At 49.6% G+C, this 71,508-nt stretch overlaps 1 protein-coding gene across 1 annotated transcript; it reads right to left on the reverse strand.

Annotated features, from left to right (window-relative positions):
- Window positions 1-15,250: 15,250 nt before the first annotated feature.
- On the reverse strand, window positions 15,251-38,912 carry Serinc2 (serine incorporator 2). Its single transcript, XM_059256146.1, has 10 exons — window positions 38,802-38,912; window positions 27,172-27,333; window positions 26,331-26,521; window positions 25,669-25,748; window positions 25,136-25,273; window positions 21,660-21,829; window positions 19,929-20,019; window positions 19,492-19,627; window positions 16,967-17,173; window positions 15,251-15,789 (listed from the first exon to the last, which is right to left on the reverse strand). Exons 1-10 carry the CDS (start codon window positions 38,838-38,840, stop codon window positions 15,654-15,656), a joined length of 1,350 nt encoding a protein of 449 aa, XP_059112129.1. The 5' UTR covers window positions 38,841-38,912; the 3' UTR covers window positions 15,251-15,653.
- Between the last annotated feature and the right edge of the window lie 32,596 nt (window positions 38,913-71,508).

A 71,508-nucleotide genomic window follows, 5' to 3' on the forward strand; every position in this document is an offset into this window, starting at 1 on the left:
ATTTTAACTACCATGTGCGCCTCCACGCCCGGACACCGAGACCACAAGGCCTGGTAGGATTTCCAGTCCCGCCAGCACTGGCTCAGCTGTGGCTGGGCCATGCAGCCCTGAAATGTTGTTTCTATCTAAGTTGTCTTATTTACCAATAAAGTCTTGGGAGTCAGGTGTTGGGGTGAAAACTTACTAGATCAGAGAAGCCAAGAAGCAACCAACCGACCTTTCTTTTTGGCCAGAGACCCAACAAGAGAGGGAGCCTCTCCACACCATCCCTAAAGAGACCAAGAATCTCTAAGTCCTCCCTACTCCTTCCTATGTCTCTCTATCCATATTGGTGAGTGCTCCGTACTCTCTATGGCTAATTCTTGTCCACTAGTCACTAACTCCGCCCCATGCCCCATGCATGGTTAATTTCATTAACACAGTCTGGGAATTTCACAGTGTGATCAAATATCCCACAAGTGTGTGTACCTGCATCCCGCAATGCTGCATGTGTGTGTACCTGCATCCCGCCATGCTGTGTGTGTACCTGCATCCCACCATGCTGTGTGTGTACCTGCATCCCACCATGTTGTGTGTGTACCTGCATCCTTCCATGCTGTGTGTGTACCTGCATCCCGCCATGTTGTGTGTGTACCTGCATCCCGCAATGCTGCATTTGTGTGTACCTGCATCCCACTGTGCTGTGTGTGTACCTGCATCCCACCATGCTGTGTGTGTACCTGCATCCCACCATGCTGTGTGTGTACCTGCATCCCACCATGCTGTGTGTACCTGCATCCCACCATGCTGTGTGTGTACCTGCATCCCACCATGCTGTGTGAGTACCTGCATCCTGCAATGCTGCATTTGTGTGTACCTGCATCCTGCCATGCTGTGTGTGCCTGCATCCTGCCATGCTGTGTGTGTATCTGCATCCTTCCATGCTGTGTGTGTATCTGCACTCCACCATGCTGTGTGTGTATCTGCATCCCACCATGCTGTGTGTGTACTTGCATCCCACCATGCTGTGTGTGTACCTGCATCCCACCATGCTGTGTGTGTACCTGCATCCTTCCATGCTGTGTGTGTACCTGCATCCTGCCATGTTGTGTGTGTACCTGCATCCCACTGTGCTGTGTGTGTACCTGCATTCCACCATGCTGTGTGTGTATCTGCATCCTTCCATGCTGTGTGTGTACCTGCATCCCACCATGCTGTGTGTACCTGCATCCCACCATGCTGTGTGTGTACCTGCATCCCACCATGCTGTGTGTGCACCTGCATCCTGCAATGCTGCATTTGTGTGTACCTGCATCCCATCATGCTGTATGTGCCTGCATCCTTCCATGCTGTGTGTGTACCTGCATCCCACCATGCTGTGTGTGTACCTGCATTCCACCATGCTGTGTGTGTATCTGCATCCTTCCATGCTGTGTGTGTACCTGCATCCCACCATGCTGTGTGTACCTGCATCCCACCATGCTGTGTGTGTATCTGCATCCTTCCATGCTGTGTGTGTACCTGCATCCCACCATGCTGTGTGTACCTGCATCCCACCATGCTGTGTGTGCACCTGCATCCTGCAGTGCTGCATTTGTGTGTACCTGCATCCCATCATGCTGTATGTGCCTGCATCCTTCCATGCTGTGTGTGTACCTGCATCCCACCATGCTGTGTGTGCCTGCATCCCACCATGCTGTGTGTGTACCTGCATCCCACCATGCTGTGTGTGTACCTGCATCCCACAATGCTGCATTTGTGTGTACCTGCATCCCACCATGCTGTGTGTGTACCTGCATCCCACCATGCTGTGTGTGTACCTGCATCCCACCATGCTGTGTGTGTATCTGCATCCCACCATGCTGTGTGTGTACCTGCATCCTTCCATGCTGTGTGTGTACCTGCATCCCGCCATGTTGTGTGTGTACCTACATCCTGCCATGCTGCATTTGTGTGTACCTGCATCCCACCATGCTGTGTGTGTACCTGCATCCCACCATACTGTGTGTACCTGCATCCCATCATGCTGTGTGTGTACCTGCATCCTGCCATGCTGCATTTGTGTGTACCTGCATCCCACCATGCTGTGTGTGTACCTGCATCCCACCATACTGTGTGTACCTGCATCCTGCCATGCTGTGTGTGTACCTGCATCCCACCATGCTGTGTGTGTACCTGCATCCCACCATGCTGTGTGTGTACCTGTATCCCGCCATGCTGTGTGTACCTGCATCCTTCCATGCTGTGTGTGTACCTGCATCCCGCCATGCTGTGTGTACTGCATCCCACCATGCTGTGTGTACCTGCATCCCACCATGCTGTGTGTGTACCTGCATCCTTCCATGCTGTGTGTGTACCTGCATCCCGCCATGCTGTGTGTACCTGCATCCTTCCATGCTGTGTGTGTACCTGCATCCTGCCATACTGTGTGTACCTGCATCCCGCCATGCTGTGTGTGTACCTGCATCCCGCCATGCTGCATTTGTGTGTACCTGCATCCCACCATGTTGTGTGTACCTGCATCCTGCCATGCTGTGTATGTACCTGCATCCCGCCATACTGTGTGTACCTGCATCCCACCATGCTGTGTGTGTACCTGCATCCCACCATGCTGTGTGTGCCTGCATCCTGCCATGCTTTGTGTGCACCTGCATCTTACCATGCTGTGTGTACCTGCATTCCACCATACTGTGTGTGTACCTGCATCCCGCCATGCTGTGTGTACCTGCATCCCACCATGCTGTGTGTGTACCTGCATCCTTCCATGCTGTGTGTGTACCTGCATCCCACCATGTTGTGTGTACCTGCATCCCGCCATGCTGTGTGTGTACCTGCATCCTTCCATGCTGTGTGTGTACCTGCATCCCGCCATGCTGTGTGTGTATCTGCATCCTTCCATGCTGTGTGTGTACCTGCATCCCGCCATGTTGTGTGTACCTGCATCCTTCCATGCTGTGTGTGTACCTGCATCCCGCCATGCTGTGTGTACCTGCATCCCACCATGCTGTGTGTGTACCTGCATCCCGCCATGCTGTGTGTGTACCTGCATCCCGCAATGCTGCATTTGTGTGTACCTGCATCCCACCATGCTGTGTGTGCCTGCATCCCGCCATGCTGTGTGTGTATCTGCATCCTTCCATGCTGTGTGTGTACCTGCATCCCGCCATGCTGTGTGTACCTGCATCCTTCCATGCTGTGTGTGTACCTGCATCCCGCCATACTGTGTGTACCTGCATCCTTCCATGCTGTGTGTGTACCTGCATCCCGCCATGCTGTGTGTACTGCATCCCACCATGCTGTGTGTACCTGCATCCTGCCATGCTGTGTGTGTATCTGCATCCTTCCATGCTGTGTGTGCACCTGCATCCCACCATACTGTGTGTACCTGAATCCCACCATGCTGTATGTGTACCTGCATCCCACCATGCTGTGTGTACCTGCATCCTGCCATGCTGTGTGTACCTGCATCCTGCCATGCTGTATGTACCTGCATCTCACCATGCTTGTGTTTTGTACCTCCACCCTTCCATAGTTTTGTTTTGTTCTATTATAAATATTACAGAATTTTCTAGGAAAGCACATGGGTGGCTTTCATTTAATCAGTATTGTAAGATTGCTATGGCACTCACTATACAGTAAGTTCAAGGCCAGTCTGTGCAACTTGGGAAGATCCTCTCTCAAAATAAAAAAATAAAAGTAAAAAAGATAGCTTGGTATATATATCCCAATAGTAGAACACTTGCCCGGTCTGCCAGAAGCCCTAGGTTCATTCTCTGATACCGAAAACAAAATTGCTTGGAAAATACTGGGGGAAAAAAAATGCTTTGACAATTGTAACGACTGAGTGCCACCAGCAACGGGCATAGATCCTTCCTCTGCTCCTCATGCTGACTGTCTCAGCCTAAGGCTCTCCCTGTCAGTACTCTACTGGCAGAGGTTGCTTTTGCTCCACCTGGATAGAAATTGTGGACAGTCTATAAACGCTCCTCCCGGGCGGCTTCCCATCCCTTTGTGTTTGGGCTGCAGAGAGCCATACCAGTAGACAGGCGTATGCAGCGGTAAGGAGCGCCCTCTAGTGTTAGACTTGCTGTGCAGTCTTCGGAATCAAGCCTGGGTCTCTGTATCAGTGGGCGACCCCCATCCCCTACCAGCACAGCCAGGGCAGGTTCAGGTCTGCGGGTGCACCTAGTGGGTGGTTCTGAGTCCTCCACAGTCGCTACTTCAGCGGTCGGCTGTACCAAGTTCTCCAGCTAATGGACACTGGTGCTGAGAAGCCAAGACCTTGGGCTCAGCAACCAGATGCCAGTCCCACGCAGGGCTCTTTGGAAGCCCAACTGCAGAGATTGAAAGCTAGGTTAAGAGGTGCCAGGACAGCCGGGCGGTGGTGGCGCACGCCTTTAATCCCAGCACTCGGGAGGCAGAGCCAGGCGGATCTCTGTGAGTTCGAGGCCAGCCTGGTCTCCAAAGCGAGTTCCAGGAAAGGCGCAAAGCTACACAGAGAAACCCTGTCTCGAAAAACCAAAAAAAAAAAAAAAAAAAAAAAAAGAGGTGCCAGGACTGCTCCCAAGGCCACCGGGACCTCTATACGTGTCAAGCAGCTGCCCTCGCTCTCTTCAGACTGTCAAACAGGCAGCCGCCGCTTCAGCTACCAGGCCGCTGGTCATTGCTGCGGTTATAACGATGGCGCCAGCCGCCTCCGCTGCTGCGGCTGCCTCCCTGTTACCAGCGGGGCCGGAGGTACTGGGAGCAGGCAACTCCAGAGATGCCTCTACCGCCCCAGTGTTGCAACCTCAGGAACGCATCTCCCTGCAGATAGGTCAGCGAGCCACTCATTCTAGACCAATCACAGCACTTGTTTGGGCCAGTCACAACTTGGCCCCTGTAGCACCAATCAATCACAGGTCTTTAAAACTTGTGTTTTGGTGCAGTCATGACCTAGCCTCTTAGACAGTCCCTCCATTAGAAGTGCTCCTCCTCTGGGCCAAGTTGGAAATGGTTGCAGGGTTATCTAGAACACCACCATCACGTGGTGCTCCTCCTCCTCCGACTCCTCCCCTCACTCATCCTCATATTTAATACAGAGGCTCGTGTAGCCCAAACTTGACTCAAGCTCATTAAGTAGCTAAGGGTGACCTTGTACTTCTCATCCTCCTCTCTCTACCTGCCAAGTGCTGGGATTACAGATAGGCACCACCAATTTTATTCAGTACTAAGGATGAAACCCTGCACTCTGCCAGCTGAGCAGTCTGAAAGTGCAACTTCTTTTGTGTGTGTTTAATTTTTTTACATTTTAAATATTTTATTTATTTATTTTGAGTGTCTCATTTATTATGAGTGTTTAGTTTTCATATAAGTCTGTGCACCACGTATGAACCTGGTGCCCTTAGGAACGAGCAGAGGGCATCAGATCCCCCGAGACTGAAGTCACAGATGGTTGTGAGCTGCCATGTGGGAGCTGGGAATTGAACCTGGGTCCTCTGCAAGAACAAGTGCTCTTAATTGCTGAGCCATCTCTCCAGCGCCCAAGCAAAGCTTCTGGAACTTCATATGGACTTCATGGACTTCCATATGACTTCATAATGGAATCGCATAACTGAATAGGGAGGTCACAAAATATTTAGCAACGATAAGTTTCTGATTGGGAAACAATCAAAACTAAATTCAAAATCAAATGCATGATGAATTCGAGTTGTCTCTGGTGTAGCTCACCTGTGTTACACTGTGAGACCCTGCTGCAGCCTGCCCAAAGCACGTCATCAGGCCACACAACACCAGTGCTGCCTGAAAACCTCATCTCAGACTCGAAACTGTTATATGTTAGGAACTGCAGCTTCTTCACTGTGCACACAAAAATATCCTGCTCACTGGGAGACGGTGGTGCACACCTTTAATCCCAGCACTCAGGAGGCAGAGGCAAGAGGATCTTTATGAGTTTGAGGACAGCCAAAACTACACAGAGAAACCCTGTCTTGAAAAAACAAAAAACAAACAAACAAACAAACAAAAAAACATCCTGTTCTTAAAGAAACAGCCTTGACTATCCTTCCTATACATATACCTTCTCTTTTTTTAGATTTATTTTATTTATTATTATGTACACAAGCCAGAAAAGGGCACCAGATCTCACTACAGATGGTTGTGAGCCATCATGTGGTTGCTGGGAGGAAAAGCAGCCAGTGCTCTTAACCACTGAGCCATCTCTCCAGCCCCACATATACCTTCTTATACCATTTTATACTATGTATTTATGTGAAGCTGTGTGCTCAACATTGACAATTATAAAATCAAAATGTGAATTGACTCTGAAAAATGTTGAAAATGCTCTGTGTCCTGTAGTCTCAAAATTTAGCCAAGATTTAATTCTTTTTTTTGTTTGTTTGTTTTTTTTTTTTGTTTTTTTTTTTGTTTTTTCGAGACAGGGTTTCTCTGTGTAGCTTTGCGCCTTTCCTGGAACTCACTTGGTAGCCCAGGCTGGCCTCGAACTCACAGAGATCCGCCTGCCTCTGCCTCCCGAGTGCTGGGATTAAAGGCGTGCGCCACCACCGCCCGGCAAGATTTAATTCTTTATATAAAAATAAACACAGCTATTACATTGGTATGCAAATCTGTTTTTGTTTTAATAATTGGAAAAAGTATATATATATAAGCAAAGAATTGTTTTTAAATAATTGTTATGTAAATGTTTGATCTGTATATGTGTGTATATGTGTGTGTGTATATAGAGAGAGAGATAGATATAGATATGACAACTATATAAGTGGAGTCAAGTAAAATTTCTTGGATAAAAAGGGTGGTGAATGGAAAAACTGTAGGAAGACTTAATCTAGACTTATACTTCAAGCCTTGTTAGAGCAAATAGTCTGGTACAAATTGTTCTGAGCAGCCCTGGCTAGGACTGTGCCCTCAGGAGCCAAGGCAATCAGCTGCCGTCTTTTGTACAGTTGTTTGAGGCATCTGTGGAGAGTTCCAGAAGGGCTGGTGCTGGCACAGGGCAGTCAGGCTGGCTGTTTGCTCAAGGCAGCTGGGACAACAGGCAAGTTCAATAGCTGCTAATTAGGGAGTCGAGTTGCCCGTTCCCAGTGTCTTGGCCGATTCGGAAGGGAATGACTATCAGAAGGGGTGGTCCCAACAAAACTTGCCACTAACACTAACCATGATTTTTTAAAACTTAAAATTTTTTGTTTTAGCTGGATGTAATGGCACATACCTTTAATCCCAGCACCTGAGAGGCAGAGGCAGGAGGATCTTTGTGAGTCTGAGGCCAGTCTGATCTATATAGTGAGTTCCAGGACAGCTAAGACTAAGAGAAACTCTGTCTCAGAAAAAAAAAGTTGTTTGTTTTTGTTTGTTTTTGAGGTGGGGTTTCTCTGTGTAGCCCTGGCTGTCCTGGAACTCACTCTGTAGAACAGGCTGGCTTCGAACTCAGAGATCCACCTGCCTCTGCCTCTTGAGTGCTGGGATTAAAGGCATGGGTCACCACTGCCCAGCTTAATATTCTGTTTTTAAAGATTTATTTTTATTTTTATGTGTGCAGTTATTTTTCCTGCATATAATGGCTGTGCATCGCCTGCATGCAGTACCCAAGGAAGCCAAAAGAGGGTGTCAGATCCCCTGGGACTGGAATTACAGATCATTGTTAGCAGCTATGTGGATACTGGGAATTGAACCTGGGTCCTCTGGAAGAGCAACCAGTGCTCTTAACTGCTGGGCTGTATCTCCAGGCCCCCGTTTATTTAATTTGTGACAGAACCCCACTGTGAAGCCCTGGCTGTCCTGGAATTCACTGTGTAGACCAGGCTGGCCTGGAACTCTCAGAGATTTATCCACCTCTGTCTCCTGAGTGCCACCACACAAGGCCTTACTTTATTTATTTGTATGTGTGTGCCTGCTTATCTTTTATGTGCACCACTTACGTGCAGTACCCACAGAGGCCAGAAGAGGGCATTGTATTCCCTGGAACTAGACTTGCAGGCAGTTGTGTCGCCCATTGTGGGTGCTAGGAACCAAACTCAGGTCCTCTGCAAGAGCAGCAAGTGCTCTTAAGCCCCGGTCTACCTCATAGGCCCTTCTTTAAGATTTAAGGAACAAAACACAAAAGCAGGCTGGGGAGATAGCTCAATGGTTAAGAGCACTGCCTGCTATTCCAGAGGACCCAGGTTCAATTCCCAGCACCCACATGGTGGCTCACAGTGGTCGTAACTCCAGTTCCAGGGGATCCGACTCCTTCTTCTGGCCTCTGTGGGCACTACATGCACACAATGCACAAAGATACATGCGGACAAAACACCCAGACACATAAAATAAAAATAAAGAAATCTTTAAAAAACAAACAAACAAACAAACCACAAAAGCACTCCACAAAATCATTACACCCACCTCTGTGTCTCACATGAGACTGGAGAGCAGAAGGTATTATACGGGTCTGTGCTTCATTTGCTTTGTGGAAAATCAGGCTCCGGTGTGGGAACAGCTAGAAAGAGCCTTGAGGCTTGACTGGCCATCTGCGGCAAACATGGGCATCTTTCTGTGTGCTGCTGCCCCGTGGGGACCAGAATGCCCAGTGCCGAGGTCTGATGGAGGCTGGGCCTCCAGGAGAATATGAGGCATCAGGAATCCGTTCCTGGGACTGCAGGGTAACACCATGGGCATCAGCAACACTCTGGTTTCGCCTGTTTGTTTGCCCTTGACAACACCATCCCGGCTCTTGTGTCTAGCCATGTGATGGTTGCAAAAACTAATGGTGTTTCCTGGATGGACTCTATTCCCTCTGCACACCCTGGATCCCCTCCTGCCTGAAATTCTTCTAGTAGAGCAGAGGTGCAATTGCAGAAAGAGCAGGCATTCCAGGCTCAGGGAAGGCCAGCCTTCATCTGGGCTTGTTGGCTTTTAACTATGCTCTCTATCCTGGGTAGTTTTGTTTTGTTTTTAATTGTTTTACTTACTTATATTCTGCATGTATGCATGCTCTGCGTGCCAGAAGAGGGAATCAGATCCTTATATAGATGGTTGTGAGCCACCATGTGGTTACTGGGAATTGAACTCAGGACCTCTAGAAGAGCAGCCAGTGTTCTTAACCCCTGAGCCATCTCTCCAGCCCCTGTCCTGGGTAGTTTTTACTGTCAACTCAACACAACCAAGAGTCACCTGGAAAGAGGGGTTCTCAACTTAGGGATTGCCCAAATCAGACTAGCCTGTGGCCAAGTCTGTAGGGAGCTGTCCTGACCCATGAATGATGTGGAAGGGCCAGCCCACTGTGGGTAGTGCCACTGGGGCAGGTGGTTCTGGGTTCTGTAAGAAAGCTGGAAGAGCATGAGGCAGATGGAGTGAATTGGTAAGCAGCCTTCTCCATAGCTCCCATCTCCAGGTCCCTGCCTTGAGTTCCTGCCCTGACTTCCCTCATTGTTGAACTGTGACCTGGAAGTGTAAGCCAAATTAACCTTCCCCACACACACACCCCGTAAGCTGCTTTTGGTCCTAGAGTTTTATCACAACAACAGAAAAGCAAATTCCAACATCAGAGAGAGAGAGAGAGAGAGAGAGAGAGCAAGAGAGCTTTCTTTCTTTAGTTGCTCTTTCTCAAATGAGTTGAGGATCAAGTCTCTAACAAAAATAAATTAATAATAAATATGTTTCTAACTGTGTTAAATCCTTGTGTGGTCATGAAAATTCCTTGGTCATAGATTCTAGACAGTTAAAACAATTTTTTAATTGAGGTGAAGTTCACATAACATAAAATCAACCATTTTACTTTCATTACTTTTATTTATTTATTTGTTTGTTTGTTTGTTTGTTTATTTATTTATTTATTATTTATTTATTTTGGCGGGGACACATGTGCCTTGGCATGTTTCTGAAGGTCAAAGGACAACTACATGAACCTGACCCCCTTTCACCATGTGGGTCCCAGGGATTGAACTTATGCCTCAGGCTTAGCAGCAAGCACCTTTACTCACTGAACCATCTTGGGGCCCCAAATAAACTATTTTGAAGGGTACAGTTCCACAGTGCACATTTTGCAGTGTTATCCCATCACCACCTCATCTGACTCTGCAGAATTTCATCACCCCAAAGGGAAACCCCTGCCTGCTAAGCAGTCACCCCACACCTTCCTCCCAGGCCCTGGCAACCACTAATTAGCTTCCCTTCCCGATGGATCTATCATTCTGGGTGTCTCAGACCAAGGGAACCAGACAGCAAGAGACTATTTGTTTGTCTAGTCATCATCTGTTAAAGACTATTTGAGCTATTTCTACTTTAAAAAATATCTTTGTAAGCCGCGTGGTGGTGGCGCACGCCTTTAGTCCCAGCACTTGGGAGGCAGAGCCAGGTGGATCTCGGTGAGTTTGATGCCAGCCTGTTCTACAGAGCAAGTTCTAGGACAGCCTGGGCTAAAAAGAGAAAAAAAAAATCTTTGCGTGTACAGAGCTCCACAGAGCACACGTGGAGGTCAGAGGACACTGGCTGCCGGTCTTCACCTTCCGCCTTGTTTTAGACAGGATCTTTGTCATTCACTGATGTCTTTTCTAGGCTGCCTTCCCACAGAACTTTCAGAGATTCTCTGCCTCCACTCCCTGTCTTCCATGCTCAAAACCATGCCTTGCTCAACGTCGTTTCCTAAGGACCTGAACTCAGAACCTCACAGTTGTACATGAAACACTTTTACCCACATGTTATCCACCCACTTCTACTTATAAAAAAAAGTCATTTTTTTTTTTTTGTGTGTGTGTGTGTGCTCTCATTCGCTCATGGGTTCTGCACAGGTACATGTGGGTGCCCAAGGCCTAAAGGGAGTGTTGATCCCCTTGGAGCTGGGGTTATGGCACCCAACATGGGGTGGCAGGAATCAAATTCAAACTCTGGTCCTCTGCCAGAACAGCCCACACTTTTAACCATGGGACAATCTCCTGCCTCATTGGTAGACTTTGAGGCAGGATTTGCAGGATATTCTAAACTGGCCATTCCTCCCACCTTAGCCTCAAGTGTAAGGCTTACAGGCATGCACCACCTATGGGGCAGGCTTCCCCATGTTCATTGGTACAGTGATTTCCACATACTCTGCCAGTCTAAGCTTCAAAATCATTTCTTGGGGAAGTCCTCTGACCTTGCACCCCTCAATAGCAGAACTTGGGGTTCCTGACACAATGGAACCTTCCACTCCCACTCCTTCCACAGCTTTCCCGTGGCTGTTCCAGGATCAAACAGTGCTCATTCAACTAACCTGACTTGTTCTGGGTGCTTCTCATCATCAGGCTCTGTTCCAGGCCCCAGGAAAGCCACAACCTACTAGTGAGCATAGGTTCTCACTTCTACTGGCCTTGGGGAGAGTTGGACCACACAGTGACAGTCACACAAGTGGATCCAAGGGCCATACAAGAAATAAACAGAGCACTAGGAGAAATGTGTGCTAATTAGACTCAAGGTCAGGGTCCTTTTTGCTATTCTTCTTATCTCTAAGGTTAATGGCCAGTTAATTCTATTAGTTAATGTGGTGATTTGAATGAGAGTGGCCCTCACAGGCTCACATGCTTGAATGCTTGGTCCCCAGTTAGTGAACTGTTTGGGAAGGATTAGGAGGTGTGGCCTTGCTGGAAAAGGTGAGTCACTGGGAGTGGGCTTTGAGGCTCCAAAAGCTCATGCCAGGCCCAGTCTCTCCCTCTCTCTCCCTGACTGCTGCCTGGGGATTAGGATGTAAAGCTCTCAGCTACTGCTCCAGTGCCATGCCTGCCTTCCTGCCATGATGATCCTGAACTAACTCTCTAAACCCATAAACAACCCTCAGTTAAATGCTTTCTTCTATATGAGTTGCCTTGGTCGTGGTATCTTCTCACAGCATAGAGCAGTGATTAAGACAGTTCGCAATGCATTCAGCCACACGGAGCTTATACCTAACAGAATTAGATATACTGGGGTTGGTTTTCCTCATGTAAGTGAAGTTGGAGCCAGGCACAGCAGAGCTCCAATGGACATCAAGGATCCAAACTCTTCCTGTTCTCTTAAGGCAGATTTCCCATAGGTTTGTTGTCTCATTTTTCTAAGAAGGTAGCTACAGGCATCACTTTGAGTTAAAAGACAGACAGAGCAGTAACTTATAGGAGGAAGGCAAACATGTTCACAGCATTCCCCCTTATATCTAATTAGCTCAGAGCAGCTGCAATATGGCCAGGCAAGAAAGGGAAAGGGGGGGCTAAGGATGTCCACTGTGTACCTACCATGTGCTAGGATAGGGAGAAGGGGCTAAGGATGTCTGCTGTGTGCCTACTGTGTGCTAGGACAGGGAGAAGGGGCTGAGGATGTCCACTGTGTAACTACTGTGTGCTAGGACAGGGAGAAGGGGCTGAGGATGTCCACTGTGTAACTACTGTGTGCTAGGCAAACGCAAAAACATTTTATGGCTTACAAGACAGCTACTGTTGCCATGCCATGAAAACCGTACATAAGGCCCAGAGAGGGCAACAACTTGCTTCAGATCACACAGTGAAATACCCTGTCAGACAGAACTAGCCAAGCCCAGAGCTCTCCAAGCACTTCCTGTTTCCAACGTGACCTACCAGCTTTGCATTTACTTTGCCCACATATCACTCCACAACCAAAGTCCAAAGATGCTACAGGCAGGTGGGACTGAGGGACAGCAGCCTGGGCCTGGGGGCAGAACAGCATAGGTCCTCGGATTTAAGGACAGCTCCTTCCCAAGTCCATGTCCAGCAAGGAAGCCCAGCCTATCAGGGGCTTACAAGCAACACAGCTGGTACCCCCCAGGCCTCTCCTGCAATGGACAGAGAGGGGAAATGACGAAAAGGGAGAGCAACAGTGTGCAGGAGAGAGGGTGTGGGTGGAGGGAAGCAAGACCAGAGGAGGAATGGGCAGAGGAGGGTGGAAGCCAGATCTCTGGGCTGAGGGAGAGGAGGAGACACCTACAGACAGCTAAGCAGGCTCCCTGCTCTGGTGGGTGGGGACAATCCCACCTCCCCCAACTCAGTCACCACCAGGCTAATGAGTGTGACAGCACCTCACTTCAGGGGAGACAAAGGGAAAATCCTTCACCCACCTGGAGGGACAGGCATTTCTGTGCTCTGTGCCCCCCTGGCCCTCCGCTCTTCCTGACACACACACACACACACACACACCACCAGAATGGCCCAGCCCAGCCCAAGGCATACAACACACTAGGCGCATTGTCGACTGAATCATCTGGGTTATAACAAGCCTACAAATCAACCACTTCTGCAAATGCCAGGAACACTCTGGGAGTTTTCGATCCCACAGGAAAAACAAGAATAACAGATGTACTGCAGGATGCTCCGACCACCTCATGGAGAGGGGTCTCCAGTAGAGAGGCACAGGGACCAAACACATCCTCCAGATCCATCCCCAGTGAGAGAGCCTTCCTCAGCTTCACCCAGTCTGGCCCTCCATCTGTTCCACTTCACCCAGGAAGATCTGTCTAAAACACAGTGTGACTTAGACATCTGGGACATCCCAGCATCAGCTCACAGGCATTCTCCTGGCTCAGCACCCCGGTGGTTCCCCCCTGTCTTTAGGATAACCTAGTCTCCCCACAACCCCTGGAGGTCTGCGCCAGAACACCCATCTTCTCAATCTCTGACTCCACATGCCTTCCTGAGCCCCACATCCTTGTATACCTCCAGAAATTATTTTCTGTTCTTTGGGCTGTCGCTCCTCTTGGCCCAACACTTCTTGTTACATTTATTTCCAGGATGTCTATTTCATCCCTGCACTCCCTGAAACCCCGTGGTACCTGGGAGGTGGCTGCGTCTGTAAAGATTTATTTATTTATTTATGTATACAGGGTTCTGCCTGCACGTATGCAGATCTCATTACAGATGGGTGTGAGCTGCCATGTGGTTCCTGGGAATTGAACTCAGGACCTCTGAGCCATCTCTCCAGACCCCTCAGGTGGCAGAGACTTTAACTGGCACCCAACCAGACTATCAAAGAACTACCTACAGGCCACACCCACAAGTAGGTGGGATAAATGGCCTGCATTGGAGTAACAGGAGCCTGTCTGTGACCCTCTGTGGAGACCCACAGAAGTTTCCTAGTGAAAGCCTACTCAGGGTCCAAGAATCTGAGCTTGCTTTACCCAGCAGGGCTGCTTAAGGAGGAGATTTGACCACGGGCGTGGTTACCAGGTGTTTGGAAGCCTCTACACTTGGCTGTATGGTATGCTTTTTTTTTTTAAGATTCATTTCTTTCTTTTTTAAATTTTATTTTTTATTTTATGTGCATTGTTGTTTTGCCACGGGTGTCAGATCCCCTGGAACTGGAGTCACAAACAGCTGTGAACTGCCATGTGGGTGCTGGGAATTGAACCCAGGTCCTCTGGAAGAGCAGTCAGTGCTCTTAACCACTGAGCCATCTCTCCAGCCCGGTATGCTTTGATCTAGCAAGAGGGAGGTCTTTTGCCCTACCCCTTGGCATTGTTATAAAAAGCCCTTTTGAAGAGGCAGAAGGGGCCACTGGGTTTTGATCCAAGTCATCCCGAAGCTATCCTGTGTTTCTGTCTTTCTCCTCTTTGCTATCTTTCTACCTAATATTTTCTTTTTTTTTTTTTCTTTTTTTTTTTTTTTGGTTTTTCGAGACAGGGTTTCTCTGTGTAGCTTTGCGCCTTTTCCTGGAACTCACTTGGTAGCCCAGGCTGGCCTCGAACTCACAGAGATCCACCTGGCTCTGCCTCCCGAGTGCTGGGATTAAAGGCGTGCGCCACCACCGCCCGGCCCTAATATTTTCTTATCCCTCTCTCCTCCTTATAGAATCCCTGGAAAAGGCGGGAGCTGGCCTCCCACAACCTTCACACCACTGAGCATCTCTGGCTCTGTTGCACCGGCCACTTCTTGAATCATCTGAGCAACCAGGCAGCACCACGCTCCTCTCATCACGGAGGAGCTAGGCGCCCCTGCCTGCTCAGAATAGCTTCAGAGCACAAGCCCTTCCCTAGGTGTCCCAAGGCCTGGGAATGTTCTGGGTCTTCTCTGGATTCCCACGGCATCAAGCCCAAGGACCACTGCAGCAAGAAGAGAAGAGGACTATGACTATGGGTCAGAGGGGAGCAGAGGGCAGACGCTGGAAAGCAGAGTCCTTGAGCCCAGCCCTTTTGGCTCCCTGCTATAACCCCTGCTCTCTATTCGGCCCACCATACTCTCCAAGACCCTTATTCCCAACCATGGCATTCTGCTCCCTACCCCCAGGTTGGCTAAGAGGTATGGGGCCTCATACCAAGGGTGAGTGAGGAGCACAGGACATGGGAGGCACACACATGTATAGGCGTGTTTATTGGGTGGAGTCTTAGAGACTCAGTAAGGCACGTGGTCTAGGAAGGGGGTGGGCTCTGGAGGCCTGGAGCATAGGCCTTGGTGTGAGCACCCCAGAGGGGTGGGTACCCCCTGCCAGCTGAGCAGCTCTGGGCCACTCTCTCCTTCAATGCCCTCTTCTGGGGACCCTGAGAACAGGGGTTACTTCTGTCCCAAGGGTGAGTGTGCACAACCATGGGGAGGGGGAGGGGGGACTTGGTCAGAGCATAGTGTCCCATAGTCCCTGGAGGCACCCTGGAGGGTCCTGACTTGGGCAGGTCCTGGAAGAGGGTGGGTAAGTGTGGCCAAGGGTGGGGGCCCCTTGTGGAGCCCCAAGGCACCAGATGGGCAGGCTGCAGGGCCTTCTCAGCTGAAGTCTCTGTTGCGCAGGAGCAGGGGGGCCACCAGGGTCCACAGGTAGAGGAACAGCCCCGCCCAGCTGGCACAGATCTTCACCCACACGGAAGTCCATGTGCTGATCATCTTCCGGGTCTCACCGGGGCTGGAACACACCATCCGGCTCATGAGCCTGGCCCCCAATCTTGTGACCTCAGTCCTATTCCCTGACTTGGTAAACCAGCTGAGACATCTAAATCCAGCCCTGGCTCTTACCCCATACCTCCAATCCCTGCATCTCATACTGGAAAAACCTTGGCCTTAGGACCCTGGACCACAGAACCAACCTTGACTTCAATTCCAATCTGGACTGTACCTCTGGGCCTTGACTTGACCTGCCTCCTGGTTCCTTACTTTGTCATGCTGAGCCAGATACAGTGATGCACACATAAAAATCCTAGCACTTGGAAGGCAGAGGCAAGAAGAGTGGGAGTTCAGGACCACCCTTGGCTATATCATAAGTTTGAAACCAGCCTGGGCTACATGAGACCCTGTATCAAAAGCAAAACAAAAGAGTCCAAGGGCCAGTGGCCCAGGCCTGTGATCCCAGCCTCTCAGGGAAGTGAGGCAGGAGGGTCTCAAGTTCAAGGCCCACCTGGGCTACACAGGAAATCCATTTTTAGTACTTCTCACCTAGTTCTTTGGCCTCACTCTTCAGGCCTGGGGACTGATGGACTCCTGACCTTAATCATGCCTGGCCTTGACTTTGATCCTTCATGACTCAGCCTTGGCCTCTGACTTCAGCTCCTTGCCCCTCTACTGGCTTGATTGCCCCTGGACCTCAATTTTAACCAAACGACAGAGTCCAAGTGTATGATGCTACACTATTGCTTCCCAATAGTCCTGACCAGATGCGACTCTCCATGGTCCCAACCCCAACTCTGGGCCTCTGGACTCCAACTCTTAATTCTGTGACTGCAATTCTGATCATTGTACCCTAGTCCTGCCCCTCCATGCACCCCACACCGGACTCCCCCACAACCCAGCTCTGATTTGCAAACATGGTCACCCTGCTGAAGACCCGCTCCACCTCCTGTTTGTCCCTTTGAGTCTCTTAGCAAACGTGTGAGAAGCTGGGCCAATGAAGGCCCAGAAGGGAAACTAAGACAGAACATGGGAGGGCTTTGTGGGGGTCTAAGACAGGCCCTGCCACCTAGGTTCCCAAGCCTGAGCAGAGACCAGAGACCCAGGAGGGCTGGAGGAAACACACAGCGGCGAGTCCCGTACCCCCCCCCCCCCGGGGCTACCTGGGTCTTCCCGCCCACCAGGGTGCCACAGCACACCTGTACCAGTTGGTAAGCGTCATCATGACGTGCAGGGAGGCCAGCACCAGGCAGAAGTGGAAGAAGGAATAGCTGTAGGTGACGCCATCCTGCTCGTTGTCATAGGCTTGGCCCCCACTGACGGCCACCTGCTGCTGCTGCACAGTCTCCGGACACTCCTCTGTCTGCATCAGGCTGTTCACCTGGCGGTGGTCGGAGGATCGCAGACTGCAGGAGAGGAAGGGAGGCCGTCAGCGCCACAGACAGAGATGGGCAGACACGGCAGGGCAGGACCCGTGAGAACTGGTCACAACACGACTCAGGTGGTCCAGGTTCCTTGGAGGCCCAGGAGCCGACCAACTGTTCAGACTCTCAACTCTACCCCAATCCCTTACGACCCTGAGTAAAGCACACCTCCGTAACACACTTGATTCCCTCAACGTGCCTCACAAGTGCCCAGTACCGGGTAAAACCAAATGTCACTTCACCATTTCTAGAACAGGTGCTGATAGTACTGAGTACCAGGTACTGAATCATCAGACCAGGAATGTAATCCACCAAGGTTTTGCTGGTTATGTTTTTGTCACAATCTAGGGTCATCTGCGAACAGGGACGCTCAACCAAGGAATTCCATCTGTCAGACCAGCTTTAGGCGAGTCTTTGGGACGTTATCCTGATTAATTGACGTAGGAGGCCCAGAGGACAAAGTTCATGGTGGGTGGTGCCACCCTGGACAGGTTGTCCTGGGCTGTGTAAGGAAGCCGCCGAGCAAGCCTTGGAGAGCAAGGCAGGAAGTAGCAGTGCTCCGTGTTCTGCTTCAGTTCCTACTTCACGGCTCCTGCCTGAGTTCCGTGATGGACTGTGTGCTGCCTGGAAGTGTGAGCTGAAATAAATCTCTCCTCCCAATTTGCTTTTGATCACGGTGTTTACCACGGCAACAGGAAGAAAATCAATACAGGTTGATTTTTGGGTGGAGGATATATGTGTATCTGTGTATATAGGTATCCTTGCCTGTAGGGACATGATGTGTGTGTGTGTGTGTGTGTGTGTGTGTGTGTGTGTGTGTGTATACATGTGTATATGTATGCTTATGCATGTGTTTGTGTTTATGTGTATATGTGTATTATATGTGTGTATGTATGTATATTTGTGTGTATGTCTGTGTGTGTCTATGCACGTGTGTATGTGTGTCTATGTGTGCATGTATGTGTGTGTGTATATGTGTATGAATATGTGTGTGCATGTGTGTGTGTGTGTGTGTGTGTGTGTGTGTACATGTGTAGGCCAGAAGATAATGTTAGGTTTCTCCCTCAACTGCTCATCCACTTTCTTTTTTGATACAGGGTCTCTCACTGAACCTGGAACTTGACATGTCAGACATGGCCAGCAAGCTCCTGAGACCCTTCTGTCTCCACCCTGCAGTGCTGGGGTTATAGTAGTGTGCTGTAGGTGTGTGCTGGGGTCACAGTAGTGTGCTGTAGGTGTGTGGTGTAGGTGTGTGGTGTAGGTGTGTGCTGGGGTCACAGGAGTGTGGTGTAGGTGTGTGCTGGGGTCACAGTAGTGTGCTGTAGGTGTGTGGTGTAGGTGTGTGGTGTAGGTGTGTGCTGGGGTCACAGGAGTGTGCTGTAGGTGTGTGCTGGGGTCACAGGAGTGTGCTGTAGGTGTGTGCTGTAGGTGTGTGCTGTAGGTGTGTGCTGGGGAGCTAAACTCAGGTCCTCCTGTTTGCATGGTTTGAACTTTTCCACTGAACCATCATTGCAGCACTCTGGTTGTTTTGTGTGGCCGTCTCATGTAGTCCAGGCTAGCCTGGAATTCAGTCACTATGTAGCCCAGGTTGTTCTGAAACTCACAGCAATCCTCCTGCCTCTGCTCTCCAAGGGTGGGAATTACAGGCATGAGCCACGTCTGGAAACTTAGCTTTGTTAGTCTTAGGTATTTAGCATTAGCAATGGCTTTCATGTTTATGAAAAGAAAGCAGAGGAGAGGTCAGTGCCAGAGCATTGGTCTAGCACATGCAAGGCCCTGGCTGGATTCCAGCACTGAAAAGACCAAAACATGCCTTGGGTCAGCCAGGCGGCTCAGTGGGGTACAAGTTCTAACCACACAAGCCTGCTGACCCTCACAGTTACATCCTCATAACCCATGGAAAGGTGGAAGGAGAGAAATGACTTCACAAACTTATCCTCTGACCTCTACATATGTGCCATGGTACATGCACTCACACACACACATACATCATGCGCACATATGCAAGAATAATTTTTAAAAGCCTGGTATTTTATTATCTGGGTGCTGGCCTTTCTTGGGCTCTTAGTTAGCTAATGAATAAATCACTACATTAAACATTTTGGAGTTTTACTTGGATTTTTTTTTTTTTATAGCTCTTCTGACATGGACTGTGACTGAGATATGCAATCTCAACCCAAATAAGCCTTTTCCTCACCATGTTGGTTCTGATCATGGTGCTTATCACAGCAATAGAAAGCTCCCCAGTCCTCTCTCACTCCCCCACTCAGAGCCCCTCCCGGAGCCCGAGGCCATGGTACCTAATGAAGAAGGTGCATAGGATGAAGATGATGAGGCCCACGATGCTCGGGGCATCCCACCACACGGTGCTGTAGTCTTCCAGGTCCACCTGGCCTGTTCCATTTTTAGTGGGCAGGTGAGGGTTGCATTTTTGGTCTGGGCAAGGAACACAGACGACACATTTAGCCTTAGCTGACTGTATCTCGGAGTCAGGGAACTCTGGGGATAGGCAGCGAGCTGACTCAAGAGGACAGACAGACAGACACACAGACCCACATGCGACCCTCGAAGGCCCAGCAGTAGACAGCAAGAGGCAGACACAATGAAAGACAGATAACTCCAGGAGCAGATGAGACACTCCTGTCCACCCACCAAGACTCAGCCTCTGGGTATCCTGGACCCCTGTGATGTCCCTTCAACAGGCCACTACTGAACCAGCCGCCTGTCTCACACTCACCGGGGACGTTGGACAGGGCCGACCAGGTGACAAACATGGTGTACAATGTGATGACGGAGGCCTGCAGCAGTCCTGAGTTAGGCTGGGCGTCCTGGCAATAACAGTCCACAGGCTCAGCCATTCTCCCCACCGGATCACCCACCACTCCTGCCTACCCCAAACCAGAGCCCTGATTCTTTCTTCTGCAAATGTTCAGGCCAGCCTCTTCAGTCTGCTCAGCTTCACCCGCCCCTGCCCCACTGTCACGCTCCAGACACTGCAGCCTCCTCTACAAACCTCTCCCACCTCAGCCGCTTTGGAACTTGGCACATGCCCGGGGGAGGTGGGGGCTGGAGAGGAGGAAATAAGGCCCTGAGCCCCTGCTACGGAAGCTCCTGCCCTCACCAGCCCCCTGCCTTTGCTCCACAAAGCTCTGCAACCAAACTAGCTTTCCTCATGGTGTACACGAGCTCTCGGTTCAAATTCCAGCTCTGCTGTGTACTAGCCTTGGCTAAGTCTCTTCTTTTCGTAGATGTATGTGTGTTCGTGTGTGTGTGTGTGTGTGTGTGTGTGTGTGCGTGCGCGCGCAGCACATTAGATCACCATCTGCTGATTTCACAAACATAAAAATAATAAAGGTTTTAGTCACACCCATGCACACAGAGGCCAAAGACAACCTTACTTGTCATCCCTCAGGAACCATCTCCTCTGTTTCTTGAGAGACATGGACTCTCAGTGGGACCTGGTGCTTGCCAATTTGGCTAGGCTGGCTGTCCCCACCTCTTGTTCCCAGCTCTTGGACTGTAAGCACACCTGACCTTTTTGATACGGGTACTTAAAGAACCAAAGATAACCTGCAAGCCCCACCTGCCCAAGAACCAGGTAACTTCCTGGAATGCTGAGAGTTGTAGTTCTTGAAAAATAACAAAGTCACATGGGAAATATAGTGGCCATATGGTTTTGTCCTTAAAAAGCCCCTACAACCGTCCGCCCAGCCCCTCGTGACTCCTATAAGTCTGCTCCTCAGTAAAGTGGGGATGACAGTGCTGTGAGGAACAAGAGACACAGGTGACAGGCGCCATAACGGTTGGCTATCCTTCCTCTGCTTCCGCACAGCTGTACCGTCAACCCATACAGCAGGTCTTAGTGACAGCACCCACTGGATGAGCCCCGCATACATCACATTCACAATGGGAAATGAAAGCTCTGGGAAAGAGAGGCCCCCAACCTTTGTACTGACTCCCTAAAACTTAAGCTACCTGTCAACACTGACATCCAAACTGGAAACTCCTTGTGGGTACACACAGGGGTCAGAGATGCTCTCTGAGGAGCAAAGGGCCATTCTGCCACCCCTGTCCATTGTCTCAGAGGGTCTGGGATGGGATGTCAGGACACTGCACCCCACTTCCCAATACCCCCTTCTGAACTCTGAAAAACATTTCTCTTGACTGGCACAACACTAATAACTACAGCATCAGCTAGAGTCTGCTTGGTACCCACGTGCCTAATCAGACCTCAATCCTGAGAGCAACCCCAGAAAACATTTACACTTGAGGGAAGAGCAAGTTGGTTAAAGCCTTTCCCAAAGATGCCCAGCATGGAGATAGGACAGCCAGACCGGGAGACCAGGAGCTGAGATGCTTGTAAACACAGCCCAGGTCTCTCTGACCTGTCAGCCCTGTCCTGGTAGCCCCTGTAGCTTCCTACATGAAGTCCCGCCTGCAAAGGGATTGGGCCAACGGGTAGGCTCACCTGGACCTTGGGCAGGATGGCAACGATGGAGACGCAGACACAGAAGGTGAGGTTGAGGCTGATGAAGACCTTGCCCTCATGGCAGGCGCTAGACTCCGTGTAGTAGATGAACATCAGCGCCACAGCAGCAATGGACAGCAGGTAGAAGAGGAAGGTGAAGAAGAAAAGGCCTGGGCAGAGCAGAGATGAGCAACAGCTCAGAATCAGGAGGGAAGTCAGGGGCACCAGCCACCCCAGGGGGCTGCAGCAACCCTCCTGCCATGGGCCTCAGTTCCCTGACGTGGGGAGTGGCTCCCCACAACACCTTTGTGAGTTCCCGTCCCAACCCAATCCATAATGACTCACATGCTATAAGGACAATAAAGACAAAACAGGGCTGTACTGGACGTCATTGTACCGCTGTCATTTAAAAGAATTTGCTGGTAGGGCTGGAGACAGCTCCAAAGTGAAGAGCACTTGTTGCTCTTACAAAGGGCTGGGGTTCAGCTCCCAGCAACCACGTGGTGACTCATGACCGTCCATAACTCCAGTGCCAGGTGAGGCGTCACCCTCTTCTAGCCTCCATAGACACCAAGCACACACATAGTGCCCACCTACATGCACACAAACACCCATACACATAAAATAAAATAAATAAATCCAAAATAATTTGCTGGTAAAGCCCTCGAGACTATACAGAATATAAGATCCAGCTTTTACACTCCATTATATGTTTAATCTCCGCTAAAAGTTCAAGTTTGAGTTAGACAACTTCAGCAGCCTTGGATCTTGAATATGCTAAAATTTTGTAACCTAGAAAAGTAACTAATGATGAATAATCCATCAGTAAACCAAGGCTCCAATTCAAACTCAAAATATCCCGTTTTCTAAAATAGCCTCATTGATTCTCCTCTTCTTGTTTTGAGACAGAGTCTATGTAGCCCTGGATATCCTGAAACTTGCTATTTAGATCAGGCTAGCCTCGAACTCACAGAGATCCGCCTGCCTCTGCCTCCTCAGTGCTGGGATTAAAGTATGCACCACCACACCAGGACACTTACTGTGTTTTTTGAGAAGGTGTGTCTCATGTCACTCAGCCTGGCCTCCAACTCACTATGTAGTAGAGGTTGGCCTTGAACTTTTGATCCTCCTTGCTCTACCTCCCAAATGCTGGGATTATAGGTGTGATGTATCATACCTAGCCTCTTTATTTATTTTTAAAAGTTATCATCATGTTTGTGTGTGTGTGTGTGTTATATGTGTATGTGTTATGTGTGTTATATGTGTGTTACATGTGTATGCATGTTATGTGTGTGTATGTTATATGTTTAGGTACACATTTACCATGGCACACATATGAAAGTCAGAGGACATGTCTCTGGCGTCAACTCTCTCCTCCCACATTTACATACATTCTGGGCACCAGATTTGCACAGCAAATGCCTTTACCTTTACCACTGTCATAGTTAGTTTAACTGTCAACTAGAGTCACTTGAGAAAGGAGTCTCAAATGAAGGGCTGCCCAGATCAGATTGGCCTGTGGGAGATTGCCTTGTTTATTAATGATGTAGGAGGGCCCAGCCCACTGTGGGCAGCATGATTCCCTAAGCAGGTGGTCCTTGACTGTATAAGATGGCTAATTAAAGTTGAACCTGTGAGTAGCCAAGTAGGAGCATTCTTCTGTGGCTTTTTTTTTTTATTTTATTATTTTTTTTTAATGAGACAGGGTTTCTCTGTGTAGCCCTAGCTGTCCTGGAACTTGCTCTGTAGACCAGAACTCTGCCTGGCTCTGCCTCCCCAGTGCTGGGATTAAAGGTGTGTGCCACCACCAGCTGGCTAAATTTATTTATGTATGTATTTTTTTAATGTATGAGTGTTCTGTCCTCACGCATCCATACACGCCAGAAGAGGGCATCAGATCCCATTATAGATGGTTGTGAGCCACCATGTGGGTGCTGGGAATTGAACTCAGGACCTCTTAACCTCTGAGCCATCTCTCCAGCCCCAATCTTTGGTGGTTTTTGCTGTATTTCCTTGGCCATAAATTCCCTGGCCAGAGATAATGATGAATAGAATAGCAAGCGGGCTTGTCTTCAAGTTCCTGTCTGACTTCTCTCAATGATGGGCTCTATCTTGTAAGCTGGAAAGAAAACAAAAAACAACAACAAAAAACCCCAAAATCTCTCCTCCACAAGTTGTTTTTGGTCAGGGTGTTGTATCACAGCAACAGAAAACTAACTAGAACACCGAGGCAGCGTCTTGGTATAGCCACTTAAGCTGGCCTTGAACTTCTGAACTCAAATGCTCCTTCTGCCTCAGCCTCCTAAGTAGCTGGCCCTGCAATCACATGCCACCAGGTCCAGCTGACCTTAGTACTTTAAGATAACCTGCAGCCGGGCAGCGATGGCGCACGCCTTTAGTCCCAGCACTCAGGAGGCAGAGGCAGGCGGATCTCTGTGAGTTCGAGGCCAGCCTGGGCTACAGAGTGAGTTCCTGGAAAGGTGTAAAGCTACACAGCGAAACCCTGTCTCAAAAAAAAACAAAAAACAAAAACAAAAAACAAAAAAGGTTAACCTGTAAATCTTGTAAAACACAAGGCTTAATAAGCTTCACAATCTTCCTAACATATCCCAATCATCGTTTCTCTCTACGCTCACACAATATCAATGCTTGCTTTTGTTATTGAGATCATACCATTGCTGGGCCTGGTGCTGTACATCTGTAATCCTAGCTACTCAGGAGGCTGAAGCAGGTGGACCATAAGTTCAGGCCTGTCTGGGCTACAGAGTGAGTCCCAGGCTAGCCCGAGCAATTTAGTGAGACTATGCCTCAAAATAAAAAGTAAGAAGTGGGCTGGGGATGTAGCTCAGTAGTATAGCGCTTGCTTGCCTAGCATACTCAAGATCCTGGGTTCAACCCCCAGTAATATTTTTAGAAAAAGATGCCAGGCGGTGGTAGCACACACCTTTAGTTCCAGCACTTGAGAGACAGAGGCAGATCTGTGTGAGTTCAAGGCCAGCCTGGTTTACAAAGCAAGTTCCAGGACAACCAGAGCTGTTACACAGAGAAACACTGTCTCGAAAAAAGAAAGAAAGAAAAGGTTATACTATGGGACTGTCATTAGCACGTTTGCTCGCAAAACAATGGTGTTGTCAATAGCTCATAAGGCCTGGTGGTTGGACGGAGACCAGCAGGTCCAAAAAGGTGTGAAGGGCCATGAATGCTAGCCCAGGCTTTCTTGCAGACTTATGGTAAGTGCAGGAGATTCGGCAGGGCGATCTGCTGCTAGGATCTCAGCTTAAAGTATGGCTGAGTCGCCACCAAAAGGAACATTCCCTGCTCTGTGTAGCCTGTCCCTCGGAAGCTATGGACCTCAACCCCTCAGGGGCTCCCAGGCAGCTTCCCATGGCCAGTCCCTTCCTCCAAACTTCCTCAACTCCAGACCCCAATTCATCAGGCACCCAGCCCCTCAGTGTGGAGGCCAGCCTGGCACTGACCTGCGTACCACGCTGGGGAGTCACACTCCTCGGCCTTGCACAGCCACCGCTGGTTCCAGGAGTGGGCGAAGTCAATGAACAGGATCAGCTGGATGAGGATGAAGAGGAAGGAGCCCACGACGCCAAAGTAGAACCAGACTGTGAGGAGGGAGCAGGGGCGGGTAGTTGGGACCGTAGGAGCAGCTGTGGGGACAGCAGGTCCCCAGGGTGCCTAGCATGGCTTCACTCAGGTGTTCGCTCTCAAACACACAGACTCAGTCAATAGCCATGTCATGCTCTGCACGGGGGACATGAAGAGAAGCAGAGTCCTCCTCTCTCGGTGTGGCTGAGTAGGGTTCAGGCTAGGTGGTCCCCCACCTCGAGTTACCCTAAGGCTTCAAAGCCCAGCACCAGGATGCTATTTAGCGAACAGAATGTAGAGGACCACCAGCCACCTGGAGTCAGTGTGATGCCAAGGCAAAGAGCCACCCAGACTCGCCCACCCACCCCGCCACCCTCCTTGCTGCCCCTCCCTTGTCCTCAGAGCCACCTACTCTTGGGAAAGGAGCCATCGGGGATGTAGAAGGCACCCACGGTGATACCCACGAGGATCAGGAATTTAAAAAACCAAAACCTGCAAGAGAGATGAAGGAGAAGCTGTGTGGAGGCATCGACATACAGAACCAGCCCGGAACCTCCACGCAAGGGACAGGTCCTGGGAGAGATGAAGGGGCATGCTAGAGAGCTGACAGACATCGGGTCTTTCCCACTCCTAGAAAAAGCCTGGAGCTCAGGGCAGAGGGAAGAACCGAGCAGCGAGACTGTCACAGAACTGCTGTGTGTGTATCAAACCACTACCACCTCTGAGCGTTTTCCTCATTTGAAAAATGGATTTGAGTAGGGGCGGCTCAGCTGGTGATGTGATTTGTCATGCATGCATGAAGACTGACATTTGATCATCAGCACCCACGTAAAAACGCAGACATGCCTGTCGCTGGGGGCTTGACCATCCAGGCTAGTGTAATCAGTGCCAGGTGAACAACCCTGTTTCAAAAAAAGAAAGTGTGGATGGCTCCTGGGAACAGCTGAGGCTGACCTCCCCCTGCTGGCTTCTACCAGTGAGTCTGAGGGGAGGGTCTAGAGATCTCTGGGGACAGGCAGAGGGGAGGAAAGCCTTCCAGGGGATTGTGCCAGGGTGCAGGTGGTCGCCTCTCACCCATTCTGGATGGCCGCTCGCGGGTCCCGGCTGCTGCGCACGCAGATCATGAACAGCATGAAGAAGCAGAAAAAGGCCGCTGTGGCGAAGCACATGCGGTAGACGGCGCGGAAACCCAGCAGGGAGCCGCAGTCCAGAGGACCCTGAAGGACCACGGGTTGCTGAGTCCTGTCCTCACACACCCAGGGCAGCTGTGGAGACAAAAGGGCAGCTTAAGGGCCCCACCCACCAGAATCCTGCAGCCTCCCATTAGGTCTGAGCCTCCATTTCCGCGGCCTGTATCCCACTCCCTTTGGGGCTGAACCCTAAGAAAGGCTGTTAGACTCCTATCCTATAACAACTCCCTCCTAGTTGACTATTTCCCTGCTGTCACAACCCCCCACACCCATCACCCACATCCCACACCCCCATCTCAGTACTGCGGTGTGTGAAGCCCTGCTTCCCAGGACGGTCTCCATCTCCTGCCTTCAGCGGAACCACTAAGAGGTCTGCGGGACCCCTTAGATTTGACCTCTCTACGGACTCCGCAGGAATCCACACCTATGCACAGGTCAAGATGCTAAAGCCTTGGGCCTAAAATACCCGACTGGGGTCGCGCTAAAGTCGAGTCAAGATTCCCACCCACCCCCCCCATCCCCCCCCCCCACCCCCGCTTCAGCATTCAAGGGGAGACGAACTCCCGGGATCTGCCTCTAGAGGACAGTCGTGATGAACAGGATTTTCCATGGGAGCCCGCTCCTGAGAGATGCACCCTTATCAGCACCTGGAACTTCAGTCACCTTTCCTTGACTGTGGAGGTCGGGCGATCCGGGCGCCTCCCAACCTCCTCCCCGATACTCACCTTGTAAAGCTGACTCTCCACTCCAGGGCTCAGCATGATAATGGACACCAGCACCCCCAAGAAGAGGAAGCTGGTGAAGAGGAGGCGGGTCACCGTGGAGTTGCGGGTTGAGGGGCAACAGCCGCATAGGATACAGGGTGCAGAGCCACAGAGGCAGGATGCCTAGGGGAGACAGGGACAGCAGCTCCGTCAGTTCTCTTCCCTACATGGGCACTCAACACCCTCCACCTGCCCCATCTCAGTCTTCAAGTCCGTGCTGAGCTGGGGAGAGGACCCCCATTTAACTTTCTAGCCCCGAGTCTGAACTGAATCCATATAGGACCACAAAGCCTGTAGACAGACATGAAGGCTAGAATCACACTATTTGTCACTTAGACGGAGGGAATGATTAAAAAGAAAACCAGAAGGCCAGCTGCCACTGATGAAGGACCTGTGTGACCTGTCACTCAACCTCTGTGCCTGTTCCCCCATCCATCAAACAGGGATCATGAAGGTAGCCACTCTTCACAGGGTAGTTGTGAGAATGAAACAGAGTGTTTAAATAGTTTTGTTTCTTAGGTTTATTTATTTTGTGTACTGATGTTTTGTTTGCATAGACATCTGCAGACCAGAAGGCATTGGCTCCCATAGATGGTTGTGAGCAGCCATGTGGGTGCTGAGAACTGAACTCAGAACTTCTGGAAGAGCAGACAGTGCTCTTAACCGCTGGGCCATCTCTCCAGTCTTGGGTATTTAAATTGTAAGCCCCAGCCAGGTGTGGTAGCACATGCCTGTAATCCTGGGGCAGAAGGATCAAGAGTTCAAGGCCAGCCTCAGCTACATAGTGGGTTTGAGGCCTGCCTGAGCTACATGAGACCTTGTCTCAGACAGACAGACAGAATGCAAGCTCCTTGAGACCCCCTGCCTCTTTCCCAGATCATTTTTCTCCACAGGACTCCAATATTCTTGGTATCTTCTTATCTGTCTGCACCTTCCTTGTTAGCAAGGACGGATTTTCATCTGCTTTGTTCACTGGGTCAGAACCAGAAACAGTACCCAGAACCTATTAGGGGATTATGAACTTTGTGTTCAATGAACATGAAGTGTCTGGCATAGAACCAGAAACATATTAAGCCCTGAGAAACCAGGATGTTCAAAACATCTGAAATTGAGACTCCCTGGTGGCTGTGTTTGCCTGGGCCTGAACCCATTCTGGACAGCTGATGGTGGTCTAGTGCCTCCCACCATCCACTGCCTAGGCTGCGGCCTTCCTGGGCTGAAACCACTGAGGGACTGGGAGGCTATACCATAGCTGAGTCAGCAAAGAAGAGACTCACCCCTCTGGGAAGTCCCCAAGCACAAACTTTGAGGAAACAGCCCCCGGCCAGCCACAAACAGCCCAAGTCCTCACGCAGGTATTTAAGAACCCAAGAGGATCAGTCTTCCATGGACCAAAAAGACCTTAAGCCAAGAGTTACTGGCATTCAGTAAGCTATCTGGATACTGAGAGATCCCATTCTGTGACAGAGCAAACCAGGCTGGTTTTGACTGGGTTATGGCAAGTCCTAGAAGGCCTCCTTGAGGAAGTGAGCTAAGGGCTGAAGGATTAGGAGGCAATCCCAGAGAGGGAAAACGCTCCTGCCCAGGGCAGCAGGGACTGTTGCATCTGAGGAAGGAAGGTGGAGAAGGCACAGTGAGCTGGTAGTGTGATGTCTGATGGACAGATGGGACCAGACAGAGACCAACCAGGACCATGGTTTCTATCTGCAGGACAGTGGACACCCTCTGAGGGTACACAGCCCTGGCTGCAGAAACAACCTCATCCCATAGAATCAGCTTGGCTGATCCAAGCTTCTGGGGCTCTGGTTCCTCTGAGAACTTTCTGGACCCACTGGGGACCCAACACTCTCCATGTGGCTGCCTTCCCATCTGCCTCTTCTCCCAGACTGAAACATCCCTGGAAATACTGTCACTGACAAAGCCAAGTGCAACATGGATGCTAAATGCATTACAAAATTGTTCTTCACAGTCCAAGTCACAGGCTCTAACCCTTCCGGCAACTTCTGGTCACACCCTCCAGTTGTTCCCTGAAGCCCAGCTTCCTGGTCATAGCCATATTTTCGTAAGCCAGAGAGATGTCTCGTTTTACACATGTGGATGATGAGGTTAAAGGTTAAAGGGCTTAGCAGAGGTCACACAGCAACACAGTCACAGCCCCAGAGCTGGAAGGCAGAAGGGACAGGAAGGGCCAGCTGTAAGGTGGGTGGAAAGCACACCATCCACCGTGGGATGCTTCCCATCTAAAAATGAAGAAAGTGAGACCCAAAAAGACGACAGGAGACAGGGCATGGCCACACACCCCTAAAATCCCAGCACTCCAGGGGTGGAGGGCTGAGGGAAGAGGACCATGACCGGAAGACCAACCTGAGCTAACAATTCACTTGAAGCCAGCCTGCCCATCCCCGTCACCACCCTGTGGTGATATATTGTGTACCCTAATAAAATTTGCCTGAAGATCAGAGGACAGAACAAGCCACCAGATTAAACATAGAGGCCAGGCGGTGGTGGCACACACCTTTAATTCTAGCACTCAGGAGGCAGAGATCCCTCTGAATCTCTATGAGTTCAAAGCCACCCTGGACTACATAAGATTGACTCAGTTTAGGAGAGAAACAGAGCCAGGCAGTGGTGGCACACTCCTTTAATCCTAGCACTCGGGAGGCAGAGATCCATCTGGATCTCTGTGAGTTCAAAGCCATCCTGGATTATATGAGATTGATTTAGTCTAGGAGAGAAACAGAGCCAGGCAGTGGTGGCACACACCTTTAATCCCAGCACTTGAGATCTCATGCCTTTGCTACCAGTATTTGGGAAGCACACACACACCTTCAATCCCAGCACTAAGAAGGAAGTGATATGGCTGGGCAGAGAAAGGTATATAAGGCCTGAGGGGACAGGAACTAAGGCTCTTTCCGCTAAAGTTCTAGAGGTAAGAGGTGGCTGTAGCTTGTTCCTTTGTCTCTCTGATCTTTCAGCATTTACCCCAATATCTGGTTCCGTGTTTTTTACTAAAACACCTATTAGAATTCGAGTTACACAACCCCAAAAAAGTTTCATATGACCGGGATCTGTAAGTCAGCCTAGGAGCTGGATTGAAACTCAGGTCTTCGCTGCCAAGGCCAGACTTTGCCCACAGACACACCACTTCCCAGCCCACAGGCTCACAGATGGGAACGTTACTTAGTTTCTAAACGCCCGTGCCATGTAAACGATCCCTGCCAGGCTGGGGCAAACCAGGAAGTCCCTCCCACCCCAGGTGCCGGGTTCCATCCCGCCCCCCCTCCGGCCTATTGCACCCTCAGTTTGTGCCACTTCAACAGTCAGGCATGCAAACAGGTTCCAGCAAGAGGTTGTTTCAGTTCATTCTGTTTCACAGAGGTCAAAATCCAGAAGCTCTTCCAGGGGCTCCTGAGACCTGAAACCTCAGGGTGTCTCAGGTCCTGATGCGGAGCCAGAGGGCCCAGGTAAAGAGAGACACAGGCCCAACACAATGTTCCCAGAGGACAAGTCCACACACCTTTGATCTACCTGCCACCCTGGCCCTGCCTGGACCAGCTCCCCACAGAGCTGCTTCCTATGGATACATTGGCCTCCGGGCAGGAGGGAGAGCAGCCCCGTGAGCTCACCGGAAGTGCACTGTGGTGCTGTACAAGGCAGGAAATAACAGGAGGAGGCTGACCATCAGGTACCTGTCCTGTACATCATGGTCCTCCACAATGGGGCTGCCCTATTGGGGTGTGTGTGTGTGTGTGTGTGTGTGTGTGTGTGTGTGTGTGTGTATGTGTACTGCAGCACATCAGATCACCATCTGCTGATTTCACAAACATAAAAACAATGAAGGTTTTAGTCACATGCGGGTGCATACCTGTCACCTCAGCTGTTCAAGAAGCTAAGGCAGAAAGGTTGCAAGTGCAGGGCCAGCCTGGGCTGCAGAGTGAGGTCAAGGCTAGCCTGGATGACTTAGTGTGACCCTATTTCAAAGTAGGCTGTCCCAGAACTCAGCACCTGCCTCTGCCTCCCAAGTGCTGGGATTAAAGGCGTGAGCCACCGCCGTCCTGGCCCTTTTCTTTTTTAGATAGGAGCTCACTATGTAGCCCTAGCCCGCTTGGATCTTGATATGTAGACCAGGCTGGACTCTACTCACAGAGGTCTGCCTGCCTCTGCCGCCTGCAGGCTGAGATAAAGGCATGCACCACCAGGCCCTGCAGCTACAAGGTTTCTTAGCATCTGACCATCCCTGGGGGAGTCCCTGCAGTGACCACCCCCCCCCGCCCCAGAAAGCAGCTAGCCAGCCCCTGTTGCCTGCTGACAGGAGAGGAGAGCTTTCTCCCTCCCCCAACAAGCCACACAGCTTTGGAGCCAGGTGGGCAGAGTCATTCGGCTTCCCTCCCGGTTGTCCCCAGAAACACTTGCAGGGCACTGGGTAGGTAGGAGAGGTAGCTCAGAGTCACCGTTTTGAGTTGTGTTTAGAACAAAATGGCTTTCACTCCCAGCTGTACATCCAAAAAAAATTGAAAGCTACACTCAAACCAACACTCACACATACTCACGCACACATGTTTGCAGGCTGAACGACCCCAGGTCCTCGGATGGGTGAACAGATAGTTTGGTCTAGATACACACTGGAGTGTTACTGTGACTCTTAAAAAGAAAGAAGCTAGGTGTGGTGGTTGCACACCTGTAACCCCAGCAACTGGAAGCCAGAGACAGTTCAGGGCCAGCCTGGGCCACGCAGTGAGATGTGCCACGAAAAAATAAATAAATTCCAACACACGCTACAACCTGCATGCCGTGGTTTGTAATGACATAATCCAAGCACAAAGGGCATGAATGGTATCAGGAACCCAGGCTAGCTGAGTTCACTGAGAGGAAGTTTCGGTGAGCTGGTGTGGTGACCCAGGACTACTCTGGGGTTTCAGTCTATGGAGGTGAATAAGGTGCCACAGACGGGGCTGGTGATGGATGCAAATCGGTGTGAATTTGATGTCCTTGAACTGTAATAAAACCGGCTAAACTGAAGCCAAGGGAGGCTGAGGTGGGAGAATCCCTTGCACTCTGGCTCTGAAGCCGGTCAGGATCACACATTGAGTCCTGACTCAAAAGAAATAGCGGTTACAGTGGCAGAGCTTATGTGTATTTTACCACAATACGGGGTGGGTGGGGGGTTGTGATGCAGTTCAGTTGGAGTCTAACCTGCACAAGGCGTTGGTGTGGGTCCTGGGGGAGCTGGTACACACCTGTACTCAGGCGGTAGAGGCAGGCGGTCAGAGGTTAGTCTGAGGCTAACCTGGGATACATGAGACCCTGAAGGAGTGGGAAGAAGAGATGAGAAAAAGAGTCAAGGGAGAGAGAGAGAGGAAGAGAGAGGAGAAAAGAGAAGCAGAGATAAAAAGAAAGGAAAGGAGGTAGGCAAGCCATTTCACCTCCCCGAACCTGTTGCCTTAGCTGGGAAGTGAGACTGTAGCTCAGAGGCACAGCACTTGCCTAGGGCATGATGGCCTTGAGTTCAATACCCAGCAAGGCAAACAGGCAAAGCTGGAGGTGGTAGCCCACACGAGTACGCCTAGCACTTGGGAAGCAGAAACAGGAGGATCACGAGTTCAAGGTCATCCTCAGCTATATAATGATTTCAAGACCAACCTGAGCTATGTGAGACCCTGTCTCAAAAAAACAAAACATAATACCGAGGAGGAGGGAGGGGAAGAGGAGGCCAAGACAGTAGAAACAGCAGCCACAAACACCTCTGCATTTTCTGGACTTCTGGAGTGGCTGGGTGGTACTGGGAGGTAGCCATTGTCCTCGAAGCTTACACTAGTGAGTCTGGATTTCCCCCCAAAGGCATTGGGACTCATTGCCAAAGAAGAGCGACAGCAGATTTATACTTAGTGACAGAACTGTGGTCCCAAAATAAGGAGGCAGATGGTGGAGCAGGGGTGTGGGGGAGAGAGTCACTGGCTGCTCTGAGTCACCCAGAAGAGAGAACTGGCATCAGGAGACAAGATGGCAGTTATCACCGAGTATCTGGACTGACAATATTCACTCTGACAATGCCACTTGCCTGGGCTGCGTCATTTAACTAGGACTGTCGGGGAAGATAAATGACAAGGTCCTTGAAGACTAAAACAAAGATCAAAGGTCCAAATGGTAGGCATCACACTACATAATATGGTATGATGTGATATGATATGCATTTCATCACTATTTAAAAGCCAAAACTTGGCGCAGGAATGCACCCTGCAGCCTCCACAAACCACCCCAGTCTTGAAAGCACAGAGGGAGAGCCAGCTGAAGGCTCCCACACCTCTCCCTGCGGCTCCTGGAGCCAGCTTGGCGCCGACTCTTTCAGTGTTTCCCCTCCCTGGACTCAGCGTCCTTATCTATGAAATGGGCTCTTGGGCAGGACATTAGCTTGGCCAAGTTCAGGCTCTGCATATGGACAGCCCTGAGTTTCACGGTATTCTGTTGTAGAATATTATTTTAAGGTGTGTTGCTTTTGTTTATGTTGCATTTGTTTAACTCTGTGGAGCTGTGTTACTGTGCCTGTCTAAAACACCTGATGGTCTAACAAAGAGCTGAACGGCCAATAGTGAGGCAGGAGACAGCAATAGGCGGGGCTGGCAGGCAGAGAGGATAAATAGAAGGAGAAATCTGGGGGAAAGAAAAAGGAAGAAGTAGCCAGAGAAGGAGGAGGACTCCAGCGGACAGCTGCCCTGATACACAGTAAGCCACAGAGTAAGAGTAAGATTTACAGTAGTAAGAGAACAGGAAAAGCCCAGAGGCAAAATGTAGATGGGATAAGTTAAGGAAAGTCAGCAAGAAACAAGCCAAGATAAGGCTGGGCATTCATAATTAAGAATAAGCCTTCGTGTGTTATTTATTTGGCAGGCCCCCCAAAAGAGCCAAAATACCACCAACAGCAGTATTCTCCGGTGTCCCACTTCCTCATTGGCAGTCCTCAGTAATTCACCACTGTGTTGTGTTTATGGCTTGGTGCTGCATGTCACCTTAATGCAAAAAGTATCCATGCACCCCTCTTGGTACTGTTTAATGCCTACACAGGTGAGGGGTGGGTCCCATTGTTACTCCAACCCTATAGACATGGGGCGGGGGTATGTGCTGCCCACAGTGGGCAGATGAGAAGATGCAAAGCCAGGGTCTGAGCCCATGCCTTGCACAGTTCCTCAAACACACAACCCTCCCTAAAAATTTGTTGTCCATCCAGGCTATGTGGCTTGCCTAGTTACTTCCACCCTCGGTAAACCCAGCCTACCTCCTCATCTAAGGCAGGCTTCACCTGCCCAATGCAAATGCCAGGGAGAAGTGGACAGTTGGGTCACAGCTAGGAGAACACAAAAGTTTCCCATCATCCCAGGCACCCAGAAACCCTTGGGACCTTCCCACCAGGACTTCTGGGTGAGGCCAGCCTCGTCTACAAAGCAAGTTGCAGGACAGCTAGGACTGTTACCCAGAGAAGCCCTGTCTCGACAAACAAAACAAAACAAGAACTTCTCCTGGGGACTGGAGAAATGACTCCGAGGTTAAGAGTGCTCTCTGAGCCATCATGAAGACCAGAGTTCAGATCCCAGAATAATCATGGGTCCCATGACCAAGCTCCTGGGCAGAGTGGAGACAGGAGGATAGCTGGGGCTTGCTGGTTTCCAAGCTAGCCAAGAAAACATGAGCCCCAGGTTCAGGGAAAGACCCCGCCCCAAAGGAAGGACAAAGGACATGTGACACTCTCTTCTGGCTTTTGCAGATGCACACATATGCATGTGCACATGCGCCTGCCCATAGCACATACATTCACACATACAAATAAATAGATCTTTAAAAACTTCACTCCTGCCAGGCAGTGGTGGTGGTGCACGCCTTTAATCCCAGCACTCAAGAGGCAGAGGCAGGCAGAGCTCTGTGAGCTCGAGGCCAGCCTGGTCTACAGAGTGAGATCCAGGAAAGTCGCAAAGCTACACAGGGAAACCCTGTCTCGAAAAACAAACAAAAAACTTCACTCCCCAGAAGCAGGGTACTGCTGGCATCCAAGAGTGTCCACCGCACTCTTACCCCATCACTGTTTTGCTGTGAGGAAATCATTGAATCCCTCTGATCCAGCTTCTTCATTAGAAAAATGGAAGTCAATTTTTTGAGACCATTCCCAGCCCTTGGACTCAAGCTAAGGATGACCTTTGAACTTCAGCTTCCTCCTACTTTTTTAAATTCAGTGTGTTTGGCTTTTTGTTAGCTTGTTTTCTTTATTTTTCAAGAGAGGGTTTCTCTGTGGAGTCCTAGTTGTCCTAGAACTCCCTCTGTAGACCAGGCTGGCCTTAAGAGGGATCCTCTGCCTCCCGAGTGCTGGGATTAAAGGTGTGCGCCACCATTGCCTGACAGGATCTTTCTACCTCCACCTCCCAAGTGCTGAGATCATCAAGCCCAGTTAATGCCATACTGGGGATTGAACCCAGGGCTTCATGCATACAAGGCAAGTACTCTACCAACCAAGCTACAACCCCAGCCTGAAATGGGAATAATGTCAACCGCATCCCTGGGGTCTTAGCGAAGATTAAACAAAAGGACACATATACAGAGTGACAGTTGCTGTCGACTGTCAACTTGACAGGCTCTAGAATCATCTTAGAGACAAACGTGTAGGCATGTGTGTAAGGGGGTATCCAGATTAGTTCACTGAGGTGGGTAGAGCCATGGAAATGTGGGTGACAACATCCTGTGGGCTGGGATTCCTGGCGGAAGGAAAAAGAAAGCTGAGCACAGACATCCGTGTCTTTCCACTTCCCAACTGTTTCAATGTGACCTGTGGCCACAAGCTCCTGCCACAAGCCTGCCCTGCCGTAACAGACGGTAGCCCCGAACTGAGAACCGAAACAGACCCCTCCCTCCTAAAGTTGCTTTTGTTGGGTATTTTGTTGCAGCAAGGAAAGTAAATACTTGTAAATCCATAAATATCTTTCTTTGCAGTGCTGGGCCTGTGCCCCAAGATAGCCCCCCATTCCTGGGTCCTGACCTACAATAAGGACATAGTGGATGGTGGCCATTGTTGGCATGGTCACCTGTAAAATGGAATAACAATGCCATAGGGCTTCTGGGAGAATCAGTGAGACAGCGTGGCCAACAGCCTTGGTGCAGGACCTGGCATATTAATGTCGGAGGGCACCAAAGGCAGGGGCAGTGACTATCCTCCAATACTCCCCTAGACCAGCTCTGTCTCTAGGCATCCAGAATGCATTTGGGGGCAGGGGGGAGTTGTAAGGGAAGAAGCCTGGACCAAGAATCAGATTTTTTTTTTAATTATGTATCCCACGCTTGCTTGAAGCTCACTATGTGGTAGAAGCTGCCCTTGAACTCCTGGCTCTTCTGCCTCTACATTCTGAATACTAGGATTACAGACATGCATCACTTTGTCTGACTTCATTAAAAAATTATTTTAGATTTATTTTTTATTTTTATTTTATGTGTATGAGTGTTTTACCTGCATGTGTGTCTGTGCACTGTGTGTGTGAGAGTGTGTGTGTGTGTGTGTGTGTGTGTGTGTGTGTGTGTGTACAGTGCCTGACGGGACCAGAAGAGGGTGCCAGATACCTTGGAATTGGAGTTACAGATAATTGTAAGCTGCCATGTGAGCACTGGGAATCCAACCCAGGTCCTCTGGGCCAGCAGCCAATGCTCTTAATAACTGAACCAGCTCTCCAGCTCTCTGGCTTCAGGTTTTAAACCTGACTGTAATTCCCTCATGTTTTCACTGTTCAACCTGAGGCAAGAGAGCTAACCCCTGTAAACGGAGGGTCTGAGCAAGCCTGTCTGGCCTCAGCTCTGTAGACTGTAGACTGGGTGACTCAAAGCAGTTCTTGGCTTTGTTCTCCAGATGGAATTCTCCACCTACATTTCCTCCAGGGTAACGACAGCTCCCACAATGCCCACTCGCTGTGCACAGGAGCTGGGTGGCAGTTTTCACCTCTCATCTGTCCATCTCCCAATAGGATGCCAAGGCAAGCATTACTGTGGTCTTCAGCTCACTGTTGGAGAGACCGAAAGCTGCCCTCGAACTCCTGTCTCTTCTGCCTCTACATGTGGGTTTTAATGTGGGTGTGTGGGTGTTGGTATGTGCATGTATGGAACAGGATATATTAGTGTGGGGGAGAAAGAAAGAAAGAAAATAAGTATTACTAGGCTAGGAATCAGTAGGTCGGCCCTCACAACCCCTCCCCCAGCAGGGCATGGGTAACCAGGCGAGATTAAATGGGAATCTTGTGGGCTGTGAGTGGGAAGGTCTCCCTCCCTAACCAGGAAGCAATGCCCGGGAAAAGTCATGGCCATCAGCTAGCAATATCCTTACTCCTGATCACCAGCTCAGGCTAGGGCACAAGAGAAACACACACACACACACACACACACACACACCTTTCAATGGAAACAGAGGCCCAAGAGAGGTCAAGAGCTGTGTCCAGAGACCCACTCCATCGCCTTCCTAGGCTGAGCTCACTCTCAGAAAATGGCTACAAAGAAAACCCCTAGATGCCCAGCTCTCTCCTGGGCACCCGCTCCTAACACGCACACAAATCAGGGACAAAGGAAGCAAGTCCTGAGCTTGCCTTCAGCAGCCAGCCGCTGGAGCCCCTCTCCGCCCCTCTTTGTGTGGGGCCAGAAGGGGAGGGAGCTGTCTGAATGAACCTCAGATTTAATGAAGGGAGGAAGCAAAGGAAAGGGGGGCTGGGAAAGGGAAAGTATGGGCCTCCCAGCCGGGGATGGCTGAATCCCCTCCCCTGTGCTGGTTGCTGCCCCAAAACAGAGCTGGCCACCCGGCTAGTCCCCAACACAGGCGACCAGGTGGGCACACGCAACCTCCTTCGATTTCTGGGTCTTCCCGAATCCAAAGTTTGGCCCAGGTGGCCAGTGACAACCGACACCAGCCTCGCTCAAGGCGGGTGGGGTGGGGGAACTTCATACCCAACCCCCACTCCCTTCCCGGCTCGGGCTGGAGGGGAAGGGTCCAGCGCTTGCAGGAGGGAGTGCTCAAAGTGAGCGGGCCAGACAGCGCGCAGAGAGGATGCAGACGGAGCCGGTTACGACGCTCAGACAGACGGACTGAGCCCGAACCCTAGAGACACGGATAGAACAAACACAAAAGAGCAGACTGAGCCAGGCGACAGGGACAGACAGAATGACGGACGCTCTTTCAGAGGGACAGAAGCGCAGGCAGAGGGGGGCCGGGACCCTGCTAGTCACACAAAGAGTCCCGCGCCCCGGAGAGAGACGCGCCACGCACTCGGGGGCCGCTCCGAGACGGGGCGCGGGCGGCGGCGGCGGGGCTCCCCGCACCCGCTGCGGGCCTCAGTGTCCGGGTTCCCGGAGCAGTGGCGCCGAGGGCGCCCGGCCGCACCCCACCCCTCCCCCGCGGTCATCCGAGCGGCGACACCAGCTGTCCAGCGCCCGGCTGTCCAAGCCGAGTGGTTGCGGGATGAGGATAAGAAGGGCCCCCGGAAAGACAAGTTTGGAGGAAGCATAAAAGAAGAAAAGTACTTGGAGGAAGAAGGGAGAGAAAAAGTGAGCGGGGACGCAGCAGGGACGGGGTGGGCACTCACGCAGCTGAGCAGGGAGCAGGCCCCCAGACAGGCCCCCATGGCTGAGCCGGGCGCGGGGCGCGGGGCGCCGGTCTCGGATCCCGGATCCGGTGGGACGCCAGGCGCTTGGCTGGCCCCACCCCGAACCCAGCCCCGCCCTGACCCCGCCCCACCTGCCGAAGCCGCTCGACACTTTCCGGCGACGCTCGGAGGCCTCCTATGACTCACCTGGGACAGGTGCTCCTGGCGAGACTTTACTGAGAGAGGTTGAGGCGGGAAAACTCCAGCAACTACGCCGCGGGCACAGCCCCAACCAACTCTGACCTAGGCTCGTATCCTGAACCAATGCGAGAATACGGAAATACACCTTTTGATGTGGACGTCACCAGGGCCATTGTGTGACCAACCCCAGAATACTGTCACTATTACAGGAAGGATCTAAGAGTGTTCCTCTGTGACTCCCTTGGATCTTGGCGCAAAACCTGTGCTCGGTCTATGGGTGCTGAATGATAAATTACTGGATAAAAGGAGGGGTGGTAATGTAGCTGAGTTGGTAGAGTGCTTACAGAACATGCATGAAGCCCTGGGTTTGATCCACATAAAATGGCATGGTGTGGCTCATGCCTGTAATTCTAGAACTCAAGAGTCTGTGGAGTTAGGAATCAGAAATTCAAGATCATCCTTGGCTGCACAGACAGGTCTAAGCCAGCCTGGGCTACATGAGATTCTGTGGAAGGAAAGAAGGAATGGAGCGAGGAAGGGAAGGAGAGAGGGACAGACAGATGGAGGATGGGGGAGGCTACTTTGCTTCTCCAGGCCTTGGCTTCCACTAGTGAAATAAAGGTGCTTACCTCACGGGACTGTTACAACACACCGCAAGTACTCAGTAAATAGAAGCCCTCATCATCCAATCCCCTTTAAGACCCCAACCTCGTACTTGTTTAGACCATCTCCTCTCCATCCACCTGTTCTTCAAACTACTGGTTCTGCCTTAGGCCACACACACACACACACACACACACACACACACACACACACACACACTGCTCAGCACCCTTGCTCTATCCACATGCAGCTACAACCTCCTAGCTAAGGAGGTCACTGAGAGGAGGGCATCCTGGCAGGTCATGCCCAGGATCAGGTGTGAGCAGAGTTCTGTAATTATGGTACCCCCAACCTTCTCCCCCATCAACTCTAGACCAGATAATGTTAGGGAAGGAAGTGCATAGGCTTTAGCTGGCCCCAGGGGCCAAAGATCCTGCCCAACGGCTTCCTTCCCTGGGTGATTCATACAGCACCTGGCTGAGCCGGTAATTGTGCCAGGGCTGTTCTGCAAATACCCTGCACTTCCCCCATCCACACATCAGCCGGCATGGTGCCCTTCCTTCTGAAAGTCCTTCTCTTTATCCACCAATGGTGCCTTCAAAGCTTTGCTCACATCCCAAATCTTCTGGATGAAAAGAAGCATGACCACCAGCCTATGACCTGGGCTGAGTGGGAATGAAGCCCTGCCCACTTCCCTGGTGCTTCCAGAACAACAGGACCTCACACAGAATTCACCGTATCAGAGCTCAAGCAAGAGCCACGCTCTTTCATGGCACTGTTTGAATCCACGTCTGTCCTGAGAACTAGGTTCATTCTCTGCCCTAATTCACAGATGAAGAAACTGAGGCTCGTGTTATTGGCAAGCTTAGCACTGGCCAAACACTAGTTGTGGTCACAAAAATTGCTGCTGGTGGTACTTAGATCCCACAGCTCAGAAGGGGTAGTCCTAGGAAGGCATCAAGTGTGGCCTTGACCTCAGATCCTCAAGGCCTGTTCCCAGCCATTTGCACTTTTCTTGGAGAGTGGAAGTGATTAAAAACACTCCCCTATTCCCAGTTCACCTCTGTCTGTACCCTCTCCTCCTGTGAGCAACGTACAAGGAGGAGACATGGCGAGGCAGGATGCGTGCTGAATGGATATGTGAGCTGCTTCCTTATTCTGCTGTGACACATCCTGACCCAGCAAGCCCACACAGGTACCTTCCACATGTCCGTCCTCTAAGCCTGAACTGTCACCCATCCTCTGATTGTGCCCATTCCAGGGTCTGCTCCCTCGGACATCCCTGCCCCCAGACAGCACCACCCCAACCAACAGCACTCCCTCTCCATGACCCAGCACAGTAGGATGCCCTAGGCACAGAGGGGTGACACCTGGGGTTCCTATGCTGCCCCAGCCTCCCAGAGCCTATGCCATCCTGGGGACACTTCACCTCCTCTGCCTTGGTCCTCTCCCCTGAAGAAGGGCTGGTTACTCTGCTCAACCCCACAAAGTAAGTAGGAGCATCCGAGAGCACTGTCTAAAAAGTAGTTGCTTTTTTGGGGGTGGTGGGGTGGTTGAGACAGGATCTCACTGTGTAGCTTTGGCTAGCCTAGAACTTGCTTTGTAGACCAGGCTGGTCTCGAACTCACAGAGATCCTCCTGCCTTTGCCTCCTGAGTGCTGAGCAGTTGCTTTCTGAGAAGAGAGGGCATTAACATGGCTGCAGCGCAGAAAGAGCCCCTCAGTTTTAGGCTGGACTTTTTCACGGAAGGATACTGTGCTGTCACGGTCTGGCCTTACCCAGGCCGGAGACTGAGGCCAGCTAGGCTCTAGAATCCCCCTCACAACCCTGTAGGGAAGGGCCAGCCCTGTGCAGACTACTCACTGTGTAGTCCTGTCCGGGTGCCGCCTCCTCCTCTTTCAGCCTCACGCTTCTCATCTGTAAAATGGGAACAATCAGTTTGCTCTGGGTTATCTCGGGGGCTGGTGAAGACAGGCTATGAAGAAGGGGACGGAAAGGCTTGACTGCTTGGCCACCCCAGCCCATCAGCTTTTCTCTCAGCCTTAAACCTCCTGGGTGGGACTAGAACAGCTGTCTCTCACACCTCCAAAGACAAGCTCACAGTCGGCAGCTGTGCGACCATGACAAGTCACCCAGCCTCCCCCAGCCTCACAGGAGTGCAAGGATGCAGATTCAGCTCCTCCACTTAATGCCATGGAAACCGAATTCATTGAGAAAAATTTGCAAGGCTCATTGGGTCCATCCCCCTGTGCCTACCACCCAGTTGAGACATGCTCAACTCGATAGTCCCCACAGGAAGCAAGCCCTGGCTTCACAAACCATCTGCCCCAGGGTCCTCTGACATCCCATCACTTACTTCACAGATCTGAAATATAGGAACTAAACCCTCCCAACCCCTCAATGCCCCCTAACTTCCCACAGTCCACTGGTACCCAGTCCTCTCACCATCCTCCCGTCCATAAGGACTCAGATGCGCTCCTGCTTTGAGCCTCCTGTCCCCTGGGCCTCAGATCTCTGCACTGGCCTCTACTTCCTGCTTATGACCCATTTACAGAGTAGGGATGAGGCCATCCCTTATGAATATGCATGTAGGGTAATGAGGGCTTGGGATTGGGGGAGCACCTGGGAAGAGGCATAATCACTATGTACCTTGCTCTCGCCATACAAACTCCCAGCCAGGACTGTCCTTGCTCTCAAAGTGCATGGGAGCTGGAGCTCATGGACAACCCCAACATGGGCAGTAACCGTTCCCAAGTGCCTATGGCTGCTGGCACTTGGCAAAAAGCATCTCCTGTAAGATGCACCAAAGGTGGGATGGCCCCATTGGCTATGAGCAGAGCCAGTATGGAACCCAGGTTCTTCCAGAGGATGGGACTTCAGGGCTGGAGTGTTTAAACCCTGCTGCCAGACGTTCTGCTGAGAACACCGAGCACATGGTCTTAGAGCCGCATCTGGACCTCACATGCCAGTTGTGTGACCAAGGTCTTTGAGGAAGATTCATGAACATGATGTCTCGTGCCTGTAATTCCGGTACTTGGCAGGGGATTGCCATGAATCTGAGGCTAACCTGGACTACACAGTGAGATCATGTCTCAAAAAAGTAAAAAACCTAGAAGAAGAAAGGAAAGGAAAAAAGGAGGGAGAAAGAAGAGGGGAGCAAAGGAAAAAGAAAGAGAACAGGGAGAGAGGCAAAGAGGGGAAAGAGGAGGGAGGGAGACAAAAGGAAGGAAGGAGGAAGGAAGGAAGGAAGGAAGGAAGGAAGGAAGGAAGGAAGGAAGGAAGGACACACTCCCACCTGGAAATGACAACGTGGCAATACATCTGGAAATGTGGAGACAGCCAGATGTGTATTCACAGTGTATGTTCAACACACGTGTGGGAATACACATATGGCATCATTCATGCACAGACTCAAGTGCTGATGTCCAGCATACACACCTCTGGACCACTTTGGGACCTTTTCTCAACCATCAGTCACAGAGGGCGGCATGTGGCCCAGATGCTGAGGATGAAGCTACGCTGATAGACATTGTTGGCAGAGAGAGAACGACCTAGTGGGCTTGTTCCCCACTCCAGAGGGCTCCAGCTTCCCGGAAGTGTCTAGGAAGAGAAAGAAAAGACTGGTGAGGGTGGAAGAGATGGGCAGGCGGTGGGGTGCTGTCAGAGGTGAAGACGGAAGAGATGGGCAGGCGGTGGGGTGCTGTCAGAGGTGAAGACGGCCGAGGGTCTGCGGGTGTTTCCCTCGAAGACATCAGGAGTCTGCTCTGTATGCAGGTGAGCAAAGGTGTGGTGCAGGGTGATGCTTGCTAGGAGGATATAGGTGGCTGTGTGCATGGAGAGTGCACATGTGAATCTGGATGTTAATAAATCATATGCAGTATGCACACATGTGGGTTTTACACGTGGGTGTGTGGGTTTTGGTATGTACATGTATGGAACAGGATGCATTAGTGTGGGAGAGAAAGAAAGAAAATAAATATCGCTAGGCTCAGCCTTCCCATTCATTGCATGATGGAGATGGACTGGATAGGGAGATGGATGGCGGAAGGGATGGGTCGGTGGTGGATGGGTAGGTGCATGGATAGAGAGGTGGATGGAAAGATGAATGTATGATGGAGCAAAAATACTAAACTGTGCTCACCACGGGTTCAGCTCCTATGTGTGTAAATACTTTCCTTTCTTCTTTTTGGGGTTTGCTTGTTGTAGCTGTTGGTTTTTTGAGATGGGGTCTCACTGGGTAGCCTCTCACAGCCTGGAACTTGCTGTGTACCCCAAGTTAGCCTTGAACTCTTGGTCTCGCTGCTTCTGCCTCCCAAGCGCTGAATACATACCACCATGCCCGGACAGACTGCACATTGTTTTAAATTTTTTGGATGCTTGAAAGCATTTCTTTTATAATAAAATGTATGTCCAGGAAGCTGGTGAGATGGCTCATCACAAAGGCATTTGCTGCCAAGTGTCGTGACCGAGGTTTGACCCCCAGGACCCACATGGAAGAAAAGAGAGCACTGACCCCCCACAACTTGTCCTCTGACCTCCACACGGACCCTGTGGCATGTCCACAAATAAATACACATACCTTTCCCAAAAATGTATACACAACATGAGGTAAGTGCCTGCTCCAAGAGAACCATGGACAAGGAAAGAATTGAACTCAACAGAGGCCATTTTAAACTCTGCTCCTGTCTTCAGACAACGCAACAAAGCTATTTTTTAAAAGTTTTTAAAAATGATTTCTATAATAATCTTGTGAGTCTCTCCATTTCACTGCTTGCTGCTCTCTCTCTCTCTCTCTCTCTCTCTCTCTCTCTCTCTCTCTCTCTCTCTGTGTGTGTGTGTGTGTGTGTGTGTGTGTGTGTGTGTATGTACGTGTGCACTTAAAATGCTGAGTTATTAAGCAAAACATGCTGTAACCTACTGGAAGACTGGGCAAAATGACGATACTTAGCCAAAAAATACATTAGAAATCCAGGCTTGGTGGAGCACAGCTACAGTCCCAACACTTGGGCAGTAAGGACACAATCACACAGGAAGTCAGGCCAATGCCCAGAGACACCCTGCGCCGGCAGCTTAGCCTGCTCCTGTTCCCAGTCTCCATGAAGCCAGTACCATTCCTCAGGTAAAGGGGATGTACTGGAGTTGAAGAAAGGCAACCACCAGCCCCAGGGCAGCCATGAGGACCAGGAACTCTGTCATCTAAAGCTTGGACACGCTCTGACCAAGCGGCGTCTCCTGGCAAGCAGCAGGAGTGTGGGTGTCTGAAACCCCAGTGTTTCCTGAAGGAAGCCAAGGCAAAAGCAGGTGTCCAGAGCCCCATGGAGCAGTGACCTCTGTCTCGCTCCCACATATTCATTACCTCCTACCCTGCCCATCATCTTCCCTTGCTCTGTGACTTAGATCCAAGCTTTCGGTAGGACCTCACTGTGGGCCTGGGGAGAATGGAGCTGCTTAGGCTGACCAGTTAGTCAAGAGCAATACCAGCCCACAGCCTGAGGGCACAGCAGAAGGAGGACCAGGTCCCACAGACCCAGGGAGGAGGCACAGAGAACCTTCCTGCCCATAGGTCATACACAGGACCTAAGCCAGGAGGGAAGCAGAAGCAGTAGGTGGCTTGGATTCTCATCCCAGCATTACTAAAGGGCCCTATCAGGGTGATCCCAGGCAGCTCCCTGCCCCTGTCTGGACTGGAGTGTCCATCTATAAAAAGAATAGTTTATGGATCAGCAAAATGGCTCGTCAGGTAAGGTGCTTGCCGCCAAGTCAACAACTTGAGCTTGATCTGGAACCCACATGATGGAAGGCAAGAACTGACTCCAGAAGTTATCCTCTGAGCTCCACACATGTATATAATGTAGACAGATAAGGAAGAAGGGAAGAACAGTTTGAGACTATGAGATGTGGTAGACACACCTGCAATCCCAGCACTTGAGATAGAGGCTGAGGCAGAGGATTGCTACAAGTTCAAGGCCAGCATGGGACACACAGGGGAGCTTGGACCACAGCATGAGATCTTGTCAATAAATGGTTAAATAAGTGTTTCAGCAAGAACAGCTGTTATTACTAGTCACCTCACCACCACCAGAACCCTGTGAACTCCCTGACTTCACCACAAATCAGATCCACTGCGGTCCCAGATCCCCAAGACCAACGCTTTTGGCAGCTGCTTCCCAAATTCCATAGGCCCACCTGTCTCTGCAGCTGCTACAGAACAGCTGGATATCAAGGGTTCCCGGAGGCTGCTGGCCCTGGGGATGGGAAGCCCAGGCTCCCTGTAATCAGGCCAGCCTCAGAAGCAGCCCATTTTATCAGGACAACCCAGCACATGGCAAGCCATTATTAGTACTCTCAACCTGCTCAGCCCCAGGCCGTGACCCAGCTGCTCAAGGCCCAGAGAAGGAAGCAGGTAGTTAAGCCAAAGTCTTCCATGCCAGGGAGTCCTCCTCACTCAGGTTCATGGAAGGCTGCCTGGCAACACAAGCAGGGAAAAGGACAGTCTGCCCAAAGCCAAGCCCCTATCCCTACCCCTACCCTAACACCCAGGCGGCAGTCAGCCCAGGGGCTTTGTCTCCAAGGATCCTACAATCTCCACACGAGGAGCTCTCATTCCACCTCAAAAAAGGAAGGGGGCTGCGGAGGTAGCTCAGAGAGTGTCTACTGTACAAGGGTGAGGACCAGAGTTTGGATCCTAGAACCCAAGTGAAGCCAGATGTGGTAGTGCACATCTGTCATCCCAGTGTGCCTACATGATAAGCAGAAAAGTCGTTGGAAGTTCAAGAGGCAACCCAGCTTATACAGTGGTAATGGGGACCTTGTCTCCGGGTGGGAAAGGTGACAGGAGATCTTGTCTCAGGAAAAGCAAGGACAGGCACCCAGGGTTGTCCTCTGACCTCCACACATGCATGCCCCGACTTGGACACACATGAACTCACAATACACACACATTTTTTAAAAAGAATGCCAGGTGGTGCATGCCTTTAATCCCTGCACTTGAGAGGCAGAGGCAGATCTCTGTGAGTTCCAGGACAGCCTGGTGTACATAGTGAGTTCCAGGACAGCCAGAACTACACAGAGAAACTCTGTCCCAGAAAAAAAAAATTAAAAATTAAAAAGAAGAAGGAAAACCAGGCGTGGAGAACCACAGATGAAAGACAAGTATAAAAAGGATGTGGGAAAAAGAGGAACCTTACAATCTGAATTAGAGCAGACATTAGGGACGACAGTGTAGAAGTTCCTTCAAAAGTTAAAAACAGAACTATCATATGATTGGAGGGAATGTTCAGAGCAGGGGAAATAGAAGAGATGTAGTGTTATAAAGGAGGGAAGAGGGGTTGGGGATTTAGCTCAGTGGTAGAGCGCCCCTGGGTTCGGTCCTCAGCTCTGAAAAAAAAGGGGGGGGGAATGGAGCAGGAAGGATTAAATGGGAGAGGGCATGGGAGGGCAGGTAGAAGAGGAAGTGTGGGGACAGCTGACACTAAAGGCCTTTGAAAAGCCCATAGGGGAGCCTGCCACTGTAGAGGCTTCTATGTGTCTGTGTGTCTATGAGTCTGTCTGTGTATGTGTGTGTATAATTTTATATATACATATATATGTAATGAGTTTGAATGGAGTTGCCCTATAACAGGGGACAAAACCCCAAGTTGATATTAAAGAAAAACCCTAATAAGCAGAAATGGGTCACCTCTTTTTGAGTTGTTGGCCAGGGAGATCCCGTAGACCCCAAACACTACAGGCCATTGCTCATGATTAGCCCTCAGAACTCACTAATAAGATCCTATTGTTGAAGACACAGAGTACTTGAGTTATTAACATGGAGAAATCAAGTAGACGCTGACCTGGGAACTTCACTTACTGGCTAACCTGCATAGTGCTGGAAGGTGAGGTGGAGGCATGTTACTAGAAGAGAAAAGTAAACATCAGAGAGTCACCACAGTGGCTGACCTAACAAGATATGCCCACTGGTGCAAAGTGATGTGAACTTTATAGGAGGAATCAAGCATTTTCTGACTGGATCTAAAGCCTGCTCCATAGATGGAGCCCACACCAGGCACTGTTACTGCGGTCAAGAACCTGCGGCAAGACCAGGCGTGGTGGCACATGCCTTTAGTTCCAACACTGGGGAGGCGGAAGTAGGCAGATCTCTGTGAGTTCGAGGCCAGCCTGGGCTACAAAGTACATTACAGAACAGGCAGGGCTACACAGAGAAATCCTGTCTCCAAAAACCAAAACCAACCAAACAAACAAACAAAACAACAAAAAACAGAACTATTATGAGGCTAGGCATAGTGGCTCACACCTTTAATCACAGCACTTAGGAGGCAGAGGTAGGTAGATCTTAGTGAGTTTGAGGCCAGCCTGGTCTACATAGTGAATGCTAGGACAGCCAGGGCTACAGAGTGAGACTCTGTCTCAAAAAAAAAAAAAAAAAAACAAGCTCTAACATGAAAAGAACAACACCGTCTCACAACTATTTGCATGGCAGGTGTGTTGTGGTAAGGCTTTATTTTTATATTTTTTATTTTATTTTTTTGTTTTTGTGTTTTTGAAACAGGGACCCTCTATATAGACTTGGCTGCTCTAAAACTTGATATGTAGACCAGGCTGGCCTCAAACTATCAGCAATCCGCCTACCTCTGCCTAGAATTGAAAGTATTCGCCACTACACCAGATAGGTGTTAGGTTTTAATCAAAGACAACTTCAGGTACCTGTGAGGGATGCGCAGGCTGTGTGCAACTGTCCTCAGGTCAGGTGTCTATGGGGGTCTTAGAACCAATTCCCCGAGAATACTGAGGGGCAACTCTATACCTAAATAAAACCAGTGTGTCCGCTGAGTGTGGTTGTGAGTGCCTCTAATCCGAGCACTAGGAGGCTGAGAGGGAAGGGTCCTAAATTAGAGGCAAGTCTGGAGTGTATAAGGAACTCTAGACCAGCCTGGGCTACATACGAGACCCCGTGAAGAAGAAAGAAGGAGCAGGAGGAGGTAGAGGAGGAAACGATGAAGAAGGAGAAGAATTAGTCAATGTGCTGAAGCAGTGGGTATTCTCGGGCTCACTTCATGGTCTCATCACATGTGAAAGCTAAAAGTGATAAACTTTGGACAGAGCCATGGCTCAGCGGATCAAGGTGCATGCCATCAAGCCAGATGATCTGAGTTTGGCCCAGGACCCACATGGTAAAAGGAGAGAACAGATTTCTATAGATTGTCCTCTGATCACACACGGCTGCTATGGCATGTCCCTCCCCTCCCCGCCACACACACACACACACACACACACACACACACACACGACATACACATACAAAATAAATAGAAATGTTTAAACATTTTTGGAGTTATTAACCCATGAAGGCAGACAGTAGAATTGTGGTTAACAGGCAGATGCAATTGGAACATGTGGGTCGAAGGGCATGTGATTTCAGTTTTAAAAGAAGCCTATTGTACAGCATGGTGACAATGAGCCAGATGTGACCATGCACACCTATAATCCCGGCACTTGGAAGATGGGAGACAGAGATTCAAAAGTTCAAGGTCAGCTACATGGCTAGTTTAGGCCAGGGTGGGATACATGATACTCTGTTTCAAAACGCCAAAACCAGGCTAGGGAGATGGCTCAGCACTTAAGAGCACTTGCTGCTCTAGTAAAGGACCCATGATTGATTCCCAGAACCTTCATGGTGGCTCCCAACTACTTGTCACGCCAGTACCAGGGGATGGGACACCTTTTGGCTTCCTCAGGCACCCACACATGTGTGACACACACACATATAGACTTACAAATACACATAAATAAAAATTTTTAAAAATGTGGCACTACACTCACATGGTGCACAAACATACACACAAGAAAAACACCCATACACACAAAATAAATAAAATCTCAAAGAAAATGCATTCATCACCACTAGGGAGTTCCAGAACTTTCCACTACTCCAGACAGAAACCCCATACCCAGTAAGCAGTCACCCCTCATCCACACACACTCTACTCTACTCTGTCTCTGTGGATTGTCCTATTCTGGATACTTAATTTAAATGGAATCAAACAACGTCATCTTTTGGCTTTTTTTCTCCCCCAATTATTTATTTATTTGTGTGGGAGGCAGGGCACATGTGCATAGCACTGTTGTGAAATAATCTTTTGGGGTTGGGGATTTAGCTCAGTGGTAGAGCGCTTGCCTAGCAAGCGCAAGGGCCTGGGTTTGGTCCTCAGCTCTGGAAAAAAGAAAGAAAGAAAGAAAGAAAGAAAGAAAGAAAGAAAGAAAGAAAGAAAGAAAGAAAGAAAGAAAGAAAAGAAATAATCTTTGTACACTGTGGAGCTGTGTCTTTGCCAAGGCGCCTTCTGATTGGCTTAATAAAGAGCTGAATGACCAATAGCTAGACAGGAAGAGGTTAGGCTTAGGTGGGACTTCCAGACAGAGAGAGAAGAGATGAATCTAGGTGGAGTTGGAAGGGGTGAGGAAGGTGGAAGGGGTGGGGGAGGTGGGGGTGTTGGAGGGGAGATGCCAGAGGACACGGAGAGGAAACAAGAAGTAAAGATGAAAGAGAGGTAAAAAGCCACAAGGCAAAAAACAGGATAATATAAATGGGTTAATTTAAATTATAAGAGCTAGTGGGACAAGTCTAAGCTATAGGCCAAGCTTTCATAATTAATAATAAATCTCCGTGTCATTTTGTTTTGTTTTGGTTTGGTTTGTTTGTTTTTTCAAGACAGGGTTTCTCTGTGTAGTTTTGCGCCTTTCTTGGAACTCCCTCTGTAGCTCAGGCTAGCCTCGAACTCACAGAGATTCTCCTGGCTCTGCCTCCCGAGTGCTAGGATTAAAGGTGTGCGCCACCACCGCCCAGCTCCATGTCATTTTGTGTGTGTGTGTGTGTGTGTGTGTGTGTGTGTGTGTGTGTGTGTGTGAGCTGTCGGCCCAAAGAAAATCCAACTAGCACGTGTATAGAGTTTAGAGGACAATTTGAGCAAATCAGTCTAAGGATTAAACTCACATTGTCTGGCTTGGTGGCAATCATCTCTACCCACTGAGTCATCCCACCAGCCCATTTTGTAACTGCCTTCCTTTTATTCTGCTTGTTTTTTTGGAGATAGAATCTCTGTATAAGCCTGGGCTCCTGAGTGCTTGGATCACGCATTCAACACCACACCTTGCTTCTTATTTTCGCTTAAGATGTTTTTTTAAATTAACAGCGTTGACAAGGCTTATCCACATTGGTGCTTGTATCAGTGCCAAACAATACTCCATTGTTTGGAGATGCTCTGTGTCTTTTGTTTGTGGGTTGTTTTTGTTTTGTTATTTTGTTTATTTTCAAGACAGGGTTTCTCTGTGTGGCCCTGGCTGTCCTGGAACTCAACTGTAGACCAGGCTGGCCCCAAACTCAGAGATCCTGCCTCTGCCTCCCCAGTGCTGGGATTAAAGGCATGTGCGGTCACCAACCCCACCTGCTCTGTCCTGCAGATTTTTGACAGTTGACAGGCAGGAGGACTGCTTCCAGTCTGACCTGCTATGAGAGAGTTTAAATACAAGTGGTTTTTTTGCTCTCAGTTGTCGGTTTTCTAGGGGAACACCTGGGAAGGAGATCGCTGGGTCATCTGGAAACCCTATGCCTAACTTTTGAGGATCTGCCAAACCTTTTGAAAGCTGCTTCCCCACACGCTTGCAGCCGCACTGGGGTGCCTTGGGAAGTAACTTTCCTGCCCTGGGCATGAACCTGTTTCTTAAGCATCCTCCCCAAAGCAGCTTAACAATTCTCACCTTTAAAAAAAAAAAAAAAAAAAAAAAAGACTGAAAGTCTGGGTCTCTCTGTGTAGCTCTAGATGTCTTTGAACTCCCGGAAATCCTCCTGCCTCTGCCTCCTGAGTGCTGGGATTAAAGGCGTGCACCACCACCGCCTGGACAGCTCACTTTTGAGTTTTGAATGTGTCTTGACTGGCAGAGAACTATGCCGTGAGAAAAGACACACACACACACACACACACACACACACACACACACACAGTGGGAAGTCTCCCTCCCATCCTTGCTGCAAACCCTGTTCCTCAACAGTAAAGTGGGAAGAAGGGAGGAAGACCCGACATCAGCTTCTTGCCCACAACACACACACACACACACACACACACACACACACACACACACACACACAGAGGATATGATGGCATGCCTGCAATCCCCAAAACCCGGGCTGAGCAGGACTGTAGACTGAGTTCAAAGTCACACTGAGCTACTGAGTATGACTCTGTCTCAAACAAGCAAATAAATCTAATCATGTGATCAGACCCGTTTAGCATTTTGGTCTGTGCTGCCACTGGACATGGCCATGCAAACCTGCAGTCCCAGCATACGAGGCTGAGGAAGAGAACTGCTTCAAGTTCAACCTGGATTACATAGCAACACCCTGTCTGAAAAAAAAAAAAAGTCATCCCCGACTGCCCAGGTCTGCAGCTGTTCTTGGCCCTTCTCTCTCTCCGTGCTTTTTCTGGGAACTTTCAGTTTCCAAAAATAGGTGTGCAACCTCTCTCCTCTGGACTCTGGCAGGTCTGGGTATGACCTCTGCTCCAGGGAACGCCCCCTCACTTCCACGCCCATCTCTGATGGAGTCCCTGCTAGCAGGCCAGCCTCCCAGGTGCACCGCCTCCACAGAGGCCCCCTCTGGTCAGGAAGAGCTCTGGGTCCCTTAACTCTCTCTACTGTCACTCTTGAAAGGCATCATAATGTTTTAACGAGGGTCACCAAGTTTTCATGCTGCGACGGAACCTGCCAATTAGGTGACAGGCCACGCTCTGCCTTCTTCTTCTCACACAGCACGGTATGCTCTTTGACCTCAGGGGTGCCCTGGCCCCTCTTCTGACCACAGGGCCTGGTGGAGAGAGAATGAGTGAATGAATGTATGAATGAATGAATGCTCAAAATGCGTGACTGAAAGGAAGTTTGGGGCAGCAGAATGGAAGGATAGGAGGGAAAAAAGAAGAAAGAGAGGATGATGGGGAGGGAGGAGAAAAGGAGCCTATCCATAAAGAGCAAGGTAGTAGGAATTTCAGTGTCAACGGAAGTTGAGAGGGCTCCATGAGGCAGAAGGAACGGCACAGGCAAATGATCCTTAAAAAAAAAAACAAAAAAACAATTCCTGAGAGAGAACCTTCTGGGCAGAACCCGCTGCTCTGGCTTCAGCTAAACCCCAGATGAGATGAAGCAGGAGAGGCAGGGTGATGTGGAAGCTACTGTTTCCCTGGATCAGAGCAGAGAGAAAGGCCCGGATGCAGAGGACTGTTAATTAGTGCCCTGAGAGGGCCTCTCCTGCCATTGTGGAGGTGGCGATAGGTCAAGTTAGGAAGTCAAGGGGCTGATGGGATAGCTCGGCCCCAGTCAGACCTCCAGGGTGCGGTCATCTGAATGACTCATCAAAGTTAGGTCAGCTGCTCTGCCCTGAATCCCCATCAGCTGGCAGGGTTTCTGTGGGCCCAGACCATGATCTCAGTTAGATCTTGGCCTCCCAACTCCCCATCCCAGAACCTAGATGGTCCTCAGGGTCCAGGACTGGAAGAACCAGTGAGAGATTGGGGGGCTCCTGTAGTGTGTGTCCCAGTGGCCTGTGGGGATGGGGCGGTAATGACCTCTTAGGGTTTATGAACTGAGACTTCAGCAGGACCTGGCAGGAGCAAAGAGGCCAAGACAGCTGCAAACCTTTCAAGGGGTAGAGCAGCCATTATCAGGATTACCTGGCCCAGAAGTGTTTAGACTTTAGACACCGGGATACATAGAGGAGACTGTCTGGTGTTCTATTCCATCACTTTTGGCCTTACTCCCTCGAGACAAGGTCCCTCACTGAACCTGGAGTTAGGTTGGTGGCCATCAAGTCCCCGTGATCCTCCTGTCTCCACCCCACACAGGGCTAAGATGAAACTGGAGCCTGAGGCCATGCCAGGATTTCGCTTTTACATGTGGGTGCTGGAGGTTTGACCTCAGGTCCTAACACTTGCCCAGCAAGTTCCCTTCCCTCTGTGCTGTCTCTCCAGCCCCTCACTTTATAATCTTTTATTAGTTTTAATTACGTGTATGGATGTGAGTATGTGCACATGAGCGCAGAGCTTGCTGAGGCCACAGGCATCAGATCCCCTGGAGCTGGAGTTACAGGCAGATGTGCGGTGCCTGGGGGTGCTAGGACCTGACTTCTGGTCCTCCACAAGAGCAGCACAGGCTCTTAACCACTGGGTCGGCTCTCTAGCCTCCAGTTTCGTTTCTTACTCTTTTTTTTTTTCTTTTCTTTTCTTTCTTTTTTTTTTTTTTTTTTTTTTTGGTTTTTTGAGACAGAGTTTCTCTGTGTAGCTTTGCGCCTTTCCTGGAACTCACTTGGTAGCCCAGGCTGGCCTCGAACTCACAGAGATCCTCCTGACTCTGCCTCCCGAGTGCTGGGACTAAAGGCGTGCGCCACCATCGCCCGGCTCAGTTTCGTTTCTTATAAATAAATATATCCTGAAATTTCTTTTACATGACTTGTTTTATTTTTGCTGTTATTTGAGTTTTTTTTTTTTTAAATTGTTGTTGTTTTAAGATTTATTTTAGGGGGGCTGGAGAGATGGCTCGGTTGTTAAGAGCACTGGCTGCTCTTCCAGAGGACCCAGGCTCAATTCCCAGCACCCACATGGCAGCTCACACCTGTCTGTAACTCCAAGAGCTGACCCCCTCACACAGACATTCATGCAGGCAAAACACCAAAGCACATAAAATAAAAATAAATAATTTTTTAAAAAAGATTTATTTTAGGCCAAGAGGTAGTGGCCCACACCTTCAGTTTCAGCACTCGGGAGGCAGAGGCAGGTGGATCTGAGTTCGAGACCAGCCTGGTCTACAGAGTGAGTTCCAGGACAGCCAGGACTACACAAAGAAATCCTGTCTGGAAGAAAAAATATATATATTTATTTTAGGAGATAAAGGGCGCTTATTTCTCTTGCAGAGGATCTGGGTTCAGGTCTGAGCACTGCATGAGGCAGGTTCCAATGACCTCTAATTCTAGTTCCAGTGGATCCAACACCCCTGGCCACCTCAGACATCACAGGCATCAGCATGAATGTGGTGCACATAAATTCATGCATCCTCACACACACAAATTATATGTGTGTGTTTGTATAAATATATATATATACATACACACACACACACACACGTATATATCTTGAAATTTTTAAATTTGCCTATGTGTGTGCTCAAATGCAAGAGTGTGCCCTCAGAGGCTAGCAGAGGGCATCAGGCCCCCTGTAGCTGGAGTTACCAGTGGTTGTGAGTCACCCAGCGTGAGCGCTGGGACTAATTTCAGGTTCCAGGAAAGAGCAAGAAGCACTCTTCACCACTGAGCCACCTATTCAGCCCCCATGCTGTTGTTCATATTACATTTATCTATTCTGAGTGTGTGCGAGTGTGGATGTGTGAGGACACACACATCACAATGCACACGCAGAAGTCAGAGGACACTTTTCAAGAACTGGTTCTCCCCTTCCACTGTGAGGTTCCAGGGACCAAACTCAGGTCAGCAGGCTGTGGCAGACACCCTACCTGCCCAGTCACCTCCCTTTCTCTGTCTTTTCTGAGACAGAGTCCTGCTGTCTGGCCTTGGCCTGGTAATCACTACGCAGCCCAGACTGGCCTCAAATATTATCCATCCTCCTGCCTCAGCCTCCCAAGGGCTGAGACCGCAGTCATACACTGCTGTACTCAGCTTCACGTTCGTTAACTTTGTGACTGAACAAGAGTTTGTGTACACTGAGCCATCAGAAAGGAAAGGCATCATCCAAGGCAGCAGGTGTGCTAGGAGTTGGAATCCAGCCTGGGCTACATTGTGAGCACCAGGTCCGAGTACCAGAGCTACATAGCAAGCTGCTGCTTAAATAAATAAATAAATAAATAAATAAATAAATAAATAAATAAATAAATAAACAAATAGTGAGCACCAGGTCTGAGTACCAGAGCTGCATAGCAAGCTGCTGCATAGATAGATAGATAGATAGATAGATAGATAGATAGATAGATAGATAGATAGATAGATAGATAGATAGATAGACAGACAAATAAATAGATGTCAAACAGGACCTGACACCCAGGGCCTGTAATTCCAACTACTTGGAATACTGACTCAGGAGAATTAAAAGTCAAGGCATTCCTGGGCTACAAAGTAAGTTCAAGGTCAGTCTGGTCAACTTCGTGCAACTCTGTCTCCAAAACAAAAAGTATGGTGAGCATGGTGGCACACACCTGCAACCCTAGCATTGGGGAGGTAAGGCAAGGAGATCAGAAGTTCAAAGTCATCTTCAGCTACAGAATGAGTTCGAGGCCAGCTTGGGATCCAAGGAGACATTGTCTCAAAAACAGACACACAGACAAAGAGGGCAGGAGAGACGACTCAGTGGTTAAGAACACTGGCTGTTCCTGCAGGGGACTCTGGTTTGAGTCCCAGTACCAGCTTCACAGCCCCCAACCATCTACAGCTGCAGTTCCGGGAAGTCTGGCCCCTTTTCTGGCCTCTGTGAGAACTACAGGCATGTGGTGCATAGATTTATATGCAGGCAAAACACCCATGCAATACAATAACAATAAATCTTTTAAAAAAGGGTCCGGGAGTGTAGATCAGTGTCAGACCAGTTGCCTGGCTTATACAAGACTCTCCATGGCTCCATCCCCAGCACTGTGGAAAAGAAAAAGCAAAATCCAGGGGCTAGAGGTGATAGCTCAGGGAGTAAGAGTCTCTGTTGATCGAACGTGAGGACCAGAGTTCGGAGCCATGGCAGGCAGCTCACAGATGCTTGTAACTCCAGGGGATCCGACACCCTCTTCAGGCTTCTGAGAACACCTTTGGAGGTGTACATACCACCACACAGACACGGACACGTTATTAAAAGCACAGATAAATCAAAATAATAATGAAAGTTTTTGTTTTTTTTTTCCCCCCTGGGACTCACTTGGTAGCCCAGGTTGGCCTCAAACTCACAGAGATCCGCCTGGCTCTGCCTCCTGAGTGCTGGGATTAAAGGCATGCGCCACCACCGCCCGGCGAAATAATAATGAAAGTTTTTTAACTAAAAACCATTCATAGCTCACAGGTCACGTGAAAGATTGCTGCCCACTACGACCTGGTTTCTCAGGTAAGCAGAAACATTATAAACAATCAAAAACCCAGGAAATGGCTCATCGAGGGCCAAGATGGCCTTCCGCTCGATGAATGGCTTTTTGTTCATTTGTTTTTATGTTTTAGATTTTTATTTTATGTACATGAGTGTTTCCCCTGCATGTATGTGTGCATACTAGCTGTGCGCCCTGGTGCTGGGGAGGCCAGAAGAGGGTACTGGATCCTCTGAAACTGGAGTTCAGTGCTGGGAACTGAACCTGAGTCCTCTCCAAAAACAACTGCTGAGCACTCTCTCCAGTACCACCCCTCCTTTGTTGAGACTGGGTCTCACTGTATATATAGCCTTGGCTAGCCTAGAATTCTCTATGTAGACCAGGCTGGCCTCAAACTCACAGAGATCCTCCTGTTTCTGCCTCCTGAGTACTGAGGATTAAAGTTGTGCACCACTACATCCAGTCTTGGTTTTGTTTCTGTGACAAGAGCTCTGTAGCCCAGGCTGGCTTGAAACTCATGTTGTAGCCCAGGCTGGCCTTGAATTTGTGACAATCATCCTGCCTCAGTTTCTCCACTACTGGCATTACAGGCATGCGTCACACTCCACATGGATTTTTTTTTTTTAACATATTTTCTCCAGAGTCAATCTGCCTCATTAGCCATGGTTTTGCCATGGAAGTCTCTCTGGTATTATAAATGGATAAGACGTCCTCTTGTGCCATGGACACATGGCTCCTGGATGAGGCCACGCTACATGTTCACCGTGTCATCTATAGGCACTTCTGAGATCATCATTTTCATTGTCACGACATCACTGGAGCCCTCTCGGCTGTTCTACCGTTGGACAATCAACAGGCAGCTGAAGCCCGTTCTCCGTCTTCAAAAGCCTTTGATGCCCCCTCCCTGCCATTCACCACACACTGAAGCGATGATGTAAGCAAGGAGGCGAGACATCGCTGTTTTCTCGTGACACGTGGAACCTTCGAAGTCACCACATTGTCCATCATCTTCCCTGAACATATTGCAGGCCAGAGGTGGTGTCAGATGCCCACACTGTGTCCTTGGCCACATGCTCCAAGCGTTGGAGATAGCATCACACTGCACCTTCCATGAGAAAGTTCTTTTGCAAACCTTTCACGTCTGTGCTTCTGATCACCACTGTGACTGTCCAAGAAAGTATTTTTAGTCAGGCATGGTGGTGTACTCCTGTCATCCCAGCAATTGGGAAACTGAGGCAGGAGGAATGCCAAGAGTTCAAGGCCAACTTGGTCAAGACTCTGTTTCAAAATTGAAGGATGAGGAGGGGGAGAATCATTTTCATATGTATCCTCATTGACCTGAGGACAGTCTCACAGCAGAGCAGGGATGGGATGTGGGCTCAGTAGGGGTAATGCTACACCAGAAACTCAGCCCAGGAGTATCTTACAGGTAAGAACCCTGTCAGCCACTCAGAATATACAACTGACCAGTGTCAGAAGGCCCAGCTCAAAAGTCATCTCTACCCCTAGCTCTCAGGGAAATCTTCAGCAAAAACCCTTGGGACCTAGTCTGGCCCACGTGAGGATAAATTGTGTGTGTGGGGGGGGGGGGGGGGGCCCTGCTGCTCCTAACCTGGCTCCTTGGTGCCCCCTAGTGGGCACATTGGTGCATGATGCCCCTTGCTTCCTGACCCTGGAGAAACTCAGGTGTCCATGCACCTCATTTCCAGATTTCAAGAGGAAGGAGGTCTAAGTGCCAGAGAAACCCTCAAGTCTGTCCCTATCACTTACTCTCAGTCCTTTTTTTGAACCTGTTTTCCTGACTCTCAGAAAGGCATGACTGGGCTGAACCCAAGGGTGGGGTGTGGCTCGCCGGCAAAGCTTCCGTCCAGCACACATGAAGTCTGGTTTGTTCCACAGCACTGTGTAAACCCAGTGTAGTGCACACTTGTAATCCCAGAATTCAGGAGCAGAGGCAGGCGGATCAGAAGCTCAAAGTCATATGAGAGTCAAAGCCAACCAGGGCTACTTGAGAACCTCTGTCAGAACAAGATAAAACAGGATGAGTCCAGGGATTAGGACCTAGGTTCAATCACTCACTGATACCATTAAAAATAATTAATAAGAAAACCATATGGCCTTTAATCCCAACACTCGGGAGGCAGGGCCGGGCGGATCTCTGTGAGTTCGAGGCCAGCCTGGACTACCAAGTGAGTTCCAGGAAAGGCGCAAAGCTACACAGAGAAACCCTGTCTCGAAAAACCAAAAAAAAAAAAAAAAAAAAAAGAAAGAAAAAAAAAAAAGAAAAAAGAAAACCATATGCCTTTAATCCCAACACTCAGGAGGCAGAGGCAGGCAGATCTGAGTTCAAGGCTAGCCTGGTCTACAGAGTGAGTTCCAGGACAGCCAGGGCTACACAGAGAAACCCTGTCTTGAAAAAAAAATTAATAAGGCCAAGTATTGTAAGGCACACCTTTCACACCAGATCTTGGGTGCTGTGGGATGTATGGCAAATGTGTTGCTTATTAATCAATAAAACACTGATTGGCTGTTGGCTAGGCAGGAAGTATAGGCGGGGCAAGGAGGAGAATAAAGCTGGGAAGTGGAAGGCTGAGTCAGAGAGACACTGCCAGCCGCCACGATGACAAACAGCATGGGAAGATACCGGTAAGCCACGAGCCATGTGGCAAGGTATAGATTAATGGAAATGGATTAATTTGAGCTGTAGTTAGCAAGAAGCCTGCCACAGCCATACAGTTTGAAAGCAACATAAGTCTCTGTGTTTACTTGGTCAGGTTTGAGAGGCTGTGGGACTGGCAGGTGAAAGAGATTTGCCCTGACTGTGGGCCAGGCAGGAAAACTCAAGCTACACTTGGGAGGCAGAGGCAAGGAGATCTCTGTGAATTTGAGACCAGCTTGGTCTACAAAATGAGTTCCAGAACAACCAGGGCTACACAGTAAGACCCTTTCTCAAAAAAAGAAAAAGGGTCTTACAAGACAAAGCTTGATTTGCTTTTGCTTCTGTAGGTGCAGGTAAGTGTATGGTGGTATTTTACTTGTACTGAAATGTGATTTTAATTGTATGTTAATAAATAAAGTTGCCCGGGGGTCAGAGCTATTAGAGCCATAGCAAGAGCGTGACGGTGGTGGCTCACACCTTTAATCCCAGCACTTGGTAGACAGAGCTAGGTAGATCTCTGTGTGTTCAAGGATACAGCCAGCATTGGAGACACACGCCTTTAATCTCAATACCAACCATAGAAAATCTGGAAGTCTCTACAGACAGGCAGTGACGAGGCAGTCATGTGTTTGGGTTTACAACCAATGAGAAGGCAGAACAGAAAGACTATATAAAGACATACACACAGGAAGTAGGTCCCTTTCGGAGAGCTCTCTTGGCTGAAGCAGGAAAGGTAAGGCTCTTAGTTCTGACCTCTTGGCTTTCTTCTCTGAATTGGCTCTGTGTTTCTTATTTAATAAGACAGTTGGTTACATCTACACAAGTGTGTAATTATGGGGGTGAGGTGGGAGCAGAGGGGGCATATGGATGCCCATCTGGAGGCCAGAGGACACCCTCAGCTCTCTGTCCTCAAGTGCATTCTGCGTTTTGTTTGAGACAGTCTCTCACCGGCCTGGAACACAGAAGCCAGGCTAGCTGGCCCACAAGTTTCCAGAGACCCACCTCTCATACTGTTATCTCTGGGACTATGGGGGCATGCCACCATATCAGGCTTTTTGTTTTGTTTTCAAGGCAGGGTTTCTCTGTGTAGCCCTGGCTGTCCTGGAACTCGATCTATAGACCAGATTGGCCTCGGATGAGTAATGATCCACCTGCCTCTGCTTCCTGAGTGCTAGGATTAAAGGAGTGCACCACCACACCTGCTTCACATCATGCTTTTTTTTTTTTTTTTTCCTTCGAGACAGGGTTTCTCTGTGTAGTTTTGGTGCCTTTCCTGAAACTCTTTTCATAGCCCAGGTAGGCCTCGAACTCACAGAGATCCACCTGCCTCTGCCTCCCAAGTGCTGGGATTAAAGGTTCACGCCACCACCGCCCGGCCACATTGTGCTTTTTATGTGGGTTCTGAGAATACAAACTCAGGTCCTCACCCTCTTGAAATAGGTGCTTTGCCAACTAAGCCATCTTCCTAGCCCAAGACTTGGTTTCCCATGCCATCACCAAGCTGGGTGAGCTTGGAACCTCACTGGTTCTGAAGTTTAGGAACTGAAGTGGGAACTAGGAATTGAGGGTGAAAATCGTCTCCCCGTTGGGCAAGGCGCCTCACATCTGTTATTCCAACACAAGGAGGCTGGAATAACGCTCCATCTGAGGGCCGCGTGGGCACTACCTAGTGAGTTCTAAGTCAGCCAGGGCTGCCATGTGAGATCCTGTCTCAAAAGAAAAAAAATCATACCACAGGGCAATAGAAGACCAGCTAGCATTAACCACACAGGTCTCTCCCCACACCTCCTTCTCCTCTCTTGGGGCTCAAATCTAGGGCCATGTGTGTGTTAAGCAAATACTATCACTGAGCCAAATTTCTAGTCCCATCAATTTTTAAAAAATAGTAGTTTAAAAAACTTTTTTGAGGGCTGGAGAGATGGCTCAGTGGTTTAGGAACACTGGCTGATCTTCCTAGAGGTCCTGAGTTCAATTCCCAGCAACCACATGGTGGCTCACAACCATCTGTAATGAGATCTGGTGCCCTCTTCTGGCCTGCAGGCAGAACACTGTATACATAATAAATAAATAAATAAATAAATAAATAAATGGATAAATAAATAAATAAATAAATAAGTAAGTAAGTAAGTAAGTAAATAAATAAATAAATAAATATTTAAAAATTTTTGGGGGTCTTGCTGTAGTCCAGGCAGCCAACACTGGCTTTGAACCTCTCTTCCTGCTTCCTCTTCCTAGCTCTGAGTGCCAGGATTACAGGAATTCTCCATCATGCTCAGTTTAACATTCAGATATTTTAATCTGATGAATGCTGAGAACATGTTCCATACTGGACCTTGCAGGGGGTGCTGGCCATGAAGGAGACAGCATATAAGACATACTCTTTGCCCTTTACAGGCTAGCCTAAGGCACTGAGGAGTGCACAAATATTTACACTCTAGTCTGAATAACCAACAGGAATGTGGACAAATTAAGCGTGTCACAATTTAAGGGGTGAACACAGACAGCTGGTGACCATGGTGAGCGGAGTGAGTCTCAGAGTGGGCACAGAGCTGAACCGAGGCCAAGGGGAAGGCAGTTCTGTCCAGATCTAATATGGAAAAACAAACTCACATTCTGATATGCAGGAACAAATCTGTGGGGCCTCATTGGCCTGTTTGGATCAGGTGGTTCCTGGATCAGTCCTGGAGATAGAGCAGACAGCCATTGGAAGTCCACATTATAAAGCCGACCTCAGGGCCACACCTCCTGGGGAGGGACTGGGGTGAAGCTAGATCATAATTGAGGTACATTAGAAAGGCACTTTTCCCTTTGTTTCTGCCACTGAGAAAGTCCCTCAGACCAGGTAATGTGCCGCCTGTGAAAAGTCTGTGACTGACCACACACTCCTCAGTGGAAATGCTATTGACATAAAAATACCAACTACAACCCCTTAGTGGAGGCACAAGCTTGTAATCCTAGCACTTGGCAGGTAGTTCAAGGGTAGCCTCAGCTACATAGGTAGTTCACAGCCATCCTGGGCTACATGAGAATCTATCAGAAAAAAAACAAAAACAAGAACTGGTGGTTGTGCCGCGAGGTGGTGGTGGCAGTGGCGGCGGCGGCACACACCTTTAATCCCAGCACTTGGGAGGCAGAGGCAGGCGGATCTCTGTGAGTTCGAGACCAGCCTGGTCTACAGAGTGAGTTCCAGGACAACTAGGGCTGTTACACAGAGAAACTCTATCTCAAAATAAATAAATAAATAAAATAACAACAACAAAAACTGGTAGTTAGGGTTGGGTATTTAGCTCAGTGGTAGAGCGCTTGCCTAGCAGGCACAAGGCCCTGGGTTCGGTCCTCAGCTCCAAAAAAACAAAAAACAAAAACGTAGTTAGCAGGCTAGCAAGACCGCCCCATAGAGAGGGCGCTGCTGGAGTCACGGCTCTATGGTCAGGAGCACTTGCTACTCTTGCAGAGGACCCTTGTTTGGTTTGAAGCACCCACATGGAAGCTCACAAACATCTACAACTCCAGTTCCAGGGGATGCGGCACCCTCTTCTGACTCCTGTGGGCATCAGGCACGAACATGCTGCCCAAACCTACATGCAGGCAAAATATCCAGACACATAAAATAAATAAATCTTAAAGGACAAACAAATAGCAACAACAACAACAAAGAGCAGCTAGCCTGGGTCCAATCCCCAAACCCACATAAAGGTGAAAGAGAGAACCAACTTCACACAACTGTCCTCTGACCTCCACACGTATACCGCTCTCTCATACACACAAAATAAGCAAATACATGTAATTTTAAAATTAAAAATCAAAACATGGTGGCACAGTCTTTTTTTTTTTATTTTACTTTATGTACATTGGTGTTTTGCCTGCATGAATGTCTGTGTGAGGGTGTTGGATCTTGGAGTTACAGACAGTTGTGAGATGCCATGTGGGTGCTGGGAATTGAACTATGGGTCCTCTGAAAGAGCTGTCAGTGCTCTTAGCCACAGAGCCATCTCTCCAGCCCGGCACACTCCTTTTTAATTCCAACACTCAGGAGGTGGAGGCAGGAGACAGGGAGTTCAAGGTCTTCTGACCCTCCGTATCCAGTTTGAGGCCAGTGTGGGCTACGTGAGACTCGGTCTCACAACAAACAACATGTCAACCAGACAGCACAGCTGGGAACTCAAGGCAGGAGGATCCTAAGTTTGAGGCCAGATTGGGCCACACAGTAAGTTCCAGGCCTGTCTGAGACACATAAGGAGACATTGTCTGAAAACATGAGGAACACACCTTTAATCCCAGCACTTGGGAGGCAGAGGCAGGCGGATCTCTGTGAGTTTGAGGCCAGCCTGGGCTACCAAGTGAGTTCCAAGAAAGGCACAAAGCTACAAGAGAAACCCTGTCTCGAAAACAAACAAACAAACAAACAAACAAAAAAACCCATGAGGAACATGTTGAGGACAGGGTACAGCAAGATACAAAATCCCCAGCATGTGGATGCCGTCTGTCTGTCTTTCTCACGGTTACTATGGGCTCGGTAGGGGGTAGATCAGTCAAGCTTAGGGATGTATTCCAACGTTTTGTAAGAAAGTCAAGTAGGGGACTGGCAAGGCAGCTCTGGAGGTTAAGGCGCTTGGTACCAAGTCTGAGAATCTGAATTAGATCCCTGGACCCCACACGGTAGAAGGAGGGTACAAACTCCTGCAGGTGGTACTTACACTTGAAAACACACACACACACACACACACACACACACACATGTTATTGATTGATTGATTGATTGATTGATTTTGAAAGACAGTCTTTTTTTTTTTTTTTTTTAAGATTTATTTATTATGTATACAGTGTTCTGTCTGCACATATCCCTGCAAGCCAGAAGAGGGCACCAGATCTCATAACAGATGGTTGTGAGCCACCATGTGGTTGCTGGGAATTGAACTCAGGACCTTTGGAAGAGCAAGCAGTGCTCTTAACCTCTGAGCCATCTCTCCAGCCCCGAAAGACAGTCTTACAATGTAGCTGGCCTGGAACTCACTGTGTAGAACAGACTGGTCTCAAACTCAGAGACCTGTCTGCTCCTTCCTCTGAGAAGCTGGGATTAAATGTCCATGCCACCACCACACTGGCCAGTAAATGTAATGTTTAAATTTTGAAAAAAAAGAGAAAGAGAGAAAAATCAAGAGGATGTTAAGTCACATACCTCAGTTGACAATAAAGGCCTGTTAAAAGGGTTAAAGGTCATGGTGGACTCTGACCTACATGGCATCTCTCCACAGTTGTCCCTCTGTCAGACGTAGTCAGTCTGCAGGATCTCTGACAGGGAGCGATTCTGTCCACCAAGCATTACAGGCTAACATGTGTGTCAGGGAAACCCCCAAAGAGGGCTTTCTGAGGTCCCCATGGGAGCTGAGTCTATTTTCCAGGGGTCTTGTGACACTCCTTGGGAAAGGTCACAGGTCATAAGGCACACTGCTGTCCTCAGCAAGCTCCCCATCTGGGCTTGGACATTGGAAAATTGGTCCCCCAAAAGCTGGCTCTAGAAATTCTCTTTTGTGTGTGTGTACACGTGCAAGCCACAGGTTGATGTCAGTCTGCTTTCTTTCTTATTACATTTTACTTTTAAATTTTATTTTATTTTACTTGTATGCGTACCATGTGTGCCTGGTGCCCCTAGAAGCCGGAAGCTGGCATTGGATCCCCTGGAACTGAAATTACAGACAGTTTGTGAGCCACTGTGTGGCTACTGGGAATTGACCTGTGTCCTCCAGAAGAGCAGCTCCTAACACTGAACCATCTCTCCAGCTCCAGGCTGTTCTCCTCAGTGGCTTACCTTTTTCTTTCTTTGAGACAAGATATCTTCTCTAAGTCTGGAACTCACCATTTTAACTAAAATGGCTGGCCAGCAACCCCCTGGAACCCACTTATCTCAGCCCTTACCTCCAGCTCTGGGATAACAAGCCCACACTGCAATGCTGGATTTTACATATGTGTTAGGGTCCTAAACTCAAACATGTGTAGAAAACACATAACCCACTGAGCCATCTCCCCCAAAGACACCCTCCTTGTCAAGGTAAAATAACCCTGTTTTGAGCTGGGCAGCGGTGGCGCACGCCTTTAATCCCAGCACTAGGGAGGTAGAGGCAGGCGGATCTCTGTGAGTTTGAGGCCAGCCTGGTATACAGAGCAAGATCCAGGACAGGTTCCAAAGAAACACAGAGAAACCCTGTCTCGAAAAAAAAAAAAAAAAAAAAAAAAAAAAAAAAATCAAAAACCTCTGTTTTGAAAGAAATAAAATAGAAGTATTTTTCTGAGCCAAATATGAGTGACTATGGCCCAGGAACATCGGCTCACCGCACCCTGAACAAGTTCTACTGCAGAAAGGGTTATAGGGATGAATGCTTTCTCTTAGCTGTAAAAACAAAAGAAAGTTATAAATCAACATATCTACCAATTATCTGGCTGAGAGCATCAGAAAAGGGGGGTGGTGGTGTAAGCAGGCTGCAACACATGAGGAAATCTCTTCTTTGGGGCTCAGATGTTATTTTTTTTTTTCTTGGGCTCTTAGCCTTAGGGCTGGTGCAGGATGGAGGTCTGCAGAGAAATTTATCTGTTAGTCACCAAATGTCAGGTCAGACGCAAGTTAACAAGGTTCTTGAAGAAATCAAGATGGCTGGAGGCGGTAATTTTATCTTTAAGAAATTAAGATAGCCTGTGATAATTTTGTCTTAAGGGAATCGAGATTGCCTGCTGTCATTTCATCTTTAAGGAATTAAGATGGCTCCTGGTAATCTTCTCTTAAAGGAATTAGGATGGTTCATGGTAATTTTGGCTCTGGACCCACTGCATTTCACATCTCCACTATCACCATATTCAGTCCAGCGAGGTCAAGCAGTCTGCATGGTCTTTAATACGGCTCCTCACTTTATCATACAAGCAGGGAAAGGTTCGCAACCTAGGGGTCGAGACCCTTGGGAGGTCGAAGGACCCTTTCACAGGGGTCGCCTGAGACCATCGGAAAACACAAATATTTACGTTACATGACAGAAGCAAAACTACAGTTACGAAGTAGCAATGAAATAGTTTCCTAGTTGGGGGTCACCGTAACATGAGGAATTGAATTAAAGGGTCACGGCGTTAGGAAGGTTGAGAACCTCTCTCTGGTAGAGCAAAAAGGACAAGTACCAGCGGGTTCGACTCAGAAGGACAGGGCTGCAAAGCCTTCCCTTTCCAGAAGGGGGCGCGTCGTCCACAGACACCGAAGACGCTCGACTGGGAAGATGCTACTCTATTCCAGAGCCAGGACCGACGTCTGCTCTGCTCTGCTCTTTTGTTTGTTTGATTAGTTGGCTGGTTTGATTTTTGAGACCAGGTCTCACTATGTAGCCTCGGCTGGCTTGAAGCTTGCTGTATAGACCAGGCTGGACTCAAATTCACAGCGATCTGCCTGCCACCCGAGTGCTGAGATTAAAGGCAAGTACCGCCGGGCGGTGGTGGCGCACGCCTTTAATCCCAGCACTCGGGAGGCAGAGCCAGGCGGATCTCTGTGAGTTCGAGGCCAGCCTGGGCTACCAAGTGAGTTCCAGGAGAGGCGCAAAGCTACACAGAGAAACCCTGTCTCGAAAAACAAACAAACAAACAAACAAACAAATAAAGGCAAGTACCTCCCCGTCCACCTCTGCCGTGTGACTTTCATGTCCTCCGGCAAGAGGACAAGGACAAGCAATTCACAGATTCCAGCTGGGAAGACCGAGGTCCAGAGAGCGGCAGTGGTGGCTGGAGGCCTGGGTTTCCTGAGGCTCTGAGTCTGACTGCCTCTTCAAAGCGACCTTGACTCACAGTTCCCTGAGAGCCCACCTTCAGCCAGAGGACAGGATAAGGGAAGGGACTCAAGGCTGGGGTGCGTCAAGCTAGAGTCCAAAGGAATCGCTTTTTACATTTTTTATTTATTATTATGTGTGTGTCGGTTGGGGGGGCGAGGGGCGGGGGTGTACATGTAAAGGTAAGAGGACAACTTCCAAAAATTCTTTCTACCACGTGGGGCCCAAGGTTTGAACTCACACCATCAGTCTTGACAGCAAGTACCTTTACCTACTGAGTCATCTCATAGCCACGGGAATCACTCTCTTTTTTATTTTTAATTTTAAATTTGTTTTATTTATTTATGTATGGGTGTTTGCCTGCATATAAGTCCTTGTACCTCTTACATTCTTGGTGCCCAAGGAAGTCAGAAGAGAGGGTTGGATCCTCCGAACTAGAGTTACAGACAGTTGTGAGTCACCATGTGGGTATTAAAAATCAAACCCAGGTCCTGTGGAAGAGTACTCAGTGCTCTTAACCACTGAGCCATCTCTCCAGCCCAGGGAATCATTTCTTAAGTCATCTATTCTCTCTGTCTCTGTCTCTGTCTCTGTCTCTCTCTCTCTGTCTCTGTCTCTGTCTCTCTCTCTCTCTCTCTCACACACACACACACACACACACACACACACACACACACACACACACGCCAAACCAACCTTCCTTCCTTCTCCCAGGACCTCTATGCTCCCTTCATCTTCAGCCTCAGCTCAACTCTGGGATTTTGGGGAAGGGACTGAAAGGCACATCGTACAGACCTGGTGATCTAAGCCTTCTTGCCTACCCCTGTATGGTGCCTCAATTCTCCCTGGGAACTCAGATAACACTGTCGCAGAATTTTCCTCTTAGAAACTGAAAATAGCCAGGCAGTGGTGGCGCACACCTTTAATCCCAGCACTCAGGAGGCAGAGGCAGGCGGATCTCTGTGAGTTCAAGGCCAGCCTGATCTATAGAGTGAGCTCTAGGACAGCCAGGGCTGCACAGTGAAGCCCAAAACATTTGGACCTCTCACAGTGTTCCAGACTCTTCTCTGAGCTCTCAAATGAGGCAACTGGGGCTCAGAGAAGGTGAGCAATTTGTCTGTCCGGCGGGTAGTGTTAAAACAAGGCTGCAACCCAGGAAAGTGTCTTTAGAGAAAGACTGGAAAGCCCTGTCAGAAGCCAGAAGCCACCAGTCCCCTGACCACCGTGTTCCAGAGGGAAAAGCTCTGCCTAGTCTGTGGCCAAGAGACACGTGAGTGTGAGTGTGTGTGTGAGTGTGAGTGTGTGTGAGTGTGAGTGTGTGTGTGTGTGTGTGTGTCTGTCTGTCTGTCTGTCTCTACCAGTTCTGTCCCCTTTAACCAGCAGAGGCTTCTCACCAGACTCTCTCCCTCCTGCTGGCAAGTGTGAAGATTCCTGGACCACGTGGGCTGCACAGCCATCCCAGATCCTAACCATCTTCCACCCAGTCCCATGACAGAGTCAGAACAATATCACCATAAGATAACCAGATCACAGAACCCACCGCCCAAACCCTCAACAGCTCCTGACGGCTTTTAAAAGACCAGACCCCTGCACTGTGGGAAGGTGGCTTCCATCTTTCCTCAGACTTTCTGCTCTCCTCTCTCCTCAGTTTTCTCCTCTGCCCTCACCTCAGGTCAATTGTCAGAACAAGCTCATTATTCTGCAATTACCCCTGTTTTCTCTGCCTTCCGATTCCTAGTCCACACTTAACAGGCACCTATGCATCCTTCAAGACCCAGCCTAAGAGTTGCTCCTGTGTGAAATGTTTTCTGACCCTCCAGGCAGAGTGTGAGTGACATCCTCTTCCAGCCTTCCCCGGGACACCTGCAGCCTTCTATATTAGTGACAGCCTCAGAGGTGGCCACTCTTTTCATTTCTCACAGGGTCAAGTCTGGGTCATATGCTGATTATTGTACCTGGCATCAAGGCAAACACTAAGATAACAGGCAGCTGGGTTCAATGAGACTTGACAGAGAGATGTTGCATGTGTGTTTGCATGTGCATGTGTGTGAGTGCATGGTCTGATCTGGCTGGAAGTCCAGGCCAAGGAGTCAGGGAGAACATTTAGAAATAGCCCCAACTCAGGCCTGATGCCCAGATAAACTGATACTGTGTGAGAGGGTGGAGTGTGGGTCAGACAGGCTGGGCCACTAGCCCTCTGGGTCTGTCAGTCAAGGCAGATGGGCCCTGCCTGCCGCAGGCAGTCCTGGTATCCAGACCTTGGTGACCCTCAGTGACCAGAGAATATTTTGGGCTGGGGCTGAGCATCACCTGCTCCCTTGGCTGCACTTGTAGGGCAAAGGGGAACCTGCCAGCCTGCCTGCCGATGAAGGCTAAAGACGGGGACACTGGAAAAATCTGTCCTTCCTGTGCTCTGTTCCGCGTTACCCTCTTCCCTACTTGGAAGTCCCCTTCCTGAATCATCAGCAGCCAAGGCTTGAAGGATTTAGATCATCAGGTTCACCCTTCCAAGGATCTGGGCACACTGAAGGAAGGAGACAGGCCCAAGGTCACAGTGCAAGGCAGGAGGAAAAGGTGCCCCATAGTGGCTGAACTACACAAAGCCGATCGCAGAGTCCAAATCCTGGCTGTTTTGTGAGCACATGTAAAAGGACAAACATGGCTGCCACACTGCATGGTGGCAGTGAGATGGGGACATCTCTGCAGGGGCTTCAGGCCTGTTGTCCCCAGCCGGCCCAGACCTTCCCGGGAGCAGGTTCCTTCCTCTGGATACCCAATGTCCTTGTTGACTGTAGAGTCCCAGCAAGCTGTCTCCACAGACCTCCAGCCAACTGAGGAGTCCGGGGTAGCCCAATGGATGCCAGCTTTGGCTCTGTGTCTGTTTCCTGGAACATATGTGACCCTGGATTGCTAAGGCCAAGATCCTCTGCTTGCCAGCCCTCTGTCACTCAGGAACACACAAGGATCACTTGTGTTAGTGAACCAGGCTCAACAGCCTCTTGGAACTTCCTGGCTTCTTCCAGGATCCTGGGCAAGCTGTATCTGAACAGAGTGCACTCTGAGGTGTGAGGTACCAGGAGAGGAGCCAGAACAGCAGGGATGGAGGCCATAGGCCCGTGGGCAAGTGAGGTGTCACGTATTTTTTTGTTTATATTTGTTTTTGAGACAAGGTCTCACTATGTAGCTCTTGCTGGCCTAGAACTCAATATGTAGACCAGGCTGGCTTTGAACTCACAGAGTTCCACCTGGCTCTGTCTCCTGAGCACTGGGATCAAAGGTATGTACCACCACACCCAAGCCAAGAGGTACTGTTTTATAAAGTATTCGACTGACTTTTCTCCCCATATGAAAATCTAGACTTTATTGACCATCCACCCCAACAATAAACAACCCACCAACTGCCAAACCCCAAAGTAAAAAGTGACTCCCCATGTTCCCCAGCGGCCACCAACTGCTACTGGCTCTGCTGGGAGGGGGGACACCAAACAGCTTCACCACACAGCTGCCATGACAGGCTTAGAGACCCAGACACAGCTTCTGGCAGGCAACACCTGGACCCAGGAAAAGCCATAAGCCAACCCCACCCAGTGGGGCCTGCATCTAAGAGGAAATTCCAACATTCCCTATACCCGTAGACAAATGTCAGCCGATCAAGGTCCTGAAACCTGGAAATCCCCTCACCCCAACCTCTGCTATAATTAAAAAAAAAATCCACCCTGCCTGGGCTCTGGGCTCTCTGCTCTCACTACTTCATCAGAGAGCCCAAGCTCCAAGCTTGAAAATAAAGGTGCCTTGGAGGAGGTGGGAATGGGGGGGTAGGTTGGGGAGGGGGAAGGCTAGGGGGCAAGAGGAGGGAGGAGAGGGGGAATCTGTGGTTGGTATGTAAAATGAATAGAAAATTTCTTTTCTTTTCTTTTCTTTTTTTTTGAGACAGGGTTTCTTTGCAGCTTTGGAGCCTGTCCTGGACTAGCTCTGTAGACCAGGCTGGCCTCAAACTCACAGAGATCCACCTGCCTCTGCCTCCCGAGTGCTGGGATTACAGGCATGCGCCACCACTGCCCGGCTTAGAAACTTTCTTAATAATAAAAAAACGAAAAAAAAAAAAAAAGAAAAGAAAGGTTCTTTGCTTTTACATACAGGATTCGTCTCCGCAGAGGTTTTTTTGGGGGGTCCTTGTGATCTGGGCATAGCAGTTCCTCAGCTCAGGGTAGAGCCTCGTGGGTCCCTCTCCCGTTCACACTGCAATCCTGACTGTCCCAACCTTGTGTTGTGAGTTTGGGAATGCAGTGGCCACATCATGTCCAGAAGACATTTTCAAAGCCCTCTTCCCCATCCTCTGGCACTT

The sequence above is a fragment of the Peromyscus eremicus genome, chromosome 2 (genome assembly GCF_949786415.1).
Source record: "Peromyscus eremicus chromosome 2, PerEre_H2_v1, whole genome shotgun sequence".
NCBI lineage: Eukaryota > Metazoa > Chordata > Mammalia > Rodentia > Cricetidae > Peromyscus > Peromyscus eremicus.

What these genes read in the sequence shown, in the direction of transcription:
- Serinc2 (XM_059256146.1), bottom strand. Translation starts at nt 38,840, where the DNA reads ATGGGGGCCTGTCTGGGGGCCTGCTCCCTGCTCAGCTGC. An exon ending in CCTGCTCCCTGCTCAGCTGC is followed by an intron (nt 27,334 to 38,801) that starts GTGAGTGCCCAC and finishes TGTCTCCCCTAG; the next exon opens with GCATCCTGCCTCTGTGGCTC. An exon ending in CTATGCACCTTCTTCATTAG is followed by an intron (nt 17,174 to 19,491) that starts GTACCATGGCCT and finishes CCTCTCCTGCAG; the next exon opens with TCTGCGATCCTCCGACCACC.